Genomic DNA, 72,089 nt, shown 5'->3' on the forward strand with positions numbered 1-72,089 from the left:
AGTGAGGACATGGCTCACATGCTGGAGAAACGAAAAGCAATCTTATGCGGGAAGGTAGGTTAAAACCCTCCCTCCACCCCCACCCCCTGCCGCATGCCCAATCACATGGTTGTGTGAATAGCCCCATGGTGTTAAAGCTAATGTGGAATGCACAGCACCTAAGACATTGAAACAACATCGGGTTAAATCCCACCTATCTGATAATAAATGTGAGGGTAAGGATTGTTCCATCTGTGAGGAAGATGAGGGTTGGTGTGAGGTGAAGGGGACAGGGGTGAGCACGGACCATTTTGCACGATCCGGTCTGAAATGAAGCCAATTTCAGAATGGACTGCATGTCCTGAAATGGTTTGAGTGAATTGGCCAGTCAGTTCTACAAACTTACCATGTCTGTAAGTTTGTATGTTTATTTTAACATCCTGGTTTTGTGCATTAAAGGGGTCATTTTGTAACTTTTATGTTTCAATGGCAAGTACTGTAAGTAAGTAAGTAAGTAAGTAAGTAAGTAAGTAATAATTTATTACGGTCAGTGACCAGTAAACATATATGTTTCAATGGCATTTTCAACTGATTTGTATTTCAGTTGAGCTGCTGCTTATATGTATGGACATATTCTAAAACATCTTTGGCTGAAGGTATTAAAGACTGCCCTTCATTATCACCCGAAGCACACTTATTTAAAGATTATTTAACAAATTTGCATACCAGCATCTACAGTTAATAAAACAATTCACAGCAGCTAAAAACAATTTAAAGGATAAAAGCCATAAGGATATATTAAAAGACATGGGAGAAGAAGAAACCATCTGGGCAGGTTAAATAGCTTTCCCCCCCTCCCCAATGACCACTGCCATTTCCAGCAATGAGCTCGGGGGAAAGAGCAGCCGCACTGAGCACGGTGGCTGTTGTAATACAAGGCTGCTCAACTTCAGCTCTTCTGCACTTGTTGGCCTACAACTCCCAAAATCCCTGACTATTGGCCACTGTGGTTGGAGATATTGGGAGCTGTAGCCTATAAAGAGTTGGAGGGCAACCCTGCTCTTACGAGAACAGCCACTGCACTTTCACCCCAGGGCAGCCTGGGATGCGGGAGAGAGGAAATCCTCCCACGCCCAGCATCTCCTTTCACCACACCATTGCTCATGTGGGCCTGTGGTGCGGTGGAGGGGAGGACAGTGGCTTCTCATCTGCTGGGAAAGACAGGCAAGTTTCTGCCTTCCCCACAGCCCGCCTGCCCTCCCCACTGAGGTCATGTGCACAACCTCAGTGTTTTTCACATCAGTGCTCTCATCCTAAATATAAGAAGTGAGTCCATGGGGAACTGCTCTTTATCGATGAACTTCACACATCACTCCAGAGGTTCAGCCTGAATTCCAGTGTTGGGAAGGTCATGCTATGATTGAGTGTGTTGTGCAAATCTGCCGGTCTCAGCATATTCTACCCTACTTGCAATTCCAAACCTGGCATCTTTAACCTAGATTTGAAGTATAAAACTGCAAATCTCGGCATGTCCTTCCTGACACCAGTTTGGGAACTAGTAGCTTCACTGAACTTCTAGTTCAGCATGATGTATGCAGCTATCTTATATGATATATTTATAAAAATAGATAGATTGCTGATAAGAAAAAAATGTGCCAAATCTGTTTTTTTAAAAAAACAACACATTCCCTTCAAGTTACCACAGGGGTTTAAGCACAGGCTGGAAGAGGGAACCTAATTGTCAGGAGGTGCTTGCCATACTGTTGAATGCTAGTAGGAATAGTTATGATGGTTTCTTCCCTTGTGCCTGTAGCAAAGCCTGGAAAAAATCAACCCTGGCTTATCCAAAGGCTCTTGCACACTGAACAGTTGGTTAGGCAGGTTAGGAGTGGCGTTCTGTGAGGAGAGAGAGAGAGAGAGAGAGAGAGGTTCGTATATTTAATCCATTTTAAAGACTGGTTAAAGTTTTTAAGAAATTTCCCTGAGTAATTTAAGGATTCAAATCAAAATACAATCTAAATACACTGCCGACTCTTCCCTCTCCCCCCGACCTTACCTTTTACTGGCTGCCTCTCTTCCTCATTTCTACAGAAGGAGCAGTTAACCAGCTTGCCTGCTGTGGCTTGATTTTAAAGCAACTCCCCCCCCACAGAAGTAGCTGAGCCCCACAGGCATCTAGTAGGAGGGGAAGAACTGAGGGCAGGGGTGTTGCAAGGTTACTGGCAGTCCAGGGGCAAGCTGCTGAGTGTGTGGCCACACCCGTTCCCCCTACATAATCAGGTGGCGTGGTCAGTGTGGGGAATGGATGCACAGTGGCCCTTCACCCTCTCCAGCTCCTTGGTTGATTGCCCATCCGGAGTGAAGGGAAAGTGTGGCATCCTGTCCCCTGCCTCCATCAATTCTAGGTAAAGGGTGGGGAGGAGAGAGAGAGGGTGGGGTCAGACAGAAAGTCAGTTCTGCAATGACAGGACCTGACCCGACAGTTGGGAGGGGCCGACATGGCCTGTCCTGATCGTGCTACTGTCAGGTTGAGTCTAGTCTTGTCAGAATTCAACATTTTCAGCCATGCACAGGATTAGTTGTCACTGCAAATTCATATCCAGTATTGTGTGGGGCAATGAGGATGTGATCACGTATGTGATGGCTGCAGTTCTACACCTGCATTTAGAGATATCTGCAAAGTGAGACTCAGAGGAGCTGGTTGGTTGTTATAGACCTAGAGGGCAAGGCTTCAGCAAGAGCTTCCAGAGGGAGTTAAGTGGAGGGACATGTGAGTGGCCTGATAACAATCTCACACTAAGAACCCTCACAAAAGTAAGTACGCAAGTGCGGTCATCCACAGGACCAACACTGAGGCTTGCAGGGTGGCAGGTGAGGGAGGCAGGCTCTTACCTGCCTCTTCCCAGACAACCAGTAGCTGTTCTTCGCTCTGCTGATCGAGCTGGAGGATAAAGTCCTCTGGCATTCCACAATGCATTGTGCTAGGAGCACAGTGCATTGGGGGGTTTCCCTGCTGCTAGGCACTCTAGCTACCTGGCTCTGTGGATGCTTGGGCTGCAGGCAGCCTGAGCAGTCACACAACTGGGGAGTGGGGTAGGAGGTGCACTAACAGCCTCCTATCTCACTTTTAACCCAGGTTTAAAAAAATAGGCTACCCAGTCAAGGATCACTGGGATCAGGGATTGGTCCCAATGGCTCACACAACCAGCCCTACCCAGGCTACAGCTCTCCTACCCAGCTAGGGCTGGTCATGAGAATGAACTTCGTAAGTAAGTGAGTAAGTAAAATTAGAGTTGCCAGAGAGAGAATATGGACCACTTTGATAATACAGTACTATGGATGATTAGGCCACATATGTTGAGCATCTGACACTTTTTGTACTCCATGATACCCCAAATGGGGGGGGGGGAGTGCCAGCATTATTAAACTTTATTGTTGGGGGGGTGTCAGATATATCGCTTATTTCATATGTGGAAAGGTTGTGCTCCAAGTCCTTTGCTGACTTTGTAAAGCCGTTACAGAAACATTTTTCTCTGAAACCCCTGAAAATTGCCAAATGATTCTGCTTTCACAAGAAGAACCAACAAATGAGGGAAAGTTGTGGCTTATTATATTGTCACATAAATTGTAAAATCAACTGGTTTGTGGTCTCTGAGATGAAACCGTTCAGAAATAACTCCTGACATCATCTGAGCTTACCTTTAAGGAAGCCATGGAAATAGCTCTGAAATTAGGTTTAACATCTCTGGTGGCTCTTAAGAAGGCTTTTAAAACTCATTTCTTCAACTTGGCTTTTGATATATGCTTTTAATTGTTATTAATTAATTAGTGTAATAGATTTAAATTGTTTTTCATTGTCCTTGTTGAGTGTAAATTACCCTGAGATGTCATGATTTGGCAGCATAAATACATACATACAGTACATACAAGAGCCACCTATGAGTTTCAAAAAAATTCAAGCCTACACCCACATGTTGTATTACACTCCAAGTCAAAGAAGAAAAAGGAAACCCAGAGCCTAAAGAAAAATGCAGGCAATGTGGTAAGGCAGGGCATAAGGCCATAGACTGCCATTTTCAAAACATGACATGCTGGCACTGTGTAGGGGAAAGGACATATACAATTACTGTGTAGGTTTGCCCCCCAGTATAGGAGCAACAGTGATGCAAAGTGACAGAATGGGCATTGTGACGTATATGTGGTAGAGAGCAATGTAGGAAGTCATAAGTAGGGCTTCGCTTTAAGTGTTGCATGTGTATGGAGTTCCTCTATTCAGGACGGGGAAGAAGAATCCATATGGATAACACCCCTGAGACAGGGGTAGCTTACTACCTCCTGGCTCAGTTCAAAGCCAGAATTAATACATTACTGATGAGATGCTGATGCCCAAAAATTCAGTTTCTCATGGATGGGCTCTGTGTTGCATTGGCAATGTTTGCAAGCACTCATCACAAAGACTGGCTGCAAAGGAGATGTTTTTGCTCCATTACTTGGGCAAATTTGAGCCTTGTCAAGGATACTTTGATCTTGCTATGGTGTGCCTGTGATGCACAAGAGCATTCAAATGACTAGATATTGATGCTATTCTCATGACCAGGCGTGAGAAGAGAGCCTAGCCTGGTTTTGCCTGGTCATGTGCTGCAATGGGAGCTGCGGGGCTCCTGGCAGCAAGCCTCCCTAAATGCCCCTTTCCTTAAATGAGGTTAGTGGAACGAGTGCTCCGCTAATTCCATTTATTGGATTGTGTGTCACTGTGGTGCGACTCTGTGCCAGCTCATGAGGAGACCCCCGACCGGGAGGCTACAACAAGCCTCCTAGCATCAGGGGGCTTCCCAGAATGCCATGTGCACTCATGTGGGGCATTCTGGGACTTCCAGGGGCCAGGAGGCCACCAATCCCCCTGCTCCAACTGGCCCTGAGACGGAGACAATAATTGTGTGGGCAGCCGATCCAGCCACACAGGGCATGCTGGCTGCTTGTGTGTGGGGAGAGCGAGCCAAGCCTGCTCTCCCCACAAACTCCCTACGCCTTCAAACCCCCTAACGGCTCTCCACGCTGCTCGTGAGGAAAACCTTATTATGTTTTTAAAAAACTGTTTGTGGGGGGGCGCCAGCTTCCAATCAAAGATATCAAAGATTGAATTAAACCTGAAAATCTCCAGACTTGAATTTTATTTTTCCATCACAAAGTGTTGGACAAAAGCTCGTGCAAACACAATGTAAAACTGCCTTCCATGACCACCACACAATCAGCCCTTTTTTTAAAAAAGTGACATATAAATATTCATCATCATCATCATCATCATCATCATCATCATCATCATCACAATAATGCCAAGTAGATGGCAAGGAAATCATGACCAGGCAATAGTATTTTAAAATTCTTTTGGCCTTCTCAAGTTAAACTCTCACATATAGTTAACACCATCTAGAATGTCACACACGTCTTATTTCTGGATATTGGCACCCAAGAGAAATTAATTTGCTGATACATTTGCAATCACTTTAAACATAATTATAGTTATTCCTATTTTCCTTGGGAGTTAAAGGGGCCTTCTATTTTCCTTTCCTGATGCAGGCAAACACATGACATATGGTCCAGGTTTTTCCTTCAGAAAAAGCATAAAGCCACGGCTGTGCCTTGGATTGCACAGTTGTTAAACAGCAGGGATTATCAGGCAGGACAATATTAAGTGGTCTTTAACAGCAAGACCAAAGTTCCTTGTCAAATGCTTGAGTTAGTGCTCCTTGATTGTTAGCATCCCAGCCACGAGACCTTTTGCACTGAACCATTTTTCATTCTGACAACAAACCACCGCAGCTATTCAGGCCTGCCTTGCTGGAACTGACAGCAAAGTATTTTTGTGGCAGAAATATTACTGTGTACTTGGGGTTCAGGGTTGGAGGGTAGACATTTTTATTCCTCTCCTTTCAGAGTGCAATGGCATTCCAAGCAGTAGGTGTCCTGAGTCATTGGCTGGCTAATGTATTCAGCATGATCTTCTGTCTAGTCATAACAATAGCTGGGATGGGGGACATCGATTCCATGAGGTGATTGTTTAAATTAAATATCACCTCTTTTAAAAGTGCACCCAGTTAGGCCTATATTTTTGTAGTGTGTGTGTGTGTAGCAGGAGGAAGCAAGGCATTTGAAGAGAGCATTACACCTTCCTTGACACTGAGTCTGTTTGTTTTTTGTATATATAGCTGTAGAATTAGCATAATGATGGGTGCAAAAGGTGAGAGGTAAAGCCAGAATCTGTAATGAAACTTCATTTTCTCTTCAAATGGAATGGAATATTATCTTCACAGTTGTAAATCTAGCTATATAGTCATTCTACATTTTAATGTGAACGGCCAACATCTTGTGCCAGTGATTTTATTATATTTTTTACATTCACAAGAGAAAAAGCAGCTATTTATATCACTCAATGTGATGTGAAAACTGAGAACATCTTTCCTTTCAAGGGTTGGATTATTTATGGCAGCAGATTTAGGGCAGCTCCAGGGGCATAGCTAGGGGAGCATGGCCCCATGCTCAGCCCTTTCCCCAGCAGCTCCTTGGAGTCGAGGAGATAAGGAAGGAGAAAGGGAAGGGTAGAGGTAGGGAGCTCTCAGAAGCTGGGGGACCTGGGGTTTTTGAACCCATCTGCTCAATTAAAGCTACACCCCTGGGCATTTGGGGATTATTTTCTTTTTGTATGGTGCCCTCTGCTATATAGAGAGGTGGAAAGGAGGTGTTGTATTCTATCTAATAATCCTTTACATTTTGTTGTTGAGAAATTTGTCCCTGTGGGGATCCTGTGGATAGTGCAGGGGGTGGAGTCAGAAAGGAAAAGGGAGGGGAAGGGGAAGGAGAAAATGGTGTTGTTGCTGAATAAACACTAAGTTAAATCTGCATAAGATTACTTTATGTTTATGAGGGAAGCAGCTATAAAACAAGGAGCAAACCATTTTAATAGTGTGCCTGCATTTGCAATGCTGGTAGAATGGTCTGGAATGATCACCGGACACTGCTGCATAGGCCTTTTTGTGCAGGTGTGGAGGCCAATGGCAGATTACCGCATAGACAATATAGGCAGCTGCCTACGGCAGCAAATCTTGGGGAGCGGCATCTGGAGGGAAAATTAATTCCCCCACACCTTTAAAAATGCTGCTGTGTAGCAGCGGAGGCTCCACCCACCTCCTAAACCATCAAATGAGGTGAGGTCGGGCACTGGAGGATGGCAGCGAAAGAGGTCCTCCCTCAAGCCTGGCTTACTCGCAAATGACAGAGTGGGTGATTTGGGGCCTTTGCCCATGTGTGCGCATGAACATGCATGTGCAGAGGCCTGAAATCACCCAACAGTTGGATGAGTTCCACCAGCACATGTGATACATTTGGGGTCATGCCAATACCGTGGCTGCCCTGACATCATAGGAGGACATCCCGACACACTCTTGGCACCAGTGTTCCCTGTAAGAGGGATTCCCAGATGTTGTTTACTGCAACTCCCAGCATCCCCAGATACAGAGGCCTTTGGCTGAGGATTCTGGGAGTTCTTATCAACCACATCTGGGAATCCCTGTTAGAGGGAACACTGCTTGGCACATACTTTAACCGTGTGTGTGTGTGTGGGGGGGGTGTTCGTCTGAATCACCCCTCTACATATATTTCAAAACCCTGTTTAAACTCTGCTTTGGAGTGCATGTAGAGGGTCAGTTCAGATGATCACCTCATTCGCATGATTAAAGGATGCCCTGACAACATGTCAGCAGGTCCTCCAGTGTCATCAGGGTGGGGACATTGTCAGAGCATCCATGAACAGCATATTTGCATGTGCCAGACAGCGAGGCTGTCATTCATGCATGCAAAACCAAGCTAAGGCAGCCCAGCCTGGTTTTGCACTTGTGTGTGAACCGCTGGGATTGGGCCAAACCCAGCAGCTACCCAGCAGCATACTGCCTATTGAGCCACTCTTTCCAATGAGGTTAAGGGAGTGAGCACTCCCTTAACTTCATTTTTTGACTCGTGTGTCAGCCGCTGCTGCTTGCAGCCACAGCTGGCGCACCTGGGGGAGGGTGGAGGGTTCCCTTAATGCACTGCACACTTGCGTGGTGTATTATTGGAGTTCCAGGAGACTGGGTGGTGGCGCATCCCAGCACCCCTACCCTCTGAGTTGCTGGGAGAGCTGCTGGTCATCCGGGTGGGCGATCCGCCCATCCAGGGAAGGGAGGACGATCACCTGTGGTATAGGTCGGTTTAACCCACCTTCCCCATAGCCCACCCACGAGCTCTTCTCACAGACTGGGAGAAGAGGCTCTGTGCTTGTCCAAAAAGGCCCAAAGTCTGAATAGGGAATATGTGGGTGTTGTCTTAGTTCTTGTTCTGCACAGAGGTGTAGCTCGGTAATTTCAGACGCTGGACCTGATGGCCATTGTTACATGTTAATGTAGGGAACTACACTGGAATCAGCTAGTTATGCATAAACCCATTGACTTCAATAGGAATTAAAAATGAGTGTCTGGGTGCAACCTGAGGCTGGCGTTGAGGAATCAGAAGTATATGAACAGTTGGTTTGTATTGGCCCAAATACAAAGGGCGAATTTGTGGAGGAAAATGAATTATTTAACCAGAGCCTCACTCTTGTAAGCTTCCATTGATTTCTTTCAATTCCACATTTTCATTTAGTCTTCCCTGTTTATTTATTTATTCGATTTATTTGATTTATTTATTTGATTTAGATTCAATCTTGTTCAATCTTTTAGGAATAATTCTCACAGATATTGGCTGAGATGGTAAACGTATTTCTTACAGCTCAGAAACATATTTATTACCTCATCCACTCTTTGTGAGAAGTGGATGGGAGCCTCATTGTCTACTACTGTTCCTCCAGCCCATTCAGGGAAGACGCCTTACCTAGAAATGCTAAAGAAAGAACCTTTGTGCACATGCCTAGTTAATGTATGGGATTAACTGCCACAAGTTGTGATGATGGCCATTGGCTGCAGTCAGTGGCTTCAAAAAGGGAATTGACACATTCAAGGAGGATGCATCTATCAGTGGCCTTTAGCCATTACTGCTCCATGTTTAGATACACTCAGGCCCTCGAAAGCAGTTGCTGAGACAGAATTGCCTCCATGTGTCCTGCTTGTGGGCTTCCTGGAGATAGGATGCTGGATTAGATGGACATTGAATCTGGTTCAGGAGGGCTCTTATAGTATCATACCTGCCAACATGTCCCTATTTTCCCATTCACCTGAATGGGAAAATAGGGACATGTTGGCTGGTATGCAGTACGTTCCTAGAAGTCAAGCCAGTTGGCTGTGAGATTTTCTAATGAATGGGAAAATACCCTTGCTCCTGAGGTTGTGCCACACTGTGCATTTTGTACTGCCATGAGTTTCATTGCATACCATGGGAGGAAGCCCTAACTGCCTCTAAGTTTAGGTCATATATCCCCTCTCCCACATTTGCTACGAAGCTGCAGGCTTGGAGGAAACCCAAAGCCAGTTGTGCCTGTGACAAAATCACATAACACCCACAGAAATAATTTGACCTGGGCTTTAAATCTTTAACTTGATTTAGTGAGAAAATAAAAATGGGGTTGTGCAGTCAATGTTTTACTTGTCTGCATTGCTGTGAATACAGCAAACCAGAGGATATCTCCTACTGGGGGAAGTGTAATCATTAGCCAAACAGCATCCAAAGAAACTGTTGTCTTCAGGCACTGCTTCTTGCGGAGCAGAAGTGGGGAGGACAAAGAGCCAAGGAGTGCAGTGCAGCCTAATAGCACACATTTGAAATGTACACAAACATACAAAAGCTATAGATAATCATATTTTTTCAGAGTGAGTGGGGGGTGGATTCCCCCCCCATTATATAAAAGAGATTACAACAGTAGCACAAACTGTTTTTTATTACCCTTCAGGATACACTTATCAACTGAGACTTGGGCTAAAAATCAAGCCGGGAGGTGGGGAAAGGAGAAAAAAAATATAAAGGGGTAGCGGAGACTCCACTGCATACTGTTATATAGAGCGGCATAAACCTGCGGCTCACTTTTAGTTTAGTTTTTTAAAAAATAAGCCTGCCAAGCTGCTCCTGCAATTTCAAATCCATTAGCATCTTCCCCCCTTTACAAAGAGTGGAGTGGCAGGGGAAAACCTAGTCAGTCATAGATTTTATAGGCTGATTACTGATGGCTAAGCTACTGGTCTATTTGGCCCTGAGTGAAAGATCCATTATAGGTACATACATTCCCCATAAACTATGTTTCCATTTGAATCAGAGGTAGAAACAAATAGAGGAAGCAGTTTGTTCCCAGGGATCTGAGAGAGGAGCTGGAGGAAAAGGACTTCCAAATACTAGGGCAATAATCACCAGGATTTATTTTTTAAATTGATTTTCTGGATGTAATATAACTTGCAGTCATGCCATATTTTGGGCACTCTCACAAGATCACTTTGCCACATTTTTTTTTTTTAAACAGAAGCCCCAAAGCGTAGAAATACCACAATGGTCTCATATGTGGATAGCGGAATATTCTCACCAGGAATAGTGCTAGCTGAAGCCCCAATTGTGCTATTTTTCAATATACCATCATCATAGCATCACTGAAGAAACACCTTTATGCAGGTAAATGGGAGCATTCCTGAGTAAATAAGCTAGGGATATGCGGACATCCTGGTGCCTCATCATCTTGATAAGTTGCTATAGTCTCCTCCAAACTCTTACTGCCCAAGCAGAAACTTCCAAATTTGCCTCAGGGTTTTGCTTCAGGCAAAATCAGACAACAACTCTGGGGGAATCTGAGTACTAGCATGAAGCCATGTGTGTAGGAATTTAGCATCTTGCCCAGACTAGGCAATGCCTAGCCGAAGCCTCAAAATCAAAGCAATGTTATACTGCTTGGAGAAACTAGGTGGATCATTCATGTGGATGCTCTAGAACTGTTCAGGTCAGAACAGTAAAGCCCATCTAATAATTCTGCTGTGAGGAAGAGAAAAACAGTGGCAGACATGATGTGCATCCTCAACAGGATGCAAGGGTATAGTAGTGGTGCTGCTGTGGCCAGAGAAGCAGCAGTGCCGCTATGGAAGATGGCGATTATGCTACCAGTGTTACGATAATTTCTCCCCTTTGCCACAATGTGAAAATTATGGTAGTGCAAGTAGAGCAATGCTGTCCTCTTCAGTGGTGCCATTGCTTCCATGCCTACAGCAGTGGCACCACAGTGAGGCTGCACATCCTATCAGCAGACATTCAAGAGAAAACTGTGAAGAACATAATCTCAGTCAAGTATCTGAAGCCTCAGCATGTGTCCTAAACCCTAGATTCTCCATCCTTAAATTACTTGCTTTTGAAATGCCTTTATTCCACAAAAATTAGTTACTATAATAGTTACTGTAATGAACATTCAAATTTCCTTGTCTTTCCTGCAGATGATATTTGATATTTCTGTGCAGCCAAGCAAATGGGGCGGTTTCCCTTTGAGCACTCCCGTCTGTCAAGCCCGTTGCCTCCTTATCTCTTGCAGGGTTCTGAGCTTTGATCTCTTGGCTATTCATCCTTCTGCCAATTGGAGAGGGTCCTTCATTGCCTTCCAGGAACCACATTGTTGCCTATCCAGCTATCCCTCCACACAAAGCCTTGATCCATGGAGGCAGAGGACTCTAATTGAGCCGGTCTGTTAACAGAGCCTGTTCATAATAAACTGTAGGTGTGCTGGATGGTAAAGATGTTCAACATTCCTGCCTTTGATACTTTATGGGACTTTAGATGAAAGAAACCACCACTTCTCCTTCAAGTGGGGGTTATTTTCAGTGGAAGAGAAATAATACTACAGAACCAAGGAAGGGAAGGGAATGGGCTGTCTATCTTCTCTATGGGAAACAGAGAGAAAAAGAAGCATTAAAGCATGAGTATTATACTGCTTACACTTGCTTTACTTTAAAGCAGTTACAGCATACAGGGCTGATTCAGATGATACTGTACTTCATCCGCAGGCTTGACTACTTGGGATAAGAACCTGTGTGCACTGAATGTGCATGTCCTTCCCTCCTCCACACACACAGGAGCACCGCTAGTTAATCACATGGGGGTGTTTTGATTAGGGAAAGGCATCTCTGCATATCAGGAGGGGGATGCTCATGGCATGCATTGCACACACACCTTTATCATGTGCAGTTGGGCTGGTGGACAAGGTATCATCAGAACCAGTCAGGGGTGTTTCTAGGTGCTTAAAAGATCTTGGCTCCAGGCCTAGAGCTCCCTTTTGATCATTATTCAATCCTTACCCTTCCCTAAGAATAATGGCATTTTTTTAAAAAAAAGGCTCGAATCGTATTCTAATACGGCATCTATAAAGGTGGAAATGCAGCAGAGTGCTAGGTGAGGCTAAGAGCTCTCTCTCCCATGCACTGTGCAGCTGCTTCCAGTGCTGCATTCCCTTTCTGGAGGAGGTCCGGGAGATGGCAGATAAGATTCAGGGCTCTGAGCAATTCATTGGAGGCCCGTGCCCCATGGGCCACCCCCTCACACACCCCTGGGATGAGCCTTAGATCTTTTCAAGTAGAAGTCTTCAGAAACTCATTTTTTCTTCAAGGAGAAAGAAATAGCTTGGATAGATAGAGGAGCTGGTAGGGGAAAGGAAGTTGCCATCTTTCACTATGATCATCTTAAAGCAAGCTGGTCCTGTAAACCGATACTTATTATAAGTGGGTTAAACAGTGCTGTAGCTCAGTGGTAGAGTACCTACTTTGCATGCAGAAGAGCCAAAATTCAGTCCCTGGCATCTGCAGATAGGACTGGGAAAGGCCCTTGCCTAAAGCATAGCACAATATGGTGGTTTAGAGCATAAATATAATATTTATACTCTAATTCACTTTTTGATTTAAAAATAAAATCAAAGGGAGTATCCGTCTTTCTTGAGAAGGCAGATCTGGCCATGATTACCCATGCCTTAGTCAGGTCACAGCTGGATTACTACAATATGTGTTACATGGGGCTGCCCTTGAAGAATATTCTGAAACTTCAGTTGGTGCAGAATGCAGCTGCCAGGGTTCTTTCTGGGACTGCTTACTTGGAGTACAGTATATTACAACTATTTTGAAAGAGCTGCATTGGCTGCCAATTTGCTTCCAGATCCAGTTCAAGGTGCTAGTTATTACCTTTAAAGCCCTTAACGGTTTGGGCCCTGGATACTTGAAGAACTGCCTGCTCCCAAGGGCTTCGTCAGAGGGGCCTTTGTTCCATGTGCCGACATTGAGAGAGGCTAAATTGTCGTGGAAGTGGGACAAGTCCTTCTCTGTTGTTGCCCCCAGGCTCTGGAATGCTCTCCCAATGATGTTTGACATCTTTGACATCTTTGGCTGCTTTTAAAACTAAAGATCTTTTTATTTGTTCAGGCTTTTACCCCTAGGAGCTTCTGGGTCTCTTAGCTTTCCTGCTTTTTTTTGGTTTTTTTAATGTTTGGAGTGTGTGTGTGTGTGTGTGAGAGAGAGAGCTGGTTTTGTGGTGGCAAGCATGTCTTGTCCCCTTAGCTAAGCAGGGTCCACCCTGGTTGCATATGAATGGGAGACTAGATGTGTTAGCACTGTAAGATATTCCCCTCAGGGGAATGGGGCCTCTTTGGGAAGAGCAGAGGGTTTCAAGTTCCCTCCCTGGCTTCTCCAGCATAAGGCTGAGAAATATTCCTGCCTGCAACCTTTGAGAAGCTGCTGCCAGTCTGTGAAGACAATACTGAGCTAGATAGACCAATGGTCTGACTTAGTATATGGCAGGTTCCTATGTGTGTGTGTGTGTGCGTGTGTGCGCGATGGTTTTATTGTTTAACTGATTTTACAGTTTTAAATGTGATTTTTTAATGGAGTTTTATTGTATTTTAAGTTTTGTACACCTTGAAATGTCTTATGAAAGGCAGTATAAAAAATTGAACAATCAATCACTCAATCAATCAATCAAGTATCTAAATGTAGTAGTGGTGGTGATGGAATGTAGTTTTTATACCTCACTTTAACTATACAGGCGCTACCAGCCTATATCATTTCCTCTTACTGAGAGTGAATTTGTATGATTTGTTAGATATATTATGATAAAATATTTATTTAATCTCTCCTATGCTCCATTCAGGGTCACACTAATGCCCCCACCAACACTGCCTAGTATTCTCACAACAACCCTGTGAGGTGATCAAGGCTGAGCGAGTAGTCACCCAGTGAGCTTCACAGCTGAACAGAAAACCATTCAACCTCATACCCAATCACAATTGTACACCTCTCCTATTACTCCCTTCCCCAAACCTCTCTATCACTATTTGCTTATTTCTGATGCTCTTCGCCGCTTTAGAAAAAAAGGTTTTGGTCCAGACTTATGTCAGATCCTATTCTTTTTTCTTCCCCAATGCCATCACAGCAGAACACAAAATTGTTTCCTCAGTTTTTAGCCTGCTTTCCAAAGGAAAGAAGGTCTATGAAGTTACCATGTCTCTGTATGTGTCCATATCACTGTGTATGTCCCCCTCTCACATTTTGTGGTTACAAAGCAAATTCACAGCATATGGGAGGAGCTCCTAGGGGACACCAATGGGAGTATGTTCTTGCCATTCCTTCATGTTGGCTCAAGATGGAGGCTCCTCAACACTCATGTGCTGAGAGTTGGATACAAACCAAATTCACAGAACATGGAGGGCCAGGAGGGTCCTGATGGTGCTATATAGATAGGTTCTGGGGGGACACCAATGGGGGTATTTTCCTAGGGGACACCAATGGATTTTTTTCTTGGCAATCTGCCATGCTGGTTCAAGATGGCAGCCACTTAAAAATGACAGTTGGATACAGATGGCCCTTGTTATCTTTGGTGGTTCTGTTCTTGTCTACAACTGAGGATAATGAAACTGCAGATAATGAGAACATGAGGCAATGGGAATTGTGGGGGCGAGGGTGGGTAGGATTCCTGTATGTCAAAAAAGGCTAAAAAAGGATTTATTTATCTATTTATCTATCTATCTATTTATTTATTTTTCCAGAACTTATGACTCTGGGCAGTTTACAACAAAAACAGAAAAGTTAAAATGTTAGTTAAAACAGATAAATGACAACAAAGAAATTAAAACATTCGTTAAAAAATGGACAGCAAAAATACCCAGTGTAGCTCTTTCAATACAAGAGTAATATGGTCTCTCTGGGATGACCCAGAGACCAACCTGGCTGCCGCATTCTGAACCAGCTGTAGTTTCCAGACTACATACAAAGGCAGCCCCACACAGAGCACATTGCAGCAATCCAGTCTGGAGGTTACCAGGATATGTACCACTGTCCTGAGGTCGTTTATCTCAAGAAATGGACTGAGTTGGCGTATCAGCCAAAGCTGATAAAAGGCACCTCTGGCCACCGCTTCAACCTGGGACACCAGAGAGAGGCTCGGATCCAGAGGCACCCCCAGACTGCATACCTGTTCCTTCCAGGGAAGTGTAACCCCATCTAGAACAGGTAAATCAAGCTCATCTCCCAAGTTTCAACCCCACACAATGAGTACCTCCATATCATCTGGATTCAATCTCAGTTTGTTATCCCTCATCCAGCCCATCACCGCCTCCAGGCAGGCATTTAGGAAGTTTATGCCTTCTCCCAATGTGGTTGACATGGAGAAATAGATTTGGGTGTCATCAGCATACTGATAACACCCTGCACCAAATCTCCTGATGATCTCTCCCAGCAGTTTCATGTAGATGTTAAACAACATCGGAGACAATACGGAGCCCTGAGGGACGCCATATGAAAGTTCCAATTTTGAAGAAAAACATTCTCCAAGGGACAGCATCTGAAACCTGCCCGAAAGGTAGGAGTGGAACTACTGCAAAGCAGTGCCTCCCACTCCCAACCCCCTCAGACGCTCCAGAAGGATTCTATGGTCGATAGTATTGAAAGCCACTGAAAGGTCCAAAAGGACCAACAGAGTCACACTTCCTCCTTCAATTCCCAATTGGTGATCATCCATCAGGCCAACCAAGGCAGTCTCCACCCCATAACCTGCCCGAAAGTGAGTCTGAAATGGGTTTAGATTACTGGTTTCCTCTAAGACTGTCTGGAGCTGGGAAGCCATGACCATCTCAATTACTTTGCCCAACCACAGAAGGTTGGAGACAGGCCTGTTAGTTACCCAACTCTGAGGGATCCAAGGTAGGCTTCTTTAGAAGTGGTCTAATAATTGCCTCCTTAAGACAAGGAGGCATCCTCTCCCTCAGAGAAGCATTTTTTATCTCTGCTAGGCCTTCTACAACAATTCCCCTGCTGGATAGTATAAGCCATGTCAGGCAAGGGTCAAGAGAACAGGTAGTAGGCCGCATCACTCTAAGCAGCTTGTCCACTCCTCAGGAGTCACAAACTGGAACTGATACACCCTAAACACACAAGAGGAGTCTCTGGACACCTCCATATCAGACACTGAAGACATTGTGGAGACTGAGACTAAGTCGGCCCGAATACGAGAGATTTTCCTCACAAAGAATTCATTAAATATGTCACAGCAGGTAAGCGATGGTTCCAGATTCTGATTCAAAGGAGGAGGGGCACATACTTGCCCTCTCATAACCCTGAACAACTCTGCTGGTCGTGAACTTGTGGGTGCAGTACAGGCAGAAATAGGGGCGTAGCTATAATTGAGCGAAAGGGTTCAAAGAATACGGGCCCCCAGCTCCTGAGGGCCCTCCAGCTCCATACCTCCCTATTTTCTTCATTATCTCCCTCACTCTGGGGGGCTGCCAGAGAGAGGGATGAACACAGGACACCTCTCTCCTAGCTACGCCCCTGGGCAGAAAAGAATCTCTTCTTTGCCACAAGTATTGCCTGAGCATAGATCTTCAAATGCACTCTATATTGCAATCTGTCGGATTTGAGTTGAGTCTTTCTCCACTTGAGCTCCAGTTGTCTACCTTGCTGCCAATTTTGCAGCGGGTCAGAGAGGACGCTTAGGAGCAATCGTGTCTACTGCCCCAGTGAGTTTGCTGTTCCAGTTCTCCACTAGAGCATCAGCAGGATCACCAGCAGAGCCAACACTAAATCCCTGCAAGGCTTCTTGGAATCCTATTGGATCCAATAACCTTCTCGGGCAGACCTTCCAGCCCTGCAGCCCTGCAAAGGTGGGAAGTGATTGTGAGTCCAACCTTAACCAGATAGTGGTCTGTCCATGACAATGGGGAAATCTCATGAGTCCCCGCCCACGGAGCACCACCCCGATCAGAGTGAAAGTCCAAATCAAGTGTGTGACTGGCAATATGAGTCGGTCCCATGAACACTTGGGATAGGCCCATAGTCATCATGGCCAGTATGAACTCCTGAACTGCTCTAGACAAATTGATCCTGAAATGAACATTGAAGTCCCCCAGCACCACAAGCCTGGGGGACTCCAATACCAAGCTTGAAACCAAGTCTGTCAGCTCTGTTGGGGATGAGCAGTGGGGCGATCAGTACACCAACAGAAGTCCGAATCTATCCCTGGTCCCGAAACTTAGATACACACATTTGATATGGTTCAACACCTCAACAGGGATCCTGGTAAGGGAGTTGTTCTTATAGACCACAGCCACTCCACCCCCCCACCAGTGGACCCTCACCCGCTCCTCAATAGAGTACCCAGGAGGAAGAAGCTGGGACCAAACTGGGCCACCGGCCTCTCCCAACCAGGTCTCCGTAATACAAACCAGGTCAGCTCCTGAATCCATAATCAAATCATGAATGGTTTCTGATTTGTTCTGGACCAAACTAGCATTACAAAGGAGCAAGTTGAGGTTCCGAGGGTGTTTGGCATTGCTCCCTGAGGTCAAAGAGCTGACAGGGCAGCCAGAAGGGGGAACAGCTATTAGATTTCTCATTCCCCCTTCCCCTGTAATTACCCACTGACCTGCCAATGTGACTTCCTCTGGTTTATGGAATTTGGTTTATGTCTGCCTTTAAAAGGCAGACATAAGATAAAATGCTGTACCATGCTCTTCAGAACTCCAGCTCTCTAGCAATGCCCCCTCAACCCCCAGTTCTGCCAATTTTCTATGAAAAATCATGGATATTTTTTAAAGGAAGAGTCACAAAATGGTTCCATTCAGCATAATGGTAGTTATGCAGGTCATTTCCAGCTACCCAGGATCTACGGATAGATGAATTCTTTCTAATTTTCAAACCATATATAATGAGGTGCAATCTGCATTTCCTGACTGCGAATACATGAAACCATGGGTGCCGGGATCATGGATAATGAGGGCCACCTGTACAAAGCAAATTCATTGTTACTGGGAGGGGAAGCCTTGGGGACCCCAATGGAGCATTTTTTGATGACCTGCCTTGTTGGCCCAAGATGGTGGCCACTCAAAGTATTGGCCACACACCTCTTTGTAACTCATGTGCTGACAATCAGATTCACAGCACATGGAAGGGGGTCCTAGGGAACCCCGACAAGGTTTTGGTGGTGGTGGTTTTTTGCCAGTCTGCCATGTTGTTTGTCTACTCAAAATATAGACAACACCCTTTGCGCTGACAGTCAGATACAAATGAAATTGACAGCAGATGGGAGGGGGTCCTAGGTAAATGTTACCATTAAAAAAGAAATGAAAAATAGTTCTGCTTAGAACTACTTGTTTTCTAACTTCTAATTCATTTGACTTCCAAGAGGCCAGAATAAACAAAAAACAAGCTCATGATGCCTGCCTCAATTAATGGTGATGAAAACAAAATGGATTATGTAGGTTTCCTCTCAAGCCTAATCTTATCCTCTCTCTTTTGAATATTAGCCAAATGTTGGTGCAGAAAGGTGCAAAAAACCCACAGGAAACAAAAATGAAATAATGTTCTTCACGGAGAGATATTTTGATACTTAGGGTTTTAAACCTGACTGAAAGCATCATTTTTGACATGCAGAAAAGGATACAGAGGTAATTGGGTGTGGGCCCTATCACTCATGAGGGGAACACTACAGAGAAATTCCTGTTTGTGCATTTGAGTTTTTAGGAAACAAGCAATGTGAGGTGATTGCATGTGTGTATAGGGAAGATTTGAAACATGCTTTGACTTGTTGTGTGCATATGTACAGTCATTCATGTTAGTTGGTTTCTTTCCCCCATCATCCCTTTCAGAGCTGGTTACTTTTTAAATTCCAGTCTTCCTCCCACAACCCATGGGTCAAGGCTTGTGGAGTTGGTCAAGGCCAACAGTAATGATGAGCAAGTTGGCTTGATTTGAACAGCAGTTCAAATTGAACTGGCCTGGTTGGAGGGGGCAAGTTCAAGCCGGCCCGGACCCACTTCTAAGAACTAGTTCATGGGCTGGTTCAGGGGTATACTTGTAAAGAGGAATCCAGTGGGGATTCCCTTTTACAAGTAACCAGGTAGTCCCTATCATCAGGCTTGGGGAAGAAGAGCAAAACGGTCCTTGGTGTCTTTTATTTTCAGGAAGCAGAGATTCTCCAGAGACATCGGAGGCAGCAGGGGCAGTAGCAGGGGCTCCTCCAAGCCCCCAGCTGGCCTCCCAAATGACAGCTTGGGCCAGCAGGGGGCTTGGAGGATCCCACTCCACTGCCCCCCCCACCTCCAAGATCTCCAAGGACTCTCCACCACCACCTGAAAATAAAAGGTATTAAGGACCCCTTCACTCACCCCCCCGCCTTATGATATGGAATCCCCCTTTATTTGTAAAGTGGAATCCTCACCGGATTCCCCTTTAGAAGTATACCCCCAAACTGGCCCATGAACCAGTTCAGCCCGGTTCAATGACTGAACTGGACTGGACCCAGTTTATCAAGACCTGGAACCAGCCTGGCCAAACTGGTTGCATGTACACTCCTAGCCAGCATCAAACTGAGAATAAATCTTGTACCCCCAGGCACAGAAAATCTTGTTGGCACTCCTGATAATTTCTCCCTTCTCCTTGTATATGGTATGTAAGCAGCAAATGGTGCATCAAACCATAGTGTTATGGGATTATTAGCATTTGGAGTAAGCCACTGGGAATGTTACATGTATATTTATTTCAGCATGTCTTCTTAACAGCAAAAAGAGATAGATTTTCCTTGGCATAAGGCTGTATAAAATGCTATCGCTTGTTAAAACAAAAGAACAAAAACAAGAGTTAATTAGTCTTATAATGACTCCTTTTTAAAAACCTCCTTCCTACCTTATTTTAAATAAAACCTGATGATGCAAAGTATACCTTGGCTTCTTGCACTGCAACCAACCAGCCCTCTGTGGAAAGGGCTCCCTTTTTTATGGCTGCATATTAAAAGGAAACCAGCTTGTGCCAGGTTTGGATAAAAGGCTATTTATTTTTGACCAATTTGATAGCTGCAGTTTTCGGTAATTGAATTTTCTGTGGTCAGAGAAGCAGTAATCTTAGAAACCAAATAAATATTTTTTAATAAAATGGAACACTGAGAAGCCCTATAATAATGTCAAAAATGTAGCCACTTATGGATGGATAAATATTTTAAGAAATTTACATTTCACCCAATGCTTTAGGGCTATCACTTCCTTGGAAATTTAAAGCAATGAAAATTTGGGGTGCAATGGAGTTGCAATGGAAAGGTTGCATTTAAGGAAAATAGTTGACTATGGAGCATTGGCTGGTCATTCTCTCCACAACAGAAGTATAATATGTTTTTTTCAAGATACATTAAGTGACCACAAATGGAGAAGGAGTCATCCACTCATTCTATGTCTGTGGCATTTACCCCAAAATCAATTAGCTTTATGATGCAATGCCATTTCTTCAACTTTACCTTTATGTTGTATGAGTCTAGCTCAGTAAGGTTAATTGTGAGTATTACATATAGCTCAGTCCTTAGATAAAGGTTAGCCACCTAATGGCGCATCAGAGAAATGACTTGATTAGCAAGCCAGAGGTTGATGGTTCGAATCCCCACTGATACCTATACTGGGCAGCAGTGATATAGGAAGATGCTGAAAGGCATCATCTCATACTGCATGGGAGATGGCAATGGTAAACTCCTCCTGTATTCTACCAAGGACAACCATAGGGCTCTGTGGTCACCAGGAGTTGATACTGACTTGACGTCACACTTTACTTTACCTTTAGATAAAAGTGGCTCTTTTCTGGTTCATGGTGTCATGGCTCCAACAACTGTTCATGCTGAGGACCTTCTAGAGTCTTCTATACAAGGACAGAACACAGCACGTTGGTGTTGTTTCTCTGGACATGACTTTACTGCCCCATCTATATTCATTATAATGCCCCCTTCTCCTACAGAAAAAATGGGGGTTGTGAGGTTTTTATTTCTTCTTTCCATGTGTGCTTGTCTCAGTTTGATTGATCCATTATTCAATTAAGCCAGCCCCGGCTCAATAATAACCACCGCACTGCAGTCTATGCCTTTAAAAACATGTTGACGAAAACCCAAACCGAGGTGGTTTTCAGCATTACACTCGATGGAAATTAGGTATGAAATTACCTGTTTATTAATGATGTGTCAAGAGAATGACATGCTAATGGCCAGCTCCTGCACAAACAGTGCTAATGTAGATATTGCAAGCATGCATTATACACAATATGTATCCGACAGTACTGTAACTCCTTTTCCCAGGGACACAATTGAGATCTAGAGGTTTATCTCAAGGTTCCTATCCCTGAGCACAAATAATTAGTAGCTGATGTGCTACATGTTAATGACTTGAACTGAAACTGGTAAAGGGAGACTACTCCACTCTGGCTTCTATGTACTTTTCTGGTACACAGAAAATTCTGTCCAAGTATTCTGCTGCTGGTGGTCCCAGTTTTGGGGCCCACCATTTATAAAGGGAGAAGATGGTGGAATCCCAATGCCAAGCTTTAAGACTCCGTCTCCTTTTGAACACCTTCTTCATCATATATTTTTTTTACATGAAAGGTCTCTTTTTATGTTGTGAGCCGCCTCAAGCAGTACTGTACTAGAGGGGTGGGGTATAAATATTTTAAATAAATAAATAATTTTTAGGGCTGATTTGAAATGCTCCTCCCAGTAAATGGGGTATGTGTGGCAAATTTCTGAAATATTTGTGGGGGGAGCCAAGAAATTCTGATAAATTTCTCAACATACTGTCAACCATTTCCCCTTCCAGAATCTTCAGATATTGTAAATTATAAGTGTGAGTGCTGCTCACGAGTGGGAAAGCAGGGTGGAATTCCTCCCCCCACCCTCACTGTCACTCACACCCCACACTGACAACTGTGTATACAGCACTGTTTGTCTGAATAGGGCAGCACTCTAAGTGTGATGGACGGCAATCCCATGAACTGCAGCTCTGAAGGTTGCAGCTCACAGGATTGGCAGCCATCACACTTATGGCATAATGCAGTTTTGATAAACAGCACTGTAAGTATGGTCATCAACAGGCAAGAGGGGTGAGTGACAGCAGGGGGTGGGACTTCCTCCCTGCTTCCACCTTTGTGAGCAGTGCTCACACTTACAATTTATAATGTCTGAAGAGGGCTCATGCCATTCTGGCCCTGCCCCGTCCCTGGTGTGCCATTCCTGGCTTTGCATAATCATGTGGGACTGACACTTTCAAACCATCCATTAATCTGAAGACCATTGTAAGTTAGCAAAGATGAAGGGGCATTTGCCATGTTCAGGGGGTAGGCATGTAAAATTCTAAATGCTTTAGAAGAGGCAGGTTACTGATGGTTATTGGTGGCAACAGGCATCCTATCTATCTATCTATCTATCTATCTATTTATTTATTTATTTGCTATTCGTCTGTGTAAACCACCCTGAGCCATTTTTAGAAGGGCGGTATAGAAATCAATCAATCAATCAATCAATCAAATAAATAAATAAATAAATAAATAAATAAATCTGAGCTGTCTAATACGACTTAATCTTAATCTAATAAGTCTGAGATGTCAGACTAAATGTGCTTAATCCCATAACCAAGTTGAGAACAAGAAAAACAAATTATATACCGGATCAATTGTCACCCGGGTCAACAAGGGCCGCGTCAAGTGCTAGAGTACCTGGGCACTTGTTGAAAAATGGGTCACAGGACTCGGGATCTTCAGCTGAGTAACCAGGGCTGGAGACTGTAGAACTACTGGAAGAACAAACTCAAGGTCAAAAGTATACAGTTGCAGAAAATCGAGAAATTATGATTTGTTACTTTAAATTGAATCTGTCAAAATGTGGATTCCAGAAAAGAATGTCTGAAATTTGGAGACAAAAACATCTGGACTAGAAAATTACGGAACTTAGATTAGCGGATCAACATCAATTTATAATGCGAAAGAAAGTCATTACTGATGTGGAATTGGATGAACTCCAGTAAAATATCCAGAGTGAGGATATTGACCATGAACCGCCAAGAAATTCTCCAGCAGATCCTGAAGGAACAGTGGTAGAGCAACAAGGCATAGCCGAAAATGAATACGAAGAAAGAAGTGAAACACCTCTGTTGATTGTGCCAAATTCTCAAGATCATCAACTAACTGAGATGCAAAAAGAACTGAAAGGAAAAATTGTTGAACATATGAAAGTAAGGAAAGAGCATAAAAGACTGCCTGCACTGAAGCTGGTGTCCAAAAATGATCTGGCACAAACATTAGATGACCTGAACAAAGCTGTAGCTGAGATTAAGACTGTGACATTACAGGAAACAAACCAGCTCATGTACAGTGCGGCAGCAGTGATCACACAAGCCAAAGATACAACATAAGGAAAAACCAAAATGGAAGGTTAGATTGGAAAGTAAGATCAGTAAGTTAAGGGCAGATGCCAACAAATTGAAGGACATGAATGAGGAAAGGCTTAAGAATGAAAAGATCAAGGAATACTTAGTACAGAAGTACCACTTGGTTATCAGGGAGATCAAAGAAGCCCTCAAAACTATGAAACAGCAAATTACAGCAATAGCAAAGATCAGCCAATATGATGCTCATGTACTGCAATAACAACAAAATTTCCTTTTCTATTCAAATCAACATCAGTTTTATCGGTGTGTTAATGGAGAAAAATTGGATAACATTGTGCAACTGGACAGGGAACAGCTTCTCGGGTTTTGGAAAAACATTTGGGACAACCTTGTTGATTACAACAATGCAGAATGGATAAAAAATGTTGAGGGGAAATTGGATGGAACCAAAATGGATGAATTGATAACAACACCCCAACTGATTGAAAACTGAGCAAAAAAGATTAAGAATTGGACAGCACTGGGAATGGATGAAGTACATGGCTTTTGGCTCAAACATCTGACCAGCTTACATTAAAAATTAGCCAAGCAATTGAATGATATACTGGAAGGTGGAGAACTTGATGAATGGATGACAACTGGCAAGACTTGTCTTCTGAAAGATTATGAAAAAGGCGCTGTACCAAGTAACTAACTGTAGGCCAATATAGCCTTCCAACAATGTTCAAGCTCATGACAGCAATTGTAGCAGATGCCGTGCAAGACCACCTAGAAGTGAACAGTTTGTTACCAATGGAACAGAAGAGAAACCGTCAGAAAACAAGAGGCACAAAAGACCAGCTTCTTATTGACAAAATGGTTTTGGAAAATTGTAAATGAAGGAAGATGAATCTAAATGTAGCTTGGACTGACTATAAGAAAGCGTTTGACTCATTACCACATAACTGGATTTTAAAATGCCTGGATATGACTGGAGTGAATGATAACATTAACTTTGTAAACAAGGCAATGAACACATGGAAGACTCATTTGCTAGTGAACAGAGAAGAAGTGGGAGAAAAACATCTGGAGATGAATATTTCAAGGAAACTCATTGTCACCTTTACTTTTTGTAATCTCCCTAATTCTGCTATCCATTATCTTGAACAAAACAAACCATGGATACCAAACTTCAAAAACATCAGTTAAGCTTTCCCACCTTCTTTACAGGGACAACCTAATGCTTTACGAAAAGTCACCATCCAAAATTGAGTCATTACTCAATATGGTTAGAACTTATAGCTGTGATATCACAATGGAGTTTGGACTGGACAAATGTGCTATATTGGCAATAAATCGAGGAAAAATGACAACTAGTGAATGAATTAAGATGCCAAATGGAAACAGCAAAAAGAGTCTGTCACCTGAGGAAAGTTTGGGCATTCTCCAAAGTGACAAGATCAAGCATGCTGAAGTGAAGATCAAAGTTAGTAAGGAATATATTAGGCAAGTAAGAAAGACACTGAAGTCCAAATTTAATGGTGGTAACACTATCAAAGCAATCAACACATGGGCAATTCCTGTAATCCGATATACAGCAGGTATTGTTGATTGGACACAAGCAGAATTGGATGTGCTGGATCAGAAAACCAGGAAAATAATGACCATTAATCATGTCCTGCACCCAAGAAGTGATGTTGGTAGGCTGTACCTGCCAAGAAATGAAGGTGGAAGTGGAATGTTGCAAGTCAGACAGTCTGTTGAAGAAGAAAAATGAGCACTGGTGGAATACATAAATGAAGGCCAAGAAGAAATGCTACAGGAAGTGAGTAAGACAGGACTGTTGAAAATAAAGGAATCAAAGGACGAATACAAAAAACAGCAGATGAGGAATTGATGAGAAAAATGGCACAACAAACCATTGTACGGTCAGTTCTTCAATGACATACAATCGAAAGTTGACAATAGCACAACATGGGTATGGTTAAAGAAGGGGACACTGAAGAAAGAAATGGAAGGTCTCATTTTTGCAGTCCAGGAACAATCACTATGAACAAATGTTATAAAAGCAAAGATTGATAAGACCCAGAAAGACAGAAAGTGTCGGTTATGCAAGGAAGCGGATGAGATGGTTGAGCACCCTGTATATTGTAAGAAAATCGCACAGACTGATAATAAGAAAAGACACAATTAAGTTGCTGTAATGATCCACTGGAACTTTTGCAAGAATTACAAATTGCCAAGCAAGAATTGGTGGAATCATCCAATTGAGAAGGTCACAGAAGATGAGTAGGCAAAAATCCTTTGGGATTTTCGAATACATACTGATAGGCATTTAGTGCACAATACGCCAGATCTGACAGTCATCAAGAAGAATCAGGTTCTGATAACTGATATTGCAATCCCAGGGGATAGACGAAAAACAATAGAGTCGATGAAAAACAATTGGAGAAAATAACTAAATACAAGATTCTTCAGATTGAAATTGAGTGGCTCTGGAAAAAGAAAATAATAGTGGTGCCCATAGTTGTTGGAGCCCTTGATGCAGTACCAAAAGAACTTGAACACTATCTTGACACCTTGGGCATCGATAAAATTACACCACATCAGCTACAGAAGGCCACACTACTCAGGACAGCACGAATACTATGACACTAGCTTTAATTTTTCTTTAATTATCCTAGACACATGGAAAGGGTTTGATAATTAAAGTACCAAATCCAGTCAATAACATCTGTGGTAGACTGTGTGCAAATAGAATAATAATAATAATGATGATGATAATAATAATAATAATAATAATAGCCTCACACATGGATACTTAAATCTTTAGAAACAACTGGTGTCAGCAAAAACGTTCAGATATTTATTTTAAAAAAAGCAATGCACATGTAGAATACACAGTTAACAATCAATGGCGAGACACTTGGACAGGTTAGCATTAGAAGAGGTATTTTCCAAGGGGACTCACTATCCCCTCTGTTGTTTGTAATCGCCATGACTCCACTTTCACAAATACTAAACAAAACAGGCCTCGGATACCAAACATCTAAAACATCAAGTAAAATCAACCATCTGCTGTACATGGACGATCTGAAGTTGTATGGAAAGTCCCAGTCAGAAATTGAATCACTGCTAAACACTGTCCGTATATTCAGTAGTGATATAGCAATGGAGTTTGGACTAGACAAGTGTGCTGCATTAATAATGAGCAGAGGGGAAATAAGAAAAACAGAAGGAATAGAACTGCCTAATGGAAGCAACATCAAGAACCTGGAAGAGAAAGAAACTTACAAATACTTGGGCATTCTCAAGGCTGATAACATTGCACACACTGAAGTTAAATGAAAAATTGGAAGTGAATACATCAGGAGAGTTAGAAAAATCCTAAAGTCCATACTCAATGGCGGGAACACCATACAAACCATAAACACCTGGGCTATACCTGTTATCAGATACACTGCAGGAATAATAGACTGGACCCAGGCAGAGCCAGAGACGCTAGATCGTATGACCAGGAAAATAACGACCATCAATCATGCTCTGCACCCCCGCAGTGATGTAGATAGGTTATACCTCCATCGCAGCTCAAGTGGAAGAGGAATGCTACAAGTCCATCAAACAGTAGAGAAGGAGAAAAGAGGCCTTGAAGAATATATAAAGGACAGTTAAGAAGATGCACTTAAAATGGTCAAGAACGAGAAACCATTAAACACCAATGAAACAAAGCAGGCCTACAAGAAAGAACAAGTCAAGAACCGAGCAGAAAAATTGAAAAATAAAACACTGCATGGTCAATATTTGCACAATATAACTGGAAAATCAAACATCACCAAGACCTGGCAATGGCTTAAGAATGGCAACTTGAAGAAAGGAACAGAGGGTTTAAGCCTGGGAGCTTGAATTTAAATCAAATTCGAGCCAAACTACTTGCTGCCAAACTGGTTCAGTTGAACCAACCAGCCAGTTTGATCTGTTTAACTCCCCCAGCTTTGCAGTTTGGGTGGCTAATACTTGTAAAAAGTATTGCTTACTTGGAGATATATTCTGTATATATTTATATGTAACATATATATGTAAAGGAAATCTAGCGTGGATTCCCCTTTACATGTACAGGAGTGGGGAGGGGTCAAGAAAATGTTCAGGGGTGGCTGGCTGGGGGTAGCGACAGAGGTAAAAGGGTACTTACCCACAGGTGCAGCTATCAGCACTGCCAATCAGTCCCCTGGTGTGGGGAAGCACATGCAAAGCTCTGTTTACCATCACTCATACAGTTCTGGCATGGATCCAGCCTCCACGCATGCCTCCGTGGCCTCCATTTGTGTGGCCATGCAAATTGTGTGGCCATGCATATGGCCTCTGCGCTGTTGTGTGGATGGCTTGGTAAATTGAGGTTTATGTGCATTTGGGGCCATACTAGGGGGGATGAGAGGTGGTGCTGACAGCCGTGCTGGCCAGTAAGGACCTTTTTACCTCTCTTGTTGTCCCCACCCAGCTGCCCCTTCCTTGCAATCAAACTGGTTTGATCGCAAGCTGAAATTCGCCTGGTTCAGTTTGCGACCGAGCTGCCAAACTGGCCCGGTTTGAGGCAAACTGGTTCAGCAGCGAATGGTTCGTGCACACCCCTATTATCATGCAGCCAGTGAGTTTTGGCTAGGAGGTAATAACACTGAAGGCAAATGAAGCCCAGGCCTCTGCCCCGGTCACACAGAGGCCTATTGCGCAGGCGCCCAGCCCCCAACATGGCTGCCACCCAATCAGGAGAAGGCCGAAAACTGGCCAAAGACCACCCGAACGGGCACAGAGCCGCCTGAACTGGTTCTTGGGGGGCATATAGAAGGCCAGCAGGGGAAGGGGACCACCGCAGACCCCACCACCACCTCCAGGAACCCCTGCTAACTTGGCAAAGAGGCACCTTTAATGTGGTGATTCTCTTTATTTAGCAGGGGGAGAGTAATTGGCCCTATCCATCTCCAGCTCATTACCCCCAGTGACTGATTCTGGTGTCTATCTTATGTTTCTTTTTAGATTGTGAGCCCTTTGGGGACAGGGATCCATCTTATTTATTTATTATTTCTCTGTGTAAACCACCCTGAGCCAGTTTTGGAAGGGCGGTATAGAAATCGAATGAATGAATGAATGAATGAATGAACCCCGTGAAGGGCTGCAAAGTTAATTTTTTAAAAGACTTTAAATGTCCGCGAATCTCCCGAACTGTCGAGGGGGTTGGTCCGAGGTCAGACTGAGCGTGTGTGTGTGTGTGTGTGTGTGTGTTCAGTTTGAGCCTGAACAGTGGCACCAAAGCAGTTCAACCTTTAACAGGTTTGGGGTTGAACCTGTTTACACATCCCGACTTGCAATATAATAGTACATGATCCATGGTTTCAAACGCTCCCAACTATCAAGGACAAATCTTTTCTGCATAGTGTATTCAAAGGTATCTCTCTTCCAATATGGCCTATGGTAATACATTGAGACAAGCTTAGGTAAAAGCACTAGGTAAAAGCACTACAGGATTTGCTGTAACAAGATTGTATATATATTTTGCCAGAGAGAGATCTTTACTATAATTTGAATCCACCTTGGCAAGTCATCCGCACAAACGACATTGCCCTTGATGGTCGGGTCACAGAGACAAGACAGGACAGGAAGTACTCCTCTCTGTCAACCAACTCATCCTATCAACAACCCCGGTCCTACGCCTTCCAGCCAAAGCACGCCCCTCTGGCATGGTCAGCAAGGTCCAGAGTTCACCCATCAGCTTCTCCAGGAGGAAAGCTGTGGGCAGGGCCTGACTCAGAGAAGTGGTGTCGCCACACAAGTTCTTCATGACAAACAGGAAGGGCACGAGTGCCAACACCATCTTGGACAGGAGCTTCCACTCTATGTTGGATAGGTCACACACGCCAAGGACTCATGCCTCACCAGGTCACCAAGGGTCACCTCCTCTTCCAGAAGGCGCTGGAACAAGAGGAAGGTGGAGTTCCATCAGGTATCTACATCTGTAGGGATGAGCTGTTGAGAAAAGCCATAGTCATGCTGCTGCTCTTGAAGCAGGCACCTGGACTTCTCACTATGGTCGAAATGAGCTGCAATCTTGTAGGCCTTGTCCACAAGCTCAGCCATGGCAACAAGAACCTAACATGGGATGGCCCTGTTCCTTAGATGCCTTCGCCTCCTTGAGGCCAAGGGCATCCCTGACAGCCAGGTGGAGCGTGTGTGCCATGCAGTGGATGTTCACACACTCCAACACTGACTCTACCACTGCCATGACGTTGGACCCATTGTCTGCTGCCACAATGAAGCCCTGGGTGAGGTGTGGCAACCCACTTATCCACTCCTCCATTTGGTGGTAAAGTACAGCTGCCACCTCCTCCTTGGTGTGCTTGACATCCAAGGTCTTCACGTACAAAAATGTGCCAAAATGTGGTGTGGGACACGTTGGAACCAGAGGAAGCACCGGAGGTCCCCTCTCTCTCAGGACCCCACCAGTGAGCAGTTAGGGCCAGGAAATCAGCATGCATCCCACTCACACTGTTCCAGAGATCAGTGGTGAAATGCACACTGGTGCCAGCCCGTGCTGCACGCCACATGGCTGATACAAGCTCCCTGCACCGCCTGTACAGGGAGGGGACCACGTTCCAGCGGAACATGGTCCTTAAAGGGATGGTGTAGTTGGGCGTTTGTATCTGGAGTATCCGGCAGAAGCCAGTGTTCTCAACCAACTGAAAAGGTTGGTTGTCAGTGGGCATAATCTCCCCTATGAGGCAGGTGAGGAGACTGGGACACATGACTGGGACGCTTCTTGCCCGTGGACTGCATCCACCACTTGACTGGCAGCATGCCTTGCTTCATGGAAGCCTTTGCATGGCCCTTGTCAGTGCTAGTTGCAGGCACAGTAGGTGCACTAGCGCTGTCAGCAGAGTCAAGGTGATCTGGGTGTCACATGTGTTGTGTTGACACATGGAGGTCATCCCCAGATGCTTAGCATCCTTGTCCCGACTGACCTGTGCCCTGCAACAGTCACAGTGAGCAGCAGTTGGGGCATCTTGAAGGATCTCAAAATGCCACCGAACATCGCTGCTCTGGGTGGCTTCTGACATCCTGGACACCATCTTGGGCCTTTTGGGTGACAGCAGACCTAGCGGGGGCTGCTGGTGGTTGCCCGCTGCTATCACCCACCCCCCTGCCACCATATGCAGAAGAAGAAGGGCCTTGCTTTAGTGGAGGGGGCGCCTCCACCTATTTAGCAGACCCTTCCTCCTTGGAGCTAGACTGAGTGGTGAGAGGAGCATTGGAGGGGCCGCAAGAGGGAAGGGAAGTCTAGCTGCACTGCCAGCCGTCAAGCCCCTGACCTCCACCCCTGCTACGGAAGCAGCTTCCCCAGCAGAAGGGCCCCCCACATTGCCAGGCACTGCATGCTGGGGTGCCAGCAGCACTGGTGGTGCATCTGATGGACCCACTGGCTCAGTGGCAGCAGGCTCCTCTGGGTAGGAGAGCCTTCACACCACTACCTCTCCTGGTGCAAAGAATTCAGCTATGGGGGCCTGTGGGATCCCATACCTTCTTCTCCACCGCCGCCCCCCAGCCTCCCCCTCATGCACCAGCTTGGGGACCCCTCCTGCCTCTGCAAGCTCTGCTCATCACATGGCACTCAGACATCCCCAAATCATGGGGGCTTTTAACAAAATGAAGGAAAAATTAAAAAATTGAGGGAAAATCTAAAAAAAAACGATCAAAAAACCCCTAGTTTAAAAAAACTGGTGGCTGCTGAGCTGAGGACTCTTCAACTCAGCCCAGAATTAAAAGCAGCAGCCAGTCAGTAAAGGAGCAAAAAAGGTGGTGGGACAGTGAGGGACCAGGGGTTAGGGAAATGAGCCAGAGAGGCTTCTCAGGCCAAAGGGCCTGTCCCCCCTCCAGCCCAGAGCAGGAGAGGGGAGAGAGAGTCAGTCACTCAATGAGGCTATTCTCACAATGGAGAGAAACCAGGCTAAGGGAGCCCAGCCCAGTTTCCCTCCATCGTGAAAATCACCGGGCTTGCCGGTGAGCCCGCTGGTTCAGTGGTGGTTAACCTGCCTAAGACCCGCTCCCCTAAAACAAGGTGAGTGGAGCACTTGCTCCGCTAACCCTATTTTACTGATCATGTGCCGCCGCAGTACGGCTCTGTGCCATGGTGACACATGAGTAGACCCCTGACCTGGAGGCAACAACAAGCCTCCCAGCCTTGGGGGTCTCCCCAGAATGCCCCATGCACTCACACGGGACATCCTGGGATTTCCAGGGGCCAGGCAGCCCCCGATCCCTGTTGTCCCTACCGGCTCCGTGACGGAGCCGGTAGTTGTGTTGGCAGCTGATCCGGCCATCCAGGGACGGCTAACTGCTTGTGTGTGGGGAAAGCGGGCTAAGCCCGCTCTCCTCACCAAGCCCGGTTAGGCTCCACACATTGACCGTTTGTAGAACCTCACTCACTCTGGCAGGGGGGGGGGGAATCAGCCGTGGAACCACACATACACACACAGTCACACCAGGGGGAAATGGTTTGATGCAGGGGCTGGGGAGCAGAAAAACAGGCAGAGGGGGACTGAAGGGAACACAACACACATCTGCAGGCAGACTCTCAGCAGCAGAAGCAGAAGCCAGCACTCAGCAAGCCAAGAACTGAAGCAAGAGTGGTTTTGCAAGGCTAGAGGCTTGCCTTTCAAAAGAACTTGAAACTCCTTTTGGAACCCCCACCTTTGCCCTCCCCCTGGCCAATAGGGTGCCAGTTCTCAAGGCACTCAGTTCTCAGTACCAGAGAGCCAAGCTCATCTGGCCAATCAGGGAAGCATGAGCTTGGCAAATGAAATCAAGCAACACAAGAGACACAAAATGGAGGATAGCACCTAAAATGGAGGCTTGAGCCTTTGAACCAGTTTGAACTGGTTCAAACCAAACCAGGCTTGGTTTGTTCGAACTCAGCAATGCCCTGTTTGGTCTGGGTTTGAGCCATCAAACCAAAGTGGTTTGAACTTAACCTGTTTGCACATCCCTACCCAGATCAACCCGTCTGCAAAGAAAAAAGATATCAAGCAGTCCTATAAAAAGAAGGCATTTATCAACATGTATTTTATATCATAGCATTTCCCTGTTCCAGTATTGTTTAAGGCCAGAACTGAAAGCACCAGAAAAGAGGTGCTGACAGGTGACAGGAGGGCTATGGGCCCTCAAGCAGCCTTCAGTATCCCTTTGCTGAAAGGTGCTTTGCACAGTGGGCTGGGCATGGAAGGAGAGGGGGAGCAATTTTCACATCTTTCTCCTCCCTACAAAAGCCCTTTCCACTTGTATAAAACTGTCCCCGAAGGTTGCCCAGCCCTCAGGAACATATCAATACCTATGGAAAGGGCTTTAGGAGGGAGGGGAGATATGTGAAAAATGTCCCTTCTGTGGCTGGTGAGCTGCTGCAGGAACATTGAAGGCTGCTTGCAGATTCCACAGTCCTCCTTCCATTGCTGGAGGGCTGTTGATCATGTTGACCAGAGTAATTTCTGGCTGGAGATTTGGCCCTGTCAGAACATGCATGCACACAGAAACACATCATTCCCCCTTTTAAAGGATTGTTAGGTGCATAATCTATGGACTCATTTAGCTACTATATTTTGAATCATTTGCTCTGGTGAAAGCTTGTTTTGGAAACAGAGGCCATTTTAGGAATTAAGTCTAATTGCATTATATCTCTTTATTAAATAAAGGTAAGGGAAAACATTGAGGTGGCCTGTTTTTATTTTTTGATGCGGATGTTATGTTAATTTATGTACCTGATTATGCAAATTGCTCCCCTCTGCTCAGGTTTTTGGCAAGCCAATACGTCTCCTTTCCCCAGCATTGAACTTTTCTTTTTTGTTCTTTGGTTCTGGTTTAAGTTGAGGACACTGTGGGCCTAAAATTGTACATTCAACCTGAGGGCCCAACCTTCAGGATTTCTTGCAATGTGGAATAATGTTTCTGAAGTTAAGATACAACTTTTCAGATTTCCATTCAGCTATTATTATTTACTGTTTTTATAAGTCATTCCAGCATCACGTTCTGTGGACAAAGTGCTTTTACAAATCTTGTTTAGTTGATACAAGGATTTTAAATTTATATTCAAGTAAGCAGCTTATATAGTTGCCCTATTGTTCAGTTCAACAGTGAGGAATGGTGAGGGGGGAGTAAAATAAGGGGAAACATATTGGTTCATATTAACGTCTGTTTTAATGGAATATTACTGAGGGCAAGGAGTGTGTACCTCATATGCACATCTTTAAAACATTATAGAAATACAGTTATAAGTAGACTCAAACATAGTGACTCAAACATCAGTTAGCCAAGCCAAATGCCTTGTCAGAGCCTCAGTCAGGATGCTACCCTGCCTGTTTCCATCTCGGCCACAGGCAACTGAGGATGTTTTTGGAGTGGACAGCTGGTGGTGAATAAAACATTGCCAGGACCCCCTTAATTTTTGAACACCCCAGTGCAACAGGAAACTGTGCACACTCCTTATTTATAGGGTTGAGCTGAACATTCTAAAACTAGAGCTGATCAAGACGTTCTATTGGAAGCAGTTTTGGCAAAATTGGAAGGTGATGAAGGGTAAAGGTAAAGTGTGCCATCGAGTTGGTGTCAATACCTGGCAACCATAGAGCCCTGCAGTTGTCTTTGATACAAGAGGGGACTCCGGATTAAATAAAGTGGTTTCCAGGGAGGATACATTCATGTTTTGTAAGGTTTTGAGGGGTGCAGCTTATCACTGTTTGGTGAAGGCAACACCAGATGTCGTTTTTCTTTCTCTCTCTCCTTTTTATATTTGACCCTGCAACTCTGCAGCTGGTGGGACCAGCACTAGTCATAGGTGTCATTCTGTTGTAGTAGTTATTATAACTAATAGTACTTAGTTATAATAATTTCTTATAACATCTCAGGTTGCCCTTCCTTCGGTCCCTGGTCTCAGAGAGGTCAATAGTACTAAGGCCAGTGGAAGAGCTTTCTCTTCTACTGCCCCTTCACTTTTGAATTCTCCCCCCTCCCCCCGATTCGGTCTGCCTCCTTCCTTTCAGCCTTTAAAACCTTATTGAAGACATTTCTTTTCTGGCAGGCGTTTGCTCTTTAAATAACAACAACAATAATAATAATTGTTGTTTATAATAATATTGTATGTAATCACTACAAATCCGCTGTTGTTTGTAATCGCCATGACTCCACTTTCACAAATGCTAAACAAACAGGCTTCGGATACCAAACATCTAAAACATTAAGTAAAATAAACCATCTGCTGTACATGGACGATCTGAAGTTGTATGGAAAGTCCCAGTCAGAAATTGAATCACTGCTAAACACTGTCCATAAATTCAGTAGCGATATAGCAATGGAGTTTGGACTAGACAAGCATGCTGTATTAATGATGAACAGAGGAAAGATAACAAAAACAGAAGGAATAGAACTGCCCAATGGAAGCAACATCAAGAACCTGGAAGAGAAAGAACATTACAAATACTTGGGCATTCTCCAGGATGATAACATTGCACACACTGAAGTTAAAAGAAAAATTGGAAAAGAATACATCAGGAGAGTTAGAAAAATCCTAAAGTCCAAACTCAATGGCAGAAACACCATACAAGCCATAAACATCTGGGCTATACCTATTATCAGATACAGTGTAGGAATAATAGACTGGACCCAGGCAGCACTAGAGACACTAGATCGTACGACCAGGAAAATAATGACCATCAATCATGCTCTGCACCCCCACAGTGATGTAGATAGGCTATACCTCCCTCGCAGCTCCAGTGGAAGAGGAATGCTACAAGTCCATCAAACAGTAGAGGAGGAGAAAAGAGGCCTTGAAGAATATATAAAGGACAGTGAAGAAGATGCACTTCAAATGGTCAATAACGCAAAACTATTCAACACCAATGAAACAAAGCAGGCCTACAAGAAAGAACAAGACAAGAACCGAGCAGAAAACACTTCTGGTTGGACTGCTAACGAGGCTGCATGCTTCCCAACAGGGGAGACCGAGGAGGAGTTATTTTGGGGTTTTTTGTGTCTTCACAACCCCCCCCTCACCACCCTGGATTAAAGGGTTGGGTCAAGATTGACCATTGTATTCCCCGAAGCCTGCTCCTTATCTCAAGGCTGCGCTGGAAAGTACAGCTTTGATTTAAGTTGAGCGGTGGGGGCTGGGATTCATCAAGCTACACTCCTTCATCGGAAATCCAGTGGACAGAAGCTGGTCTGGTGTCCAATCTCTTTCAGTTTGGATTATAATTAATGGTTTCAAGTTCAAGAAGCTTACCTCTCAGTGTGATTAGTGATAAATTGCTGGAATTCTACCTGCTTTTGCTGCAAAGATTGGACAGATCACAAGCCGATGCTGTGAAGTTGTCATAAGTCTGCCAACTATAAATTAAGGATGGCTATTCAATCTGTGTACTAAATGCTGGAATTAAAAATTGAACTGATGGCTAAAAGTTCTAAAACTTAAAAAAGTAAAGCAGTTGCAATTATTATTTTTCCCCAGTACCTTCTGAGAGAGTTTAACTTAACGAATAAGTGATTTGCTGTTTGCTATTTAATATGTCTATCATGAAGTGCACCAATTACAGCAAGAAGGCAGATTATTGAACCATGGGAAAAATTTAACTGGTGGTGATAAGATAGAAAGGTTGCGGTCTGGAACTGAGTTTATTTGGAAAATAATTGCAGGCCTCTACTTTATTGGACAACAAGGAGGCTGAATCTTGCTGTAAGAGCTGTGTTGCTGGAGGAGGAGTAAATAATGCAAAAGGCAAAGCAGCAGAACCAAACTCAGACCCAAACACAAACTAGGAGACTTTCTGTTCCAAACCCAGGCCTGGGTGATGGAAAATGTCTTCAGAGTTAAATGAGACATTAGTTGCTATGAAACAGTTACTAGAAGCTAATACTGGCACCCTCCAACAAGTAAGTCAGGATATACAAACACTTAATAAGAGAACATCAAATATTGAGGAGACAGTGAAAAAATTGGCAGAAGACAACAAAGAATTTAAAACAAGGGTGGAAAGCCTGGAGCAAGATGTGGGATTACTAAGAGATGATAGGGAAAAATTATTAGATCAGATGGCTTTGTTGGAACTGAGGCAAAAAGAGCATTTCCTGAGGTTTAGAGGAATCCCAGAAAAAACTGGTCAAGACATCAATAAAGTGCTTAGGGAAGAACTCGCACTACTTTTGGGGATTTCAAGTGAAGACATGGAACAGATAGATGCAGTTTTCCGTGTGAATTCTGAATATGCCACAAGAAACAAATTATTTAGAGATTGCATGGTTCAATTCAACTCCAAATCAGTTACAGAGCAGATACTGCAAGCACATTTTGTTAAAGCCCTTACCATTGAAGCTCAACAGATAAAAGTTCTGAAAGAAATACCATCCAGGATTTTAAGGAAACGTAAGTTTTACAAATTTTTGACAGATGCTCTAAACGCCAATGGAATACGTTTTAGATGGGAAATACCTGAAGTGGTCTCATTTTTTTACAAGGGGAAGAGGAATAGATTCACAGAGCTCCTCAAAGCACAAAAAGTTTGGCGGAAATACAAAAAAACTGAGCACCCAGTCCCTTCAACACATAATTCTAACTAGCCAAGATGGATTATAAAATAGCTTCATGGAACGTGAATGGGTTAAATAGCAAAACCAAAAGGCTAAAAGTTTTTCATTTTCTTAAAAAACAAAACTTGGACATTGTATGCTTACAAGAGACACATATTAGAAAACAAGATAGAACATATTTGGTTAATAAGGCCTTGGGACAAGAATTTGTTTCCTCTGACAAGAAAAAAAAAAGAGGGGTAGTGTTTTATGTGAAACAACAATTTAAACCAAGTTGATTTTTAAAGATGAAGAAGGTAGGGTGCTAGCTTTGGAAATCTTAGTTTCCGGAATAAAAATGGTGATAATTGGAATTTATGAACCCAATGAAAAAAAAGTAGAATTTTATAAATATCTAGAACAGAAGATGGCTGAGGTATTGAATGCTAATTTAGTTTTACTGGGAGATTTTAATGGGGTTGTTTCTACATCCTTGGATAGAAAATCTGATACGTCTGAAAGGAATCTGCAAGGCAGGCTACCTAAAGCTTTTTTTGATTTAGTAGAACATATGGATCTCTAAGACTTGTGGAGAATCAAAAACTCAAATGCAAAGGAGTATACTTATTTCTCCGAAAGATACAAATCTCATTCAAGGATAGATATGGCCTGGACATCTAAATCTATTACACCATGTATGAAAAGAATGGATATCTTGCCCAGAACCTTTTCAGATCATAATGCAATTTGCTTTACATGGAAGAAGAAGGGAATGGTTTCCTTTCGCTGGAGACTGAATGAATACTTGCTGAAAAAAGCAGAAGTTGTGGAGAAAGCCAAAAGGAAGTTAAAGGATTATTTTGAACTGAATTTAAACCAAGGAATGGACAATAAGATAGTTTGGGATACAGGAAAAGCAGTTATGAGAGGGTTTTTTATACAACAAAATGCATACTTTAAAAAACAAAGGGGGTTGAAAAAAGAGGGATTATTGATGGAGATTTCTAAAAAAGAAAGAGAACTTCTATGGGCTAAGGACAAAAAGAAGATTACTCAAGTCATTAAAGTGCTTCAGCAGCAGCTCTCTATGTTACTATTAAATGAAGTTGAACAGAACTTAAAATATGCGAAGCAAAAGTCATTTGAATTTGCAAACAAACCAGGCAAGTTGCTGGATTGGAAAATTAGAAGTGAGAAAAAGAATAAGTACATATCCAAGATATCAACAAAAAATGGGCTTTCCTATGACGAAAGGGAAATAAAAAGGGAATTTTTTAGATATTATTCTGAATTATATAAAGGAAATAAAGTAGAAGATATAAAAATCAACAAATTTCTCAAGACACAAAATATTCCAAAACTTTCTAAGGACCATATAGAAATTATGAATGCACTGATATCAATAATGGAAATAACAGAAGTAATAAAGCCAAGCAAAGCTAATAAGGCGGCAGGGCCCGATGGGCTACCAGCTTTGTACTATAAATCTTTCAAAGATCAAATATTACAGCCTTTGCAATGGATAATGAATGATGTTTTGCAAGAGGAATTATGCTGGAGTCTTGGAAGTATGCCAATATTGCAGTAATTCCAAAACCGGATCAAGATTTAACGCAGGTCAAGAACTACAGGCCAATCTCACTCTTAAATAATGATTATAAACTTTTTGCTGCCATTTTGGCAAGGAGAATGAAGGTTGTTTTAAGAGTTTTTGTTCACGAAGATCAAGCAGGTTTTTTACCAAAACGGCAATTAAGAGATAATGTGAGAACAGTTCTGAATGTATTGGAGTATTATGAAAAACACAATGATAAACAGATATCTATGATCTTTCTGGATGCAAAGAAAGCATTTGACAATGTCTCCTGGCAGTTTATGTGGAGGCTATTAGATGTAATGGGAGCTGGTAATAATTTTATTAGGGCTATCAAGACAATATATTCGGAGCAATATGCTAAAATTATTATAAATGGGGAATCATCAGATAATTGTAAAATACAAAAAGGAACTAGACAAGGCTGTCCACTTCCCCCATTACTTTTTATATTAGTACTGGAAGTGCTTTGCAGAAATATTAGAGAAGAAGATCAAATACAAGGCCCGAAAGTTGGGAAACAAGAGTATAAACTTAGAGCCTCTGCGGATGATGTGGTGTTTTTTCTAGAAAATCCATTAGAGAAGATCGGAAGACTTTTGCAAAAAATACAACAATTTGGCCAATTGGCCAGGTTTTATATAAATAAGACTAAAACCAAGGTGCTGACAAAAAATATGGACCAGAAATCTAATGATAGATTTTTTGAAATAAATGAACTGTAAGTGGAGAAGAAAATTAAATATTTGGGCGTCTGTTTGACAAATAAAAACTCTTTGTTGTTTTCAGATAATTATATCAAAATAAGGAATACAGTAAAAATTGACTTGCAAAGATAGACTAGAATGAACTTATCTTTAATGGGAAGAATTTCAGTTGTGAATATGAATGTTTTACCTAAAATGCTGTTTCTTTTTCAGACTATTCCTATAATTAACAGCTTAACTTGTTTCAAGCAATGGCAAAAGGACATAACCAAGTTTGTTTGCCAAGGGAAAAGACCAAGAATTAAATTTTAAAAATTTAACAGATACTAAAGAAAGAGGTGGTCTTACCCTGCCAGATTTAAAGTTGTATTTTGATGCTGTTTGTTTGACATGGTTAAAAGAATGGATAACATTAAGAAATCCCAGAATACTTGATCTGGAAGGATTTGATAGAAGGTTTGGATGGCATTCATATCTGAGGTACGATAAAAGTAAAGTGCATAAAGATTTTCTTAATCATTATGTAAGAAGGAGTCTAATGAGAGTGTGGGTAAAATATAAAAAATGGTTGGAATCTAAAACTCCATTATGGCTGTCCCCGATTGAAGCTTTAGCACGTAAAGAGGTAAATCTGCAACCTGAATGGGGTACCTACAGCGATTTGTTATGTTTCCAAGAACAGGGCTGTAAATTAAAAAACCTAATTGAAGTACAAAATTTGGTTAGTAATTGGTTTCAGTACCATCAGTTAAACAAAATCTATAAGAAGGATCCTAAAGTTGGATTTGAGGATCAAATGTTGAGATTTGAGAAGGAGCTGTGTGAAAATGATGAAAAATTAGTTTCTAAGATGTATAAGCTGTTGCTTTTGGAGGAGACAAGAGATGAAGTGTTTAAAACGACTATGATAAAATGGGCTCAAGATATGGGTCATAATATAGATATGGCAGCTTGGGAAAAATTATGGGAAATGGATTTAAAGTTCACTGCATGTTATACTTTAAAAGAAAATTATTACAAGATGATGTACAGGTGGTATTTGACACCCAAAAAATTAGCATTAATGTATAAAAATGTTCCAAACAAATGTTGGAAATGTGGACATTGTGAAGGAACTTTTTTTCATATGTGGTGGTCTTGCGGGAAGGCAAAGCCCTTTTTGGGATATATAATGAGCTGAAGAAAAAATTTTAAATGACATTTCCTAAGAGGCCAGAATCCTTCCTGCTGGGAATAACGCAAGGAGAGTTTTCCACAAGAAATTTAACATTTTTTATGTATGCAACCACGGCGGCCAGAATAGTATATGCACAGAAATGGAAGGACAATGAAATGCCCTCAAAAGAAGATTGGTTGATAAAAATTTTGGAATATGCTGAGATGGCAAAACTTACAGTATTGATAAGGGATGAAAACTTGGAATGTTTTAAAGAAGATTGGAAACCATTCTTACTATACTTAAAGAACTATTTTTTTTAATATCGACTTTTCAGCAGGGTTTGAAATTTAGTAATAATAGCAGGTTGGGTAGAGTAAAATCGAGTTTGCAATGTGTAGGATATATGTTTTGAATTACTATAGCAATGGTTGACTTGTATAAATGAATCGTGCTGACTGGTGAGCGGGAAGTCAATATTTACTTAATTAGATGTAATGGGATTGTTAAGATATTGTAAAAACCAATAAAAAACTTAAAAAGCGGGGGGAAAGAACCGAGCAGAAAAATGGAAAAATGAGCCACTGCATGGTCAATATTTGCATAATATAAGTGGAAAATCGGACATCATCAAGACCTGGCAATGGCTTAAGAATGGCAACTTGAAGAAAGAAACAGGACTTAATACTGGCTGCACAAGAACATGGACTAAGAACAAATGAGCAAAAGTCGAAAAATCAACAACAAACAGCAAATGCCGCCTTTGTAAAGAAGCTGACGAAACAGTGGACCACCTAATCAGCTGTTGTAAAAAGATCACACAGACTGACTACAAAGGCATGACAAGGTAGCAGGGATGATACGCTGGAACATCTGCAAAAAAAACAAGCTACCTGTAGCCAAAGATTGGTGGGTCCATAAAATTGAAAAAGTGGTAGAAAATGAAGATGCAAAAATATTATGGGACTTCCGACTACAAACAGACAAACATCTGCCACACAATACACCAGATATAACTGTAATCGAGAAGAAAGAAAAACAAGTTAAAATAATTGACATAGCAATACCAGGTGATAGCAGAATAGAAGAATAAGAAATAGAAAAAAATCACAAAATACAAAGATCTGCAAACTGAAATTGAAAGGCTGTGGCAGAAAAAGACCAAAGTAATCCCAGTGGTAATTGGCACCCTAGGTGCAATTCCAAAACAACTGGAAGAGCACCTCAACACCATAGGGGCCGCAGAAATCACGATCAGCCAATTACAAAAAGCAACTTTACTGGGAACAGCCTATATTCTGCGACGAAATCTATAATAATAACAGCAACAATATTGATAATAAAATTCAGCCATCCCAGGTCCTTGGGAAAAACCCGCTGTTCTTGTTTGTACACTGCCCTGAGTCTGTGGATTGGGTGGTATATTAAATCTTTTAATTTTGCATTTTTTAGATTCCTCCCATCTCAGCCTTATCTGCTATATCAATCTTAATCTCTGTAATACTGTAACATCCCCCCCCCTTTTATATAGCATTTATTGTATAGTATTACTGTTTTATAACCTGTGCTGGTCTATGACCGTAATAAAGATTGATTGATTGATAAATAAATAAATTTCTGACAAACTATTTGTCCTATCCATTCATATTTTGTTAAAAACAAATGAGCAAAATTGTGTCAGAAAACATGCACCAAACCTTTACAGGGCTGCTTTTGTTTAAGTTTTATTTGTGCTTTCTTCCCCCAATTGTGCTTCCTTGCCAATTGCTTATTTTGATCACCGTCATGACATTGATTGGTGTGTCAAAGCAAATACCTAGAAACAAAGATCAGTGAAATGACATTTTCATATCAGCATGAAGTTTGCTTCTTAAGTACAAAAATACCCTGTATCGTTACATGGGAGAAGGAGAGGAAACTATGAGGAGAGAGAGAGAGAGAGAGAATGTCAGGCTGGTACTAGAAATATAATTTAGTGTGCAGGTATTTGATTTGATAGAAAACCTGCCTTGATTTTTTTTGCTTGAAAAAATCTTGGTTTCTGACAAGGTTGTAATTCATTGAGAAGGGCTGAGGCCACATCTTGGGTTTGACGTGCCACTCCAACCTAAACCCTAGATGGTTTAAGGTGATCCCCTAAGAGGGTAGCATGTTGCAGCTGGCAAAAAAATAAACAAACCTAAGCCCTATGCTAACAGAAAATTTTTAGATTTATGCCACGAGCCAAGGAAAAACACTGACATGTTTGTGAGCCCAGGTTTGATTTGGCCCTTTCCTCACACAGTGCAACGGTGTCTTGCTGGGGGAGACGGACAGCACAAAATCTGTAACGGACAAGAGTGGAACAGGCAGAAGAGGGAAGCAGACAAATAGTAGCTGAAGATATAATTTTGTGCAGACTTCTCTTTCTCTGTGTCCTGCACATAAACTGCCTTTTGCTATTGCTATCTACACCTGGTGAAGTAACACTGAAGTGGACCTTTCAACTGGCTGTGGTTTTCCATTGTTTCTCTTGGGAATTCCAGACGATTGTTTAATTCACTGGTTTAACAGAAAACCTCTCAGTTTGCTGGGTACTTAAGGCATTTGTGTAAGACAATTTGATGCTGAAGAAATGCAAAAAAACCAACTCTCTGCCTGCTGTTTTTCTGTTTTCACAGTGATGAGTGAACTCCCCTTGTCTGGATTTGAAATTTGGCTTGTTTTCTATTTGAACTATTTCCACTCCCCTATGCAAAATAGGGGTGGGGCTCATTTATTCCAAGCCCAATTCTGAACCATGGGAAAGGTTACAGGGTCTGGATGCTCCCCCAGGAGCTCCCTGATCCTCCTACTGGCTCCTTCCTTTCCCAGCAGTGGGAATAGGGGAAGAGCCCCCAGGGACATTTTTTTGGTGATGCAGAGGACTTCTGGGGCAAGAGGGGATTGTTGATATCCACCCCCACCCCCCATGAGCACAGGTGCTGCATTAGTCTGGAACTTGTCCTCAGTACCTGCACGTTTTACGGAGCACCGGCTCTTTGGCCATTTTAAAGTTGTAACTCTCAGGGCCAGTTAACAAATGGCTCATATATACTCTGAATATGGCAGGTACTGCAAGTCCAATTGGTAGTTCCTGCTCATGTGATCCATCTGCCATGAACCAGCACCCAAAGAAGAGCAATTCAGTCTCCTTTCCCCCTGTAAGTTTGATGTATACTCTATTCCCTTTTGCAATGGGCCCTCTTGTTTCTGTATCTCAGTTTCCAACTCCCCTGCTTCTGCCTCTCCTTCATCGGCAGCACAATACCACTCTTGTCCAAAGGTACTAGGTGAAGGTTTTTCTCCTAGTCAAATTAGAGCTTCACTTCCTTTGCAGCATGGCATAGTTTGCTAACATTCAAAGAACTGCCCATTAAAGTATGGGAAGGAAGCTCTGGAGAACTATATCTCCCAGGCATTCCTGTGCTTTCCCAGCCTCCACACATGCGTTTCCCACCTCTCCTACACAACTCCCTACCCTTATTACCAACACTCCCAGCAGACTTAGCAAGTATGTCCTGCCTACACTGGCTATGGATTTGCAGGAGTGCCCCTTAAAGCAGCCCCCCACCATACCACCTGGGGCATTTGCCCCACTGTCATCTTACTCAGTGTGGTAGTGGGGGGAGGGAATTCTGACCTCCCCTTTCCAATTTTGCGAACATGCACAGACCTAATATTTATAAGCAATAGAATCTAGAGGCTTATAATGGTGGACTTTTGCTGCTCTTAACAAAAGGGCCAGAGTTCCCATGCCCCTTTAATTTAATTGGCATTTCATAATCTGTTGGCTACTTTGAAAAACAAAAATGAATCGATGGGTAGATCAAAATGTCTCATATTTTTCAATCAGTACAAAAAGTCGCCTGCATGATTACAGTTAATACAATAAGCTGATTCCATGATCACAAGTACATTTCCAGACCCCATTATTGCAGAGATGATTTTGAAAACATAACTGCAGCATGTGTGTTTGTGTGTTTTGCAGTGATGGGCTCCAAATGCTACATTTAGTTCTCTCCTTTGAAAAAAAGGAGGTTCCAAGAAGCCATGACAATGTATTGAAACATTTTTAATCTCTGTTGGTTTCCATGACAATATATAAATAGTTGTGTCTGCTGCACAGTAGAGAAAAGAGGACAACATTGTCAGTGTACTGGTTTAAAAAAAAATAAAAAAACAGAAATTAGTCAATATTCTCCTGCACTTTAAATAGATTGACTTTTAAAACATTTTGTTACCATACCGACATGCAGCTTTGCTGCTACCTAAAAATAACATACAAACAGAGAAACTGATATTCTTTTTCCAATGCTTTTGTCCTTTCTACAGGCACAGTTAAGAACAGCGCTAGCTAACTATTTATGTGTATGCTTAAAATTTATGCAATAATCCTAAACACACTTGACTGCAAATAAATTCCATTGAAACCACCTAGACTTACTTGGGAATAAATGTTTTTAGGCATAGGGTGTTAGTATCAGAAGACTGAAATTTAGCTTTAGGATTTGATTTGCTGAACGCCAATGTGTCAAATCATCTTCTAACTTAAACATTTCATGGCTAAGTGTTGGCATCCTTATTCACTATCCTGACTGGAGAGCTAATCTAAAGTCAGAGTAATCGACATTCCATACAAAAGTGCTCTTGCACTAATATGTAAAATTGCATTTATGCAGCACTGTGACTATTGGAAATAATGGCCATAGTGTCTCAAAAGTGCAATTGCATAACGTTACATATTAGTGTAAAAGCACTCTTGTGCAGCACCACTTATACTGTATCTGAATTGTGTAGTACCACTATGCAATGCATGGCTATTTTAATGAATTCCACATGTGGGTGGTAATGTGTATGTCCAACCTGAGGCACACAAGACTCCAAAGCAAAGGTTCTTTTTGTGTATGCATTGGGAGATGCATGGGCTCTTCTCACATCGGATATACAGACCTCTATATTTGCCCTCTAATTAAAAAAACAAAACACCAGCAGTGGGTGTTAGGGATGTGCACGGAACCGGCTGGCCCAGTTTGGTTCGAGTCCGGACTGGACTCGAAGCCAACTGGGCCAGTTCGGTTCAGCACCTCTGAACCCCACCGTTCGGTTTGGGGGGGGTGTCGCATTTTTTTAATGTTTAATTTTTTTTAACCTTTACAATTGTCTTTGAGGTGGGGTGTGTGTGTGTAGGTTCCGCCTCCCCCCACTGGCCTCCTAAATCACCCCCTCTGGCCCATTTGTCCAGTTGTTCGGACCCTTCAGGCCTCTGTAGTTTGGTGCAGCAGCAAAAATGGTGGCCACAACGCATGCACAAATGGCCTTTGCAAGGCCTGGCATGGCAGGCCTCGCAGAGACCATTTGCGTATGCATGGTGGCCGCCATTTTGGGCAATGCACCGAACTACAGTAGTAGTTTTTAAAAAAACATATTAAAATTTGTGAACCCCTCCCCCCCTGCCAACCATCAGGGTGGTGGTGGTGGTTCTGTGCCAAACTGAACCAGGTGGGTTCAGTCCGGCCTAGAACCACTGAACCAAACCAGTTCAACATCGAACCAGTTCGATGTTGAACTGGTTTGCACACCCCTAGTGGGTGTAGACCCAGCGGCACCATCTACTAGATATATGGCACCTATACTTGCTCTACCAACAATGTGATGCAATGCAAATGATTCATCCAATGACAATGTCCTACATAACTAGACAAAGAGGACTGTCTTCAAGGCAGCAACTAAATGGTCACCAATCTGATATCAAGAGCAATAACGCCAAACGGTCAGTCAGTGATCATTTCAATACAGCATCATAGGGACACAGCATCACAGACCTGAGAATAACTGCTCTGAAAAAGATAAATCCTGATAAGACACATGCAATGAGAAATAGCTGAGCAATAGTCCATAAAAATTCAACACTATCAACCAAGGACTCAGTAGGGATTCCCTTTCATACAACCTCTTAGTCCCTTTCAGATTCCACTTAGTCTATTAAAGGAACACAGAAGTGCACCTTTAGTTAAAGCAAGTAGCAACAACAACAAAAAAGGTTCTGCCATTATAAACCTCAATATTCTGCTGCTTATAAATATTTATTTATTTATTTATTTATTTATTTATTTAAAATTTCTTGTATACCGCCTCCTCCAAAGACTCTAGGCGGTGAACAGTAACAATAACAATAGCAATAACAATAACAAGGGCAAAAGCCCGGCAAAAAGGGTAGGTCTTGAAAAGGGCCTTAAAAGCCACTAAAGAGGGGGCCAAATGAAAATATGAGGCTATTCACACGATTTTCTACAATCATAAGAACCACCGGGCTCGGCTGCAAACCTGGTGCTTCTTGAGCGGGTAACCCGCTAACTGGTTTTTTGGCGTGCTGTGGCTACTCATGAGTAGACTCCCGGTGGGAGGCTGAAAAGCAGCCTCCTGGCTCAGGAGTCTCCCCAGTATGCCCTGCGCGCTCGCACGGGGCATACTGGAGCTCCCAGGGGCCGCACGGCCCCTGAAATCCCCAGCATCTGCCGGCTCCATCATGGAGCTGGCAGTCATGTGGGCAGGTAATCTGGCCGTCCAGGGCTCCTGTCCTGCTCGTCTTCAGGGAGAGCGGGCTTAGCTTGCTCTCCCCACTTAGCTTTACAAACCGGGTTTCACTGATCGTGAGACTCGGCTCTATGACAACTGTTGAGCTAATAACTTTAAATTGGACATGCATGATCTACTTGATGAGGTCTACAAATGTACCTAATTTCAAGGGGATCTGATAAAAACTGCCACAGCTATAGCAAGTTAAAAGGTGCTGTGAACTGACCCTTTGATTTGTTTCTGTCCATATTTTATCCTGGCATATCACATATTTATTTCAAATTTTGATGAAAATGGCTGGTGTAATCTATTCAGGCTTGTCTAGGAAAGCAATTCTTTCTAGGTTTGATGAAGCTTGGAGATATATAGATAGATAGATAGATAGATAGATAGATAGATAGATAGATATTCACTTTTCCTCCGAGGGGCTCAGAAAAGTGTGCATGGTTATTTTTATCCTCACAACAACCCTGTGAGGTAATTAGGTTGTGAGAAACATGACTGGTCCAAAGTCACACAGGGAGTTTCATGGTTGAACAGGGATTGAAACTCAGGTCTTCCCAGTCCTAGTAGAACACTCTAACCACTATGCTATGCTGTTATCAAGGTTTTCCTGACCCATTAAAACCTATGGCTAGTAAGAGCTGGTGAAATTATACAAAGCATGACCTTTTATTCATCTGCATGGACACCACCGGGTATCTTTGCTGGTGCCAGGCACTCGATCTTCTCCATCTTGAATTGAGCCTCAAAGACCAAGGAAAAGGGTGGGTGCATGGATGGAGGGCAAGTTGTAAACAAGCACAACTGGTGACATTACACATGATTTTATGTATGTATGTATTTGTTATTAATTTATTAAATTTTTATACTGCCCCAAAGGCTCTGGGCAGTGCACAACAGACAAAACAGAAACCCAGGGGCATATTTAGGGTAGGGCAGGCAGGGCATGTGCCCTGGGTGCCACTTGAAGGGGGTGCCATTTTTTTAAATTTAAAAATTTTAAAACATGGCCACCAAAATGTGCATGCTCAAATGGCCTCCGTGAGGCCCTAGGCCAGGCAAGCTCTTGCAGAGGCCATTTGAGCATGCGCGGTGGCCATTTTGTTTTTAGTGGCCATTTTAAAAAAAAATTTAAATGGCCACAGCACATGCTCAAATGGTCCCTGCGAGGCCCTAGAGGCCAGTGGGGGGAGGAGGAACCTTTGCAGACCCCCCCCCATGGCCTTTAGGAACCCTCTGAAGGGGCTACAGGTAATTTTTTTTAGTTTAATATAATATAAGTCACTGTACACATATTTAGTTGGGCACTATGTACAGAGAATCAGGGATTGTGAATACTGAGCTGAAGCTTATGAGCTAAGATTGTATTCATTTGCTCTTACTTTGCTTCTTGTGATAAGTTAGTTAAATGTGGTGTCTTAATAATATGGCTATTAATGGTGCATTTGTCTTTGAATCAGTGTGAAATCCTTAGTATTAAGGCCCACTGGGAGTTTCTTGCTCTCTTTCTCTCATTTTAACTGTCTTTCTGAAATACTAGAATATATTCCAAGCAGTGACACAGTTTTCACTGCATATCCTTTAATTATTTTCAGAATATCTGGGAAAAGTCAAATTCTCCATTTATTTTTTAAAACTTATGTAATAGTGATGCTACAATGCATAGTAGAGAATTAGACAGGCACTTCTGTTTAGTTTTCCAAGTATACCTCCACATAGTATTTGGATATTTCATGAGCCCCAACATACTGAAATTTGTAGTTTTCCTTCCAGCATTCTTTGGTCTGGCTACGTCCACTGCTAAATAGTTTTTGAAATATTAAAAGATTAACGAGCTTGACTTGCATTTTTGAGCTGATATTATGGTAAAGTTATCTGAAAGATGGGTGTCAGATGTTTGGACAGGGGGCGCAATTTCAGTGCTTGTCCTAGGCGCTATTTTCCCTAGATATGCCTCTGAAGAAACCCCACAAACAATCATTTTAAACAATACAAAAACAAATTTAAAAGCAGCTTAAAATCATTGAACAATTAAGAACATTTAAAAGCAGTTTAAAACCCTGGAAGCCCAGACCAAACAAATAGGTTTTAAGGGCTCTCTTGAAGGCCAACAATGATTCCAAACTATGAATTATTGATCATATTGCATGTCTGTTAATGCATCAGCCTCAGGTTCCAGTTTCCTGGCTTTGTGAAGCTTGAGCCAAAATGAGATAGCCTTAACTCTGGTCTTAAACTGGCAGGTTTTTGATTATCTAATATTATTACTGCTCTTTAAGAAATTTAGAAAGTTTATTACTGACTTTTCTTCCTTGCTTCAGCCAGAAGCATGCTTTCTGCTTTGCATCTGATGAAGTGGGTTGTTGTTGCCCACAAAAATTCATGCTCCAATATAGCATCAATGTCATGTTCTTTAGAAAGCAGAGATTCTTCTGAGTTTGAACAAACACAATTCTTTTGTTGAAGATTTTTGTTAGGAGAGAGTTCTGCTTGCTTGTGTTTAGCACACACTCTCACTAGCCTCTGTTAATCCAGGCTCAGACAATTCCAATCAATAACGAAACTAACAACTCTTAAAGGGACAGTGTACTATACCCCTAATTACCAAACTGTGGCAGTCTACTGCTACAAGCTTCCCTTATTATCCAACAACAACCTATACTGAACATCATACAGAAGTCCAAAAACCAGAAATCCAAAGCTCACTTGTGCTTCCTGTTTCCCATCACTTGTTCAGGCCACTCTTAAGTTTACAACTTTAGGCATAGTTAAGTTATACTCATTGGAATGCATAATGGCTTATCACTGAAGTCTAAGGTCTTCTCTCTTGATTGCTGGGTGCCTTCTATGAAATTGAGTTCCTTTATTCAAATAACTGGCTCTATATGTTGATGTTTCCACAAGTCCCAATCCAATCCATGCAGAGGGACACTTTTTTGGAATACAATAATAATTTCAGTCCATGGACTTCTTAACTTGCAACACAGTGAGAATAATAATCAGGGGAAGGGGGGTGGGAAGGAAAACATGGTTAATGCTGTAATGTTTCATTAAAGGATTAGTATCAAACCACAGGAAAGACTTTTTGATGGTTTGCTAGTCTCTGTGGTCTGACTGAACTAAACATTCTGCCCTAGTTGATTGCCAGATGTGAAGCCATCTGATTCCTATCTTCTGCTCTGTCCCAAATTGGCATTGTGTGCTTGAAGGCAGAGAGGGGCGAAGTTGTAAAAGTCACTCTGGAGTCTAGTATTTCTATATGCTTGGGCTGAAAGATGCACCCTGGACCAGTTACATAGAGTCCCCCACAGAGAATTCCCATGGATGTTTCCCCATGGAATGGGGAGAGGAGTCATTACTGCAGCACTATGGGGTGGCTGTCAGAACCATATGCCACTGGAAGAACAATATTTTTAATTGCCTTGAGTACAAGCAATGTATGCTGCAGTTGATAATATTGGCACCGATGTTTCAAAAAGAGTGAAAACTGAAGCAAATGGATAAGATCCTTCCAAGAAAAGGAAACAGAGAATCTTCAAGGGAGCCAAATGAGATTCTCTAAGACAAGTTAAATTTATCAGGGTGGTTCTGTACATCCTTAGTTTGAAAAAAGCACTCTATCCAGTAGGGGTGTACGAGCCAGCTTGGTTCAAGGTGGGCTTGATGTCCAACTGGCTCAGCTTGACAGGTTATGGGTTGACCATACTATGGTTGACCATGGACTGGTCCAAGTTCGAACAAACCAGGCCTGGTTCAAACCAAACCAATTCAGAGCTCTACTGGTAAAGGGGAATCTGGTGAGGATTCCTTTTACTAATAAAGGGACGGGGGGCTTCCCTAAGCCTGAAGGGGTGGGAAGGGGGGTTGTTTTATTTTATTTATTGTATTGTATATTATCTATACTGCCTTTCTTTAAAACAACCTCAAGGTGGTTCACACAAAAGTTAAAACAAGACTACAAAAATTACACAATTGTAATATTAGCTAAAGCATAAAAATACAGATCTGGGAGCCAGTGCACCCATTTCAAAATGGGTGTGATGTGATGCCCACTGGCAGCTCCAGATAAAATCCTAGCTGCTGCATTTTTCACTAGCTGTAGTTTCTGAATATTCTTCAAGGGCAGCCCCACGTACAGTGCATTACAGTAATCCAGCCATGACGTGGCTAAGGCAGTGGGTAATTGTGGCCAGAGCTACCTTCTCGAGAAAGGGACACAGCTGGTGCACTAACTGAAGCCATGCAAAGGCATCCCTGGCCATCTGAGCTTCCAAAAGCAGAGCTGGGTCCAACTAAAACCCCAAGCTGCACACTTACTCTTTCAAGGGGAGTGCAACCCCATCCAGAAATGGTAGAATCTCCTCAATCGGATTGGCTCTCATACTGACCAACATTAACTCCGTCTTGCCTGAATTCAATCTCAGTTTGTTAGCCTACATCCAACCCATCATGGCCTCCAACTCCCAAATCAGGACATCCACTGCTAGGATCAGGTGACAAGGAGAGATAGAGCTCAGTCCAACCCTCCCAATGACCTTTCCCAGCAGTTTCGTGTAAATGTTAAGCAGCATAGTGGACAAAACTGAACCATTCAGGACCCCACAGGCCAATGGCCAAGGAGCCGAGCAGTAGTCCCCCAGCACCACCTTCTGGACTCTCCCCCCAAGAAAGGATCGAAGCCACTCCAAAGCAATATCTCCAATTCCTATACTCAAGAGGTGGTCCAGAAGGATACTATGGTTGATGGTATCGAATGCTGCTGAGAGGTCCAGCAGAACCAACAGAGATGCATTCCCCCCTGTCTAGGTCCTGGTGTAGATCACCCACTCGAGCGATTGAGTCCCATATCCAAGGCAGAAGCCAGATTGAAATGTGTCTAGATAATCTGTGTCATCCAAGACCCTCAGCAGCTGGGTCACGAGCTGGGCTTGATGACATAGTTAGTTGTAGTTAGTACTTGTAGTTAGTATCCTGTAGTTAGTACTTACAAGTACTATCATCGGTGATGGCGGGGGGGGGGGGGGACAGCTCCCCCCACCCCTGCTGACCTCCTCCATAGTAGCCAGGTTGGTTCAAGTTTCGGCCTTCGCACATGCGTGGAGGCCCAAACCAGGCTATAGAAGGCCCAAACTGGGCTGCCGCCAGCCCTGGTTACTCTGGGGAGGCCAGTGGGAGTGGGGGAAAGCTACCTCCACCCCCGCCACCCCCCATGGCTGCCACCGCCAATGATAGTACTTGTAAGTACTAACTGACTCCCCTCTCACACCCTTAGACATAGAGAAGCCCCCCTACCCCTTTACTGGTTAATGGGAAATCTTTATTGGATTCCCCTTCACCACTAGATCTCCAAACCAGTCCAAACTGGTCCAGCAGTCAAACCAGAATGGGTCCAGTTTGACCACAACCAAAACTGAATTGGGCCAAGTCAGTTCAAATCCTATTTGAATTTGAACCAAATTAGCAAAACTGGTTTTGTGCATATCCCTACGATCCAGCAATTTCTGCCTAGGAGAAAAGAAAGACTTTATCCAGGATACTCCCTGGATACTTCAGGGCTTCTCCCACTGTCTTTCTTGCATTTTAGGGGAAACACCTCTTTCTGGATCTTTCTGCAGTAATTTCACACTACATCATCACAGGTCAAGTGCCAACTTGCAGCAGCAATGACACATGAAGTAATAATCCAAACTCAAATGCATGCTCAAATACTTCCATTTTACACAGGCAATGGATGGACGAGCAAATGATATCACCTAACCAATCCATCCCCAATGCAGGTTATCTGTAGAGGTTCATCTGCAGTTGCCACCAGCTCGTCTGGTGGCTACTCAGGGACGGGCCTTCTCCATTGCTGCCCCAAGGCTTTGGAATGTGCTCCCTAGTGAAATAAGAGCCTCCCCATCTCTGTCAACTTTTAAAAAGGCAGCTAAGACACATTTGTTTACCCAGGCTTTTAATTAGATTTGCAGTTTTTAAACCATTTTAAACAATGTGTTAAATTTTTAATTATTTCAATGTATTAAAGTTTTAATTTAGTTTTACTTTATATTTTACTGTAAACCACCCATAGACATATGTTTTGGACGGTATATAACTGTGCTAAATAAATAAATAAATAAATTTATACTGGATCCAGAGTAATGTCACTAGCAAAGTAAAATAGCTGGAAGTTGAACTTCAGAGTGTCTACAGGAAATAAATGGAGGAGGAAAGTCAGAGCTTCTTATTTGGATGTGCAGGTCAGAAAATTAGATAGCTGTAAAATCTTGAGTTTCATTCTCCAATATTAATAAAACAGGCAGATTGGAGGTGGGGGGGGGGCTTCTCTGTATTGAATAATATGTGGCTTTTCATATTCAACAAAATAAAGCAATTGTTCCTCCATATATTATTTTTGACTTGATGGTGCCCTTTAAAACTATGCATTTTTTATCCTTTTGCATATATTAAGGAGTGACTTTAAAGCTTTTTCAGACTAAAAATAACTTGCTTGGAGGAACAAAGAGGACACTTCAAAGCCTCCCCTTCAATAGGAAGTGCTTTCAAGCACACACATACACAGAAAAAAAAAATCATATACAGTTGTGAATGGCACTATTGTCATTCAGCGCCTCCTCTGCTAAGACTTAAAAACAATTGCAAAAGATAAAGGATAGATTATTTTCAGGAAGAGGAAGATACATGTTCCTGCACAGTGCTCACTGGGTCCTGGATGTTTATCTGACAAATGGACATGAAGACTGCTTTTTCAGCACATCTGAAAAAGAAAGGACCATAAGAGACATCTCTGCTTAAGTGAAGTTGGTTTTTCAACATTTTATTTCATCAGCAAAAAGCTGAATGGAGAATTTTTAATGAGTTCATTTTTTTAACAAGGTATTTGTGATTGTCTTTAGGGAATCCATTATTTTTAGATTAATTATTCATGCACTAGATTGGTGAATGAGAATAAGCCTGTTCTCGCGACCACAGATTCCTGGGTAGGATGGGGTTAACCCAGGAATATGTGGTCATCTGGGGAACTGAGAAGCCCCCTGACCCTGCAGCTCTGAAACTAGGTAGCCCAGATCAGCTACCCAGATTAAAAGCAAAGCAGGACAAAAATGGAGTCTGTCCTAACTTTCCCCCTCCCAGTCATCTGTGCTGCTGTGACATTTTAAACTGATCCAGGGTAGCCGGCTACCATGTTTACCATGGTCCTGTGGCTTGTGAGGCCAGGGAGAGGAGAGCTGTTGCAGTACTGAGGAGTGCCCCTCTGCTGCCTATGCAATGCATACAGGAGAACCCACCTCGGGTTTTTCTTCCCTCCCAGAGTGCATGGAAGCCCAATCATGTGGGGGTTAGGTAAGTAAACCCAACCTTGCCTTCCTCCTGTCCCAATCGTGTCTGGAACTGAGTCTGACAGCAACCCCCCCCCTCACACACACACACTGAACCAGGCATTTCAAGTAACCACATATGTTAGCTGGGGTCTCCTCCAATGCAGGAATCTAAGGATACAAATCTCAAACATCTCTGAGGAGCAAGGGGTCAGGACCTTGGCTCACTCAAAGCAGGAACCTACAAAAGCTGGGTTTTACAACACAGGAGGAATGTTGATCCAGCAGTTTCTTGAAGCAGACTGCCAGTTTTTATTTCAATTCATTCTGCTACCAAGGCAGAATGAATTGGTGCCACCCCTTCTCAAGGGAAGAGAGGAGAGCTGGTCTTGTGGTAGCAAGCATGACTTGTCCCCATAGCTAAGCAGGGTCCACCCTGGTTGCATATGAATGGGAGACTTGATGTGTGAGCACTGCAAGATATTCCCCTCAGGGGATGAAGCCACTCTGGGAAGAGCAAAAGGTTTCAAGGTCCCTCTCTGGCTTCTCCACAATAGGGCTGAGAGAGATTCCTGCCTGCAACCTTGGAGAAGCCGCTGCCAGTCTGTGAAGACAATACTGAGCTAGATAGACCAATGTTATATATAGTATATGGTATATGGTATAGTATATGGCAGTTTCCTATGTTCCTATGTTCCTAAGGCTTTGTAGTTTAAAACAGCCTTGCCCACTTTTCTAAGCACTTGCTCCAGCAGCACTGGGGGACCTCTACTAGTGATGGCAGGTCCTCAGGGACTCCTCCAAGTCAAATAATGAAGGTAGGGCTATGCGCTAAGTTGTGGTGGAGGTTCTGGCTTAGGTTTTCCTGATGTGGTGATCTTTGGTGGCATGGGGTCACCCAGGACTTGGTCGTAGGGTCTTCCTACCGTATCTCATGTGTCTGCCTCATCCCCCATTTGGAGGAGTTCTAGTATCAGAGTCACGGGGCTAGATACTTCTGTGAGTCTATCATGACTCACCCATATTAAACTGAAAAGGAAGACCTCATTCACATTTTCATTAGTTTACATGACACCCCAGGATAGAAAAGGGAGGTGTTTTCTTGGTGTCAGATAAACAAAGTGAAACCAACAAATCGGTTTCAAAAAAGAACCCAGACTGTATGGAACCAATCCACATTCAAGCAAAATTCCATCATAGGTTTACACCAGAGTTAGAGAGCCAGACAGGCACCCCAGTACACTACAGGTTCACATATCCTCTCAGGAACAGGTACAAAGAGATAGAAACAAGATACACTTCTCTCCGCCCCACCTTTAAAGGAGCTGTTCTGTGACTGAAGGATCCTAAACATGGTCATAATAATCAAATGAACTGCGATAATTGCAGAATCATAGAATTAATGGTTAATCTGGCTGTAATTCTTGAAGCATTTGGATAATATTTATTTGGCTATGACCTCCTGCAGTCCTCACTTGGGTTCCCTCTGACAGCTATTATCCCTGACAAGTTTCCCCTTCAACAACGAGTTGCTTTTGACCCCATCACACCTGGCAAACAGGCCTAAAATTCCATCTTTGACCCTTCCCCAATGTGGTTGACATTTAAGCAATTATCAGTAATTTATTGACTTTATTTTTGTTAGCACTGAATTATGCAAATAGTAGACACACAGCATAACTGCCTGCCTTTCCTGGACTGCAGAGGTGATAGTGTGGCTGACAGAGATGAGATGAGGTAGCTCACATGTGGGTGCTTGCAGAGGTCCAGATGCACTGGGAAGGAGGTTTTCTAAAGTAGGAATGGTTTGGATTTAATGGAGAACACAGACATAGATCCATAGATTTAAGTGGCCTGAACAGGCATATCTGATTAATCTAAGTAACCTCCAGTATAATATGAACCATAAAGCATTCATGCATAAATATATATGAGAGCTTGTACAATGTTTAGACAAGAATCAGTACCAAAGAGGAACAGAATGGCAGGCATTGTTAAGAAAGGAGCAAAGAAATGTCAAAATGTATTATCAGTAGTTTCTGCTGTCCCTCCCACACCCCAAGGAAAGACTAAGACCTGGTTCCTACCTTCATCTTCATCACTTGATAATGGCATTATATAGTTGTATGTATAAATGAGCCATCACAGACAAAACACCACAACCAGCCATTTCATATATCTTCACATCACTTTAAATAGAACGGTTTTAACTTAGCCAATTCATACATTCAGATCCTTTTCTTATATTACCTTTGCAGCATGAGAGCTGTGTTGTCTGATGAACCTTGAATAGGTTTCACATGGATGTGGTTAACTTGTTTATTAAACAAAGTTCTGTATAACTAAATCTAGAGGCTCTACACACGATCAACATGTGGAGCCTAACTGGGCGCAGCGGGGAGAGCGAGCACACAAGAGCCGTTCTCAATCAGACCCAAGGTCCATTTTTGTTTCTGATGCTGGCCAAGACATCTCTGAGAAGTCCTTAAAGAGGGCATAAAGGCCGTGACCCTCTTGGTGTTACATATGACCTCTGAAGCAGGAAGTTCCATCTAGCCATTGTGACCAATTGGCAGGTCCATCTTCTATGAATTTGTGGCCATCGCTACATCTTGTGTCAGCATATTCCATAAATTCATTATGCATTGTGAAGAAGTATTTTCTTTTGTCTGTCTCAAATCAGTTTAACTGGATGACTCAAAGTTCTAAAGAAGGAGAAAAAGTATCTCTGTCCACTCTCTCCACACCATGTATACTTCTATAAACTTCTACTATGTCTCCCCTTTAGTCACCTTTTTTCTAAACTAAACTCCTCAAATATTTTAGCTTTTTCCTCACAGGGAAGGTTCTCTAGCCCCTCAATCATGTTGGTTGCCCTTTTCTTCACCTTTTCCATTCCACAGCAATCATTTTTGAGATGAGCTCAGGATTAGGGTGGCAAATGCTTCAACTGAAAGAGGCAGAAAAGTGGAACATCATTTATGAAATAACAAATTCTTGGGAAATGTTTAACACTGACATTTTAAAAAAACCAAAACAACCCCTAGGTTACTTTCGATGAAATTAATACCTAGACTGTGCACAGGCATATGTGTACAAGCATTGCAGAATAGATTGGGTAAATACAATACCTAAGTTCAAGGAAAAACTAAGCACATTGACATAGGAAAATAAACAAATATTAGCTATAGGAAACTGGCATGAATAATTCATGTTAATAGCATCTTTAAACAAACAATTGGAAGCACAGAGCTTGGGCACACACACATTGTGTTTGATCCCTTAGGGCTGAACAGCTGCATAATGGCAAGGAAGGTGCAATTTATAGCTGAGAAGTAACACATAGAAGAGAGCTGCTTTCCCCCAGGGGATTTTCTCCAATGAACACAAACCAGTAGGGTGTGAATGAACCACTCGATGTTGAACCGGTTCACATTGAACTGGGTTAGTTTGGTGGTTCAATTGTGACCTGAACCGGGGCCATTTTGGTGCACGATTGAACCAAACCAAGCCCAGTTTGGGCAGACTGGTTTGACATCAAAGGATGGCAGGGCAGGGTGCTGGACAGGTGGCCTGCTTAAAGAGGGATCGTCGGTGCTTCGGCTGCACTGGGGGGGGGGCGGGCGCGAGTGGCAGCACCATCAGCCACGCCAGGCTGGGCCGGTAAGCAACCTAAACTACTTTTCTCACCACCACCACACCACCCTCCAGTGGATTCCCTCACCTTTTTATTTTTAAAGGGGAATCTTCACTGGATTCCCCTTTAAAGTATAGTCAACCCTCGCTGACTGCAGTTTCCCCAATTAATGGTTTTGAGTATCCATGACTGGGAAATTGTGACATGTCTTGCCAACTGTGACCCAAGTATCCATGGTTTGATAAGATTTCTTGGTAATTTTGGGGGGCAGGGTTCATGATTTGGTAGTTTGGGTGATTTTTGGGGATTCAGGGGTGATTTATGGGGGTTCCAAGTGATTTCTGGGGACCTGGGGTGATTTCTGGGGTTTCCCCTCACTCCTCTTGCTAACTGTTGCTGATTTAAAGGGATTCTGGCTATTATTTTGGCATTTTTTGGTCTTTTCCCTTTATTTTTCAGTCTTTTCATGACCACGATTTTCCTAACCCCCTTTTTCCAATATATTTCAATCACTCGCCAACCGCAAATTTGCCAACTGTGAGGTTTTCCTATGGAACCCTCGCAGTTGGTGAGGGATGATGGTATTTCCATTCAAATTGCCAAACTGGCTCGGTCAAATGGACTGGATCGGCCAGTAAGTTCAGCCAAACTGGCTGGGCAGCACATGATTCGGTTCAAATTCAATCTGAATTTAAACCAACCCATAATTTTGGTTTTGTGCACACCCCTATACACCAGACAAATTGAAGCTTGGGCAGCGGGGTAATGTGTATTACCCCGCTGCAGGCTTGGGCAGCGGGGTAATGTGTATGCTCAGGCTGCACTCAGCCTGAGCATACACAAAGTTAAGTGCCTTCCCTCTGGGCCTGATGGGATGGGACCAGTGAGGAGCACAGTATTGCCTTCGCATTTGACCCAGTGGGAAGGAAAGAGTGGAGAAAGCTGGGAGGTGCGGAGGCAACTATAAAAGCAAGCTGCAGCTGTTGGCTGCTGCTGGTGAATTGGTTTGGGAGAGGAAATTGGCAGTGGTGGTAGTGGTGGTAGTGGTGGTGGTGAGGAAGAGGAGGAGCAGCAAGAGCAGAGAACTCCAGTATTCATACTGATTCATTTACATTGATATCCTGCTCCTCAAGGAGCCAGAGCTGTGCACATGGTTATGTTTACCTCACAACCACCCTGTGAAGTAGGTTAGACTGAGAGAGCCATGTGAACTAAGTATGACACTTTTCTCTAGGCTGGTTTCATTGAAATGTCTGACTATTTTGGAATCCCAGTGTACCCAGACCCACTTGTGTGTACAGGAAGAGACGCACCAGCCACCTGGGAAGGTTCTAGGATGAAAACAGGTTAGCCTATTTTTGTTTCTAATTGCTAAAGATCACTCTGGAGCAGTTATGAGATAGCCAAGTCTGTAGGTCCAGCAGCAAGAGCAGGCTCTATGCTGTGAGACTGTACTTCTAGTGAGAGAGAAAACACACTAGGCATGTACACTAACAAGCTTGCCCCTCACCATCCCCACATAAGTACATGATCCCAATGTCTAGAAATGCACTCTATTTTAATCACTGTATACATCCAGATTAATCGAAATGAGTCTGAAATAGCTCTAGCCAAACATGAGTCATGCTGGCAAAGTTGGGTCACTTATCTCTGGCTCTCTGCTTCTTCCAAGTGTCATGCAAGTAAGGAGACAAAAACACAGAAATGGTCAATTTCTGCTGGTTCTTTGTACATAAAATAATTTGTTTATGAGGCATAGGGCATTCCAGGTGTATCCAAGCAGAATATTGTGCCTAAGGGCCACTATATAAACGCAAACCAGCTGCTTTCCCTTCTTTTCCTTCATCTAAGTCTCCCATCCCCTCACAATATCTAAAAGATCACACAACCTCAGGAGGAACCAAAGTGATTATGGGAACAGCCAGAAGTCACAGTTGTATGAGAGAAGTGCAGGTAATGGTACTATCTGTCAAATACATGAGCCAGTGTGTCCTGAAGCCTTAGTGTGAGGCTAGAGTGTTTAACAAGGACTGGGAAGACATGGGTTCAAATCCCCACTTGGCTGTGAAGCTCATTGGGTGACCTTGGGACGGTCACTGACTCGCAGTATAACTGCCTCTCAGGGTTGTTGTGAAGATAATTGTGGCTGGGCTGGTCATGCCACCCTGAGTTCCTTCATCTCTTCCTTGGATGAAGGGAGGCTGCAAATGGAATACATACTGGCTGATATTGCATCCAGACTTTATTACCATGCAGGTGTTACTCATAAAGGCTACTTAATTTCAGTAGGACTAATTTTGTCTGCATATCAGCCAATATTATATTGCGAGCTGAAGCAGTGAGGTAGATGACTAGAACACAAGTGGAGGAAGACCCAACACAAATCCAACAGATCACAGCACAGCACATTTCAAGATCTGTTCTCTGGCACTATGGGCAGGAAAGAAGCAGTTCTTTTCTGCCTGCATTGCTTCTACAAATTCACATCCAGAGGGTCTAGGGTCATGAAGGGGCTAGTATATGCCCCCTCCCCCTTGAATTTGAACTTGTAACTATCAGTTACTCACTGTGATGTCTTCCATTATTTTTTTGCTGATAAAATCTCTCATATTTGGGTCGAACTGGATTCCACAGCTATTGCAGAGTCTACTGTGGGGTTCCCAGCAATTCCTCTTATAGGATTAGAAGGGAGCACCTTCAGTTTGTGACTCCTGAGGATGTGGACAAACTGCTTCGGACTGTGCATCCTACAGCCTGATCTCTTGACCCTTGCCCAACTTGCTTTATGTCAGCCAGTAATTGTATTATCAGAGAGGGGCTGGTAAATCTTATGAATACTTCTCTGAGGGACAGCAGGTATAAGCCCTTATTTTAAAAACCTGCATTGTGTTCCTCAGAGTTAGCTAATTATACAGGTGTTTCGAATCTTCCATGGTTGGCAAGGTGATTGAGTGGGTGGTGGCCTCACAGCTCCAGGCAGTTTTGGATTATACATCTCATCTAGAACCATTTCAAACCAGCTTTCACACAGGCTATGGGGCTGAGTATGCCTTGGTCAGCCTGAAGGATGATCTCCAATTGGTTATCAACAGAGAGTGTGTTACTCTGTCTTTTGGATCTCTCAGCGGCTTTCAGTACCATTGACCATGGTATCGTTCTGGGCCGTCTGAAGAAGGTGGGATTGGGTGGCACTATTTTACAGTAGTTCAATTCCTACTTCTCTGGTAGATTCCAGATGGTGTCACTTGGAGATTGCTGCTGGTACTTGGAGACTGGTACTGACTGTTGTGGGGTCAGGACCCATGAGATTAGGGATGTGCGAAACGTTTCGGATACAAAATGTTTTGTACCCAAAACAGCCTGTTTCGGGTGTTTTGTAGACAAAACAAAACACTCATTTTCCAGATCCAAAAGTTTTGTATACAAAACAAAACGTCCCTCTTTTGGCTACAAAACGTTTTGTTGTTTCGGACCTCCATTTTGTGGTGATCTCTGAGTCAGTCTCCATTTTGTGTTTGACATCTCTTTGAATTTCCCACCCTTCCAGCCTTCTGATCAGTGACCTAAATCATGGGCTGACCTGCTGACAATTCCCTCCTTGTTCCTCATTGGCTCTTTTGCTTCTTGCCACTCTTTACTGACCCCACATTGGCCAGGGGAAGGGTTGCTAACCCATGGGGTGCTGGGTTCTGTTGTTTCTGTGGTGTTCTGAGTGTAGATTCTCTGGTAGTATATGAGAGTGGATTCTTGTTTTTCACTGAAAATCTCATATGCTACCAGAGAATCTACAATGAACACCTCAGAAACAACAAAACCCAGTACCCCACAGGCTTGTGGGTATGGGGGTGGTTGGCACCCTATGTGCACTACACAACCCCTCGCTCTGGGCAACCCCAGTGCCCCCCAAGTGGAATTATGGGGCTGCTGAAACCTCCATTATTCCCTATGGGAGAAATCTTAAAGACACGTAAACTTCAACAAATCACAAAAGATCAGCCCTTTGCCCAATTCCTTTGAAATAATTCTGGAAGTTTCCCTGCCCCCATTGGGCACTACCACCCACCACACTCTGCTCTGGGTCATCCCTTTCCCCTTGATTTGAAGCGATACATTTGCTGGAATCCCCATTATTCCCTATGCGGAAATTCTTAAAGATTTGTAAACTTAAAAAAAATTCACAAAAAACCCCAGCCCTTTGCCAAATTCCCTTGAAATTTGGGTGGTAGCTTCCACCCATTGGACACTACCACCACCCACTCTTTTTGCCCTGGGACCCTTTTTAAAAATCCAAATCGATTCGGATTCGGATTCGGAAAATTTGGCTACAAAACAAAACAGGGCTGATTCGGATTCAGAAAATTTGGGTACAAAACAAAACGGGGATGTTTCGATTCGGATACAAATCGAAACAAGAAAATTCCAAAATGCACACCCCTACATGAGATGGTTTAGATCTGTTCTGCATGAACACTCTCCCTGAAAGATCAGGTACATAGCTTGGGAGTGCACCTGGATCCCAGACTCTCTCTGGTTTCTCAGGCTGAGGCAGTGGCCAGGAACACTTTTAATTTATTTGTTTGTTTGTTTATGCGATTTTTATACTGCCCTTCCGAGCTGGCTCAGGGCAGTTTACAATTAAAAAACAGAAATCATTAAAAACAATTAAAACAGAAATACAAATATAAAAACCAATCTAAAAACATCTTAAAAAACAATTAAACTATCAAAACAATTAAAACCCTGAAAACCAGGTTAACATTAAAACAATTAAAATTAATTAAAAACCCTGAAAGGCCAGGCCAAACAGATGAGTTTTAAGGGCTCTCTTGAAAGTCAGTAAAGAATTAAGATTATGAATTTCTGCTGGGAGTGCATTCCACAGCCCAGGGGCAGCTACAGAGAAGGCCCACCTCTGAGTCGCCACCAAACAAACCGGTGGTAACTGGATACGGACCTCCCCAGATGACCTTAACATGTGGTGGGGATCATGTAAAAGAAGACGCTCTCTAAGATATCTCGGACCCAAGCCATTCAGGGCTTTAAAGGTCATAACCGGCACTTTGTATTTTGCCCAGAAACATATCGGCAGCCAGTGTAACTGTTCAAAACAGGCATCATATGGTCTCTCTGTGTTGCCCCAGAGACAAATCTGGCTGCCGCATTCTGAACTAACAGACGTTCCTGGACTATGTACAAAGGCAGCCCCACGTAGAACGCATTGCAATAGTCGAGCCGGGAGGTTACCAGCTGATGAACCACTGTTTTGAGGTCATCCTTTTTATCATCTTTGGCTGATACATCAGTTATGCCGAAGTAAATGACCTTAAAACGGTGGTGAATATGCTGGTAACCTCCGGGTTTGACTACTGTAATGCACTCTATGTGGGGCTGCCTTTGTATGTAGTCTGGAAACTACAATTGGTGCAGACCGCAGCAGCCAGACTAGTCTCTGGGACAACCCGAAGGGACCATATTCACAGATTTTAGAACTGCACTGGCTGCTGATATGCTTCTGAGAGAAATACAAAGTGCTGGTTATCCTCTCTAATAAAACGCTTGGTGTCCGTCTGTGGACGGGCACCAAGCGTGTGTTCGTGCCTCCCTGCCCTGTTCTGCGCCTGCGCGAAGCGCAGGCGCAGAACAGGGCAAGGGAGACACGCTTGCTGGTACCAGGGAAAAAGCAGGAAAACACCAACGAGGAAAACGAGCCAGAAACACGAGCACCGGGAAAACGAACACCAACGAGGCCACCGGGAAAACGAGGACCAACCAGCAGGACCTGAACGAGACAAACCCCGAAGCAAACTCCGGGGGCCGAGTGGAGGCTGTTCCGAAAAAGCCTGACAGGGAGAATGCTGCCCCCGCCGCCGCCGCCAAACTCCCAGCCTCCCTCCCAACTTCCAAAACCACCTTACCCTGTCCCATGTAAGCTGGATGATGAAATACCGGCATTGAAGAGGAAGTGAGGAGCACTCAGGCAGAGCTCCTCTCTCTGCACAGACTCTGCCCGAACTGCCGCTTTGGGCGGAAAGGACGCAAGAGGCGTCCTTTCCGTCCAAAGCGCCAGTTCAGAAAGAGGCATTGCAGAGAGAGAAGCACTGCTTGCAATCTTCTCTCTCCCTCTTCTATGCCAGTTTTCCTTCAGCCAGCTGAAAAGGGCCAGGGTGAGGTGGTCACTGAAGCTGGGAGGAAGGGTGGGAGTTTCGCTGCAACGGCGGGGGCAGCTTTAACCCTTTCAGGCTTTAACGGAACAGCCTCCGCTCGGCCCCCGGAGTATGGTCCCTGTCTCCCCGGTGCCGTCTCTGTCGCTCCTGCTCTCTTTCCCCCACCGCCTCGCCCCCCCCCCGATCAGAACCACAACAACATAAAAGTAACACTAAGCACTACAACAGCCACAAAAAGTAACACAAAGCACAACACACTACATTAATTTAAAAAATAAAAAACTGAGGCAGTGGCCACAAGCGAGACCAGCACACTCCCCCCGCAACAGCACAGCATAAAAACCCCCACCCACACACACACATACACACACACAATGCATGAAAAGAGGGAGAATAGTCTAGCACCCGTTATTCTAACGGGCTTAAAAACACTAGTTACCTATAAAGCCCTCAATGGCTTGGGTCCAGGGTATTTAAGAGAGTGCCTTCTCTGTCATGGACCCTGTTGCCTTTTCAGATCATCTGGAGAGGTCCGGTTATGGTTGCTGCCAGCTTTTTTGGTGGCGACAGGACCAGGCCTCCTCTGTGCCTGCTCCTGGACTTTGGAATATGCTCCTTGGTAAAATAAGAGCATCTACCTCTCTGTTTACTTTTAGGAAGACCCTCAAGACACACTGGTTTTCTCAGGCTTTTAACTGAAATTAATTTTAAACTGTTCAGTTGTTTTTATCTCATGAGATTGTTTTAACTTTTTATTCTGTGAAATTGTTTTAATTGTTTTTACTCCTGGCCTGTCATTTAGCTGGACAGTCTGAAATGGGCCACAGACAATCTGGCCTGTGATTTGGGAGGCTGGTGAGGTGTCTGTGTGTGGAAGGAGCCACCACCTTCCCTGCTGCCACCAGTGTCTTGTTTTTAAAGATAAAGGCTAAGACTACGTTTTTCCTCTCCGACCATCCCCACATTTACTATCTCAAAAGCCCTTGCCAGATTCCCCTTTACAAGTATATCCGTCAAGCCCCTCAAGCCAGTTTGAAAAGCAGCTTGATGGTTGGACCAGACTGGGCTGGGCTCAACTGATCCGGATTCGAGCCAGACTGGGAAAACCAGTTCCGTGCACATCCCAAGTTGTATAAGCTGCCTAGAGATGCACATATCAGGCGGTGTGTAATCACAGAGTATGATTATGCACTAACCTATTTACCACATGAATATTATTTCTTGTAAATCTTAATTCTTATAACATAATACATTTATTAAGTGAATAACTAGTGTATTATCAATACGTTCATAAATTTTTATATTTTGTGCTATTAATTATACTAAGGAACATGTATTATTAATCATACATAGATGAAAAGCCATCTCTGAGCTCTCCTTTGTGAACAAAGGGCCAGACCATTACTATTTGAAGGAGAAAAGGTGGATTTTCTTAGTCATGCAGTTCTGACTTTGATGCTGATGAGTAAACACCAATGAAGGCTGATTTTCCCTTCAGATTCTGCTCAGTGCTTCAACCAGGATGTCAGATAAAAAAGCAGGAACCCCCCCACCAAAATAAATTAAATATACGCAAACACTAAGAAAGGGTAGCTCCTACTGAGATTTGCCTTGAGGTCGAATGGCTGCCCTCCTTGCCAAATATCAGGTTTGCTTTTTGCTAGGCTTGGCACTTCTCCACCAGTGAATATATAAATTTGAATGCATAATGGTTATTGCATGTCAGGCTAGTGGGCATTTGGCTCGCATGACTCTGCATTTCCCAATCTGCAGTTACATGAAATGTAAGATTTGAGATCCAAGACACTCTACGGAAAGTGGGAATGGCCTGAAAGGCCTGGGAAGAGAACTGGAGCCCTTCCCCAACCAGCACAGTCTTTTTAGGAAATCAGCTAAGAAATGTTTTCCGTGCTCCATTTCCATGTTTACTGGGATACACAACATTGTTACACTCGATTGCATCAGAAAACATGGAAACGTTTCTACAAATTGATCTGACCACAAGATCTCAGAGGGATTTTGCTATTTTGTCTCCAAGGAGCTTACAGTACTAATACAAACAATCTCAATTAAATACAAGATTGCACTTTGTTTGCTTGCACTTTCGTGCACACATTTTCACTACAGCATATAGTGATTGTAATTTAAATCAGTTTATATTTTAAACTTTGTTTAGAGGAGTAACTTTCCTTCCTTATATTCATAAATATACTTTGCCCGTCACCCCAGAATTACACTGATGTACTCATCTGGGCACACTTACTCCAGTTGGGGTGTGTGTGTGTGTGTGTGTGTGTGTGTGTGTGTGTGTGTGTGAGAGAGAGAGAGAGAGAGAGAGAGAGAGAGAGAAGGCAGCATTGCCATATGTGGGTTATCAGATGGGATGGTGGACCAGTTAATTGAGCTGAATTCCAAACCTATCTGAGAGACATACATACCACTGGGCTGGATAACTGCCCCTTGAACTGATTAATAGATAGTTGATCCTGTTGGCTCCTAACTTGATGTATGATGCCATGAATCTTGAACAAGGAATTCTGGCAGCAGGGCCTTAGGCCCTTACAAGAAAATTGTCGACTTGATCTCTGCTGCACTTAGCACTCTCACTTCGGTTGGGTGGTACTATCATTACCATAGGGTGGTACTTTCAGCCCACAGGTGACCATAGAGCCAATAATGTCTTGAATAAGTTGTTGCTCAAATGCAGACTGAGCTGCTCATAGACACCTTGCTGCCTCCAGGCTATTTTATACCTACCTCTACTTTGCTCCTTTTAACAGGCCATGACAGTGGCACTCTATATATGTTTTAAAAGCACAGATGACATGTCTTATCATTTTAAACTGTACACAATAAGCACCAGAATTGCTTTGCTTGATCAATCCAAGAGTCTGTCTAATCTGGTAAGGATGTGCACAAAACCGGGTTGCCCAGTTCGGTTTGAAGCTGATTCCAGTTCAGTTTGAATCCAATTCCAGTTTGGTTTGAATCCGAACTGGAATCGAACTGGATCCGGCATGTTCACACACACACCCCGCCCCGAACACGGGGCCCAGTTTGGTTCAAATTTGAACCAGTTCAGTCCCAGTTCAGGTGTTCCAGTTGCCAATAAATTCTGTTTAAAAAAGTTTGACTTACCACCGCCAAAGGCTTCAGCAGCTTCGGGAGTGTTGCTGCAGCCATGGGGGAGGGGGGTCTCTGACAGCTCCCCCTCTCCTGCTGGCCTCCCCTGAGTCTCCCCAGGCAATGTTGGGGCTGTTTTGACCCTGTTTGCATGCATGGTGGTCATATTTTGGAGTGCTGCGCATACACGTGGGCCATTTGCATGACCAGGTCATGACCCAGGCCCTGGAAATGGCCTGCACACATGCGCAGCAGCCCAAAAATTGGCCACTGTGTGTGCAAACAGGGCCAAACCAGCCCGGGGAGACTCAGGGAGAGGCCAACAGGGAGAGAGGGAACCGCCAGAAACCCCCCTACTGCCACAGCAGCACCATCTGAGGCCACCGAAGCCCTCAGCGGTAAGTCAAAAAAATTTAAAATACAATTTAATGTCACTTGAAAGCCCTGAACTGGACGGAGGGGGGGGCGTGTTCAGGGACCACAAGCCGAACTTGGCCCACTTCGGTTCGAGGTCAGGCCTTTGAACTGAACCAGCTCGAGCTTGGACCTGCTCAAGATAGAGCTGGTTTGCACATCCCTATAATCTGGCACTGCACTCACACCGATGAAGACAGGAGGAGGCAAAACTTGGGGGAAAGGGACACCACCTTAGTTAGTTAAATAGCCAAATCAAACTACAATGGGATTGGCCTCTACCTCACTACAGTGTGGGAACTAAACTCCTCACCCTCGGTGCAAGTCCCTAGCCTGCATCATGCTGGTTGATTGCACCCTAACTCAGAGCATCTCAGTTCTGTGGCTGATGCTGCTCTTCTTAGCCAGCCAGAGTGGTCAAGGCATGTGCATTGCCCCCAAGCCATGCAATCATTAAGGTTGTCAATGCATTCGCAACATAGACGGGGAAATGCACCAGAACTTACTAAGCCATGAAGCCTCTAGGGACTGCTTAGGAGATGCCAAACATGTGTTTTGGAGTACACCAATATCTTGGACTTCCTCAGTTCTGCACTGTAGCTGAATTCATGACCCAAATGAACCTGATAACTAGAAGGAAAAGTAAGAGGTTAGCAAACAAGGCCCCCATTACAAACCAATTTGATATGAGCCAAAACATCCCTACTTAGACCCCAAAAGGTGAAATGGGCACTATTTGCCAGGGCAGGTGGGAGGGATGCCATCTAAACAGTGAGTAGAGATCCAGGCAGGTAGGAGCTCCTGGCAAAGACAATATACATATAGCAATAGCACTAGCACTTACATTTATATACCGCTCTATAGCCGAAGCTCTCTAAGCGGTTTACAATGATTTAGCATATTGCCCCCAACATTCTGGGTACTCATTTTACCGACCTCGGAAGGATGGAAGGATGAGTCAACCTTGAGCCCCTGGTCAGGATCGAACTTGTAACCTTCTGGTTACAGGGTGGCAGTTTTACCACTGCGCCACCAGGGGCTCTTTATGCCTCTAGATGCCCATACTCATTGCCCAATCTGTATTCTTTTCACCACACTCATACACATACATGCTCACAAATACTACTCAGAGATGTAAAGCATGGGAAGTCTGTGTTGGGTTTCATTAATCATGGTATGAACATGTCATTGGACCAACTAAAGGACTGGGCCCTTGGAATCCTCCATCCTTTCCCAGTGCTATCAGAACTCAAGCAGTGTGACTGACTTCTAGTCTTCTTTCATTTACAGTTTGGTTAGCTAAGACATCAATTAAATGGCATGCCCAAGGCCAGATAGGAATTCCACCCATACACACATCTGGTTATCCAGTTCATCAGCTCTTAAGTACTGGGCATCAATCCATGGCTAGCAACAGCTGTTAAAGAAGGCTGAAGTGGCTGGAATGATTATGTGATCATGAGCAAGACTGCATCCAATGTTTCTTTGGGAGGAGGAAGGTTGAGCAGGCTTTGGGTTTGGCAGGGGACTTTAGCTGTTCCTAGAGGTTGGCACAGAAGGACAATCAGAAAATATAAAAATAACTCATTTTACTTCCACCCTGTACACAGTGCCACAGGTTGTCTGGACAGCAACTTTGATCATTTTTTTCACCTCAGCTGGAACACAATGTTTTCCTATTGCTTTATTTCCTTGCTCCCCTTATTATACTCTACAAAACAGTATGGATCTTTAGGCAGTACATCAGTTCACAGCTCAGGTCTACCTGGCATATGACAGGATCTTCTGGTCCAGTTCAAATTTGAAAAAAGGAGGAGGAGGAAGAAACAAACTAGCCAAGTCATCCACCCAACACCCCATTCCCCTTTTAGGAAGAACATTACATTGCTATTGACATCAGAGTGTAAGTATTTTGAGAGGCCAAAATTGAAAGTTTTGAAATCTTGTTCTATGCTGAAGAAACTAAAAGGAAGCTGAAAGGAGGGGAAATCCATGCCTAGTTCATTTTGCATTGTGGTTGTGTCCATATTATTTTTCTTGCTGAAAGAGTTAAGCAAAAGATGTAAAAGACATGTCTTCTCTTGATACCCAAGGTTTCTCAGGATGTCGTGCAGCAATAGCCAGCAATCCATCATCTGGTCACTTAGCCGTAATTGACTTCCTGTAGTAAAACAATTTGGTTGTTAATTGCAGATCTCAATTAGATCCCTGATAGTTGCTGCAAATACTTTTTAAAGACTTTGCTCACTTGATAATTGAGGAGATATTCTACCAATCAGATGCTTTGAGGGTACCACTTTTACTCATTTCTGGCCAAGAATACCCAGCCTTTCTGAAATCCAGTAATGCCATTTATTCTCTCAGGCAATCAATTCCTCATGTGATATTCACTATCTGCTCTATCTACTTTCTATAGTATGTCTGATACGCTGAGTATTCATTCATTCATTCATATGTTCATATGAAAATATTCATTCTTATTTATATACCACCTGATGTGTGTATCTCTGAGCAATGTACACAATTTAAAACACAAATATAAAACAGTAAAAACAGTTAAAACAATTCCACAAAATAAAAAGTTAAAACAATCCCATGAGATAAAAACAATTGAACAGTTGAAAATTAATTTCACAGGTGCATCTAGTGGGACTTCCTAAAAGCAAACAGAGAAGAAGATGCTCTTATTTCAACAGGGAGCATATTCCACATCCCCGGAGCAGTCACAGAGGAGGCCCAGTCCTGCGTTGCCACCAGACAGTCTGGCAGCAACCATAACCAGCCCGCTCCAGATGATCTTAATAGGCAACAAAATTCACGACAGAGAAGGCACTCTCTTAAGTACCCTGGACCCAAGCCATAGGTAAAAACCAATACTTTCTATTTTATTCGGAAACATAACAGCAGCCAATGTAGTTCTTTTAATATCTGTGAATATGGTCTTTTTGGTTGTCCCAGAGATAAGTCTGACTGCTGCATTCTGTACCACTTGTAGTTTCCGGACTACGTACAAATGCAGCCCCACACAGAATGCATTACAGTAGTCAAGCCTGGAGGTTACCAGCATATGCACGGCCGTTTTAAGGTCATTTACGTCTAGAAATGGGCGTTGTTCACATATCAGTCGAAGCTGATAAAAAGTGCTCCTGGCCACTGCCACAACCTGAGAAACCAGTGAGAGTTTTGGATCCAGGTGCACTCCCAAGCTACGTACCTGATCTTTCAGGGAGAGTGTCCATCCAGAACAGGCAGATCTAAACCATCTCTCGGGTCCTGGCCAATGTTAAAGAGCATTGGAGACAGTATGGAGCTTTTTGGAATTTTCTAGAGAGGTAGGACTGGAACCACTGTAAAACAGTGCCACCCAATCCCACCTCCCCGAGGCGACCCAGAAGGATACATGATCGATGGTATCGAAAGCCACCAAGAGATCTAAAAGACAGAGAGGCTCTGCAAATAATCCATGTGTAGAGCCTGGGAGGGTTCTGCAGGGAGAGCGGGCTTAGCCTGCTTTCCCTGCAGATGAGCAGCCACCCACACGACTACCAGCTCCATTATGGAGCCAGTAAGGGCTGTAGGGAACAGGGGGGTGCCTGGTCCCCAGAAGTCCCAGGATGCCCTGTGACATCCTGGGGCATGCAGACACATCCTGAGCTTCTAGACACCAGAAGGCTCATTTTAGCCTCCTGGTGGGGGTCTCCTTGCGAGTCACCAAAGCATGGAGCCACGCCATGGCAACTCACAATCTGGAAAATGGGGTTAGTGGAGTGCTCACTCTGCTAATTGGAGATTGTCCTTCAGGCTTACCAAGGCACACTCAACCCCATAGCCTATGCAAAAGCCAGTTTGAAATGGGTCTAGATGATTTGTATAATCCAAAACTGCCTGGAGCTGTGAGGCCACAACCCACTCAATCACCTTTCACAAACGTGGAAGATTGGAAACGGGTCTGTAATTAGCTATCTGAGTATATCTGATACCTGTAAGAAGTATCATTCAGAAGTGCCCTTGCTATATGCTGTTTTGCCCACTGTACAGCCATCACATCCTGTAGAAGATGATGGTAGAGAGGACAACTGGTTTTACTCTCATTGGCCTCTGTCCTGTGTTCCAGTGTATGTGCTCTAGCCCATTGGATTCAAGGGGAAAATCACACACCACTCAGCACAGAATTGCAGCCACTGTG

General features: G+C 43.4%; 1 long non-coding RNA gene across 2 annotated transcripts; it reads right to left on the minus strand.

Annotated features, from left to right (window-relative positions):
• Window positions 1-10,641: 10,641 nt before the first annotated feature.
• On the minus strand, window positions 10,642-42,443 carry LOC128342506 (uncharacterized). Of its 2 annotated transcripts, none has more exons than XR_008315026.1 (4): window positions 42,344-42,443; window positions 22,950-23,026; window positions 21,030-21,110; window positions 10,642-11,843 (listed from the first exon to the last, which is right to left on the minus strand). It is a non-coding gene; the product is annotated as an uncharacterized LOC128342506 (long non-coding RNA). The 2 variants fall into 2 exon arrangements; XR_008315025.1 differs by having other exon boundaries at window positions 22,899-23,026.
• Between the last annotated feature and the right edge of the window lie 29,646 nt (window positions 42,444-72,089).

The sequence above is a fragment of the Hemicordylus capensis genome, chromosome 2 (assembly GCF_027244095.1).
Source record: "Hemicordylus capensis ecotype Gifberg chromosome 2, rHemCap1.1.pri, whole genome shotgun sequence".
Lineage (NCBI taxonomy): Eukaryota > Metazoa > Chordata > Lepidosauria > Squamata > Cordylidae > Hemicordylus > Hemicordylus capensis.